The 72,089-nt window shown below is 37.0% G+C and overlaps 1 protein-coding gene across 1 annotated transcript; it reads left to right on the top strand.

Moving 5' to 3' along the window:
- The first annotated feature begins 12,242 nt into the window (after window positions 1-12,242).
- On the top strand, window positions 12,243-50,043 carry WDR36 (WD repeat domain 36). The gene is made up of 23 exons (XM_024743325.1): window positions 12,243-12,486; window positions 13,741-13,768; window positions 15,425-15,525; window positions 16,958-17,075; window positions 18,883-19,015; window positions 20,495-20,549; window positions 21,756-21,888; window positions 22,458-22,633; window positions 22,952-23,072; window positions 23,578-23,643; window positions 24,613-24,699; window positions 25,901-26,046; window positions 30,815-30,929; window positions 31,429-31,594; window positions 32,386-32,494; window positions 34,492-34,571; window positions 40,551-40,658; window positions 43,358-43,455; window positions 43,885-44,030; window positions 46,272-46,391; window positions 46,578-46,659; window positions 48,147-48,334; window positions 49,700-50,043. Exons 1-23 carry the CDS (start codon window positions 12,325-12,327, stop codon window positions 49,847-49,849), a joined length of 2,688 nt encoding a protein of 895 aa, XP_024599093.1. The 5' UTR covers window positions 12,243-12,324; the 3' UTR covers window positions 49,850-50,043.
- The last annotated feature ends 22,046 nt before the right edge of the window (window positions 50,044-72,089 follow it).

The raw sequence follows: 72,089 nt of genomic DNA, 5'->3' as shown, positions 1-72,089 counted from the left end.
CTTGATTGTTATGTAGTGTCCTTCTTTGTCTCTTGTAATAGTCTTTATTTTAAAGTCTATTTTGTCTGATATGATAATTGCTACTCCAGCTTTCTTTTGATTTCCATTTGCATGGAATACCTTTTTCTACCCCCTCACTTTCAATCTGTATGTGTCCTAGGTCTGAAGTGGGTCTCTTGTAGATCGCATATATATTAGTCTTGTTTTTGTATCCATTCAGCCAGTCTATGTCTTTTGGTTGGAGCACTTAATCTCTTTACATTTAAGGTAACTATATGTATGTTTCTGTTCTCATTTTCTTAACTGTTTTGGGTTTGTTATTGTAGGTCTTTTCCTTCTCTTGTGTTTCCTGCCTAGAGAAGTTCCTTTAGCATTTGTTGTAAAGCTGGTTTGGTGGTGCTGATTTCTTTTTTTGATTTTGCTTGTCTGTAAACGTTTTAATTTCTCTGTCCAATCTGAATGAGATCCTTGCTGGGTAATCTTTGTTGTAGGTTTTTGCCTTTCATCATTTTAAATATGTCCTGCCACTCCCTTCTGGCTTGCAGAGTTTCTGCTGAAAGATCAGCTGTTAACCTTATGGGGATTCCCTTCTATGTTTTTTGTTGCTTTTCCTTTGTTGCTTTTAATATTTTCTTTGTATTTAATTTTGATAGTTTGATTATTATGTGTCTTGGCCTGTTTTCTCCTTGGATTTATCCTGTATGGGACTCTCTGTGCTTCCTGGACTTGATTAACTATTTCCTTTCCCGTATTAGGAAAGTTTTCAACTATAATCTCTTCAAATATTTTCTCAGTTCCTTTCTTTTTCTCTTCTTCTTCTGGGACCCCTATAATTCGAATGTTGGTGTGTTTAATGTTGTCCCAGAGGTCTCTGAGACTGTCCTCAATTCCTTTCATTCTTTTTTCTTTATTCTGCTCTGCAGTAGTTATTTCCGCTATTTTATCTTCCAGGTCACTTATCTGTTCTTATGCCTCAGTTATTCTGCTATTGATTCCTTCTAGAGAATTTTTAATTTCATTTATTGTGTCATTCATCATTGTTTGTTTGCTCTTTAGTTCTTCTAGGTCCTTGTTAAACATTTCTTGTATTTTCTCCATTCTATTTCCAAGATGTTGGGTCATCTTTCCTATCATTACTCTGAATTCTTTTTCAGTTAGACTGCCTATTTCCTCTTCATTTGTTTGGTCTGGTGGGTTTTTACCTTTCTCCTTCATCTGCTGTGTATTTCTCTGTCTTCTCATTTTGCTTAACTTACTGTGTTTGGGGTCTCCTTTTCGCAGGCTGCAGGTTCGTAGTTCCCGTTATTTTTGGTGTCTGCCCACAATGGGTAAGGTTGGTTAAGTGGGTTGTGTAGGCTTCCTGGTGGGGGGGACTGGTGCCTGTGTTATGGTGCCTGTGTTATGGTGGATGAGGCTGGATGTTGTCTTTCTGGTCGGTAGGACTGTGTCTGGTGGTGTGTTTTGGGGAGTCTGTGCACTTTTTATGATTTTAGGCAGCCTCTCTGCTAATGGGTTGGGTTGTATTCCTGTCTTGCTAGTTGTTTGGCATGCGGTGTCAAGCACTGGAGCTTGTTGGTCTTTGAGTGGAGCTGGATCTCAGCGCTGAAATGGAGATCTCTGGGAGAGCTCTTGCTGATTGATATTATGTGGGGCCAGGAGGTCTCTGGTGGTCCAATGTCCTAAACTCAGCTCTTCCACCTCAGAGGCTCAGGACTGACACTCAGCCAGAGCACCAAGATCCTGTCAGCCACACCTCAGAAGAGAAGGGAGAAAAAAAAAAGCTAGAAAGAAAAAAATAAAATAAAATAAAACGAAGTTATTTTAAAATAAAAAAAATTATTAAAATTAAAAAGTAATAAAGAAATAAAAATGTAATTAAAAAAAGAAAGAGGGCAACCAAACCATTAAACAAATCCACCAATGATAACAAGTGCTAAAAACTATACTAAAAAAAAGAGAAAAAAATGGACAGAGAGAATCCTAGGACAAATGGTAAAAGCAAACCTATATAGACAAAATCACACAAAGAATCATACACATACACACTCACAAAAAGAGAAAAAGGAAGGAAAAAAGATATATATTTTAAAAAAAGGAAGAGAGCAACCAAATCAATAAACAAATCTACCAATTATAATAAGCTCTAAATACTAAGATGAACATAAAACCAGAAACAAATCAGGTGCAGAAAGCAAACCCCAAGTCTACAGTTGCTCCCAAAGTCCACCTCCTCAATTTGGAATGACTCATTGTCTATTCAGGTATTCCACAGATGCAGGGTATACATCAAGTTGATTGTGAAGATTTAATTCACTGCTCCTGAGGCTGTACGGAGAGATTTCCTGTTTTCTTTGTTCGCAGAGCTCCTGGGGTTCAGCTTTGGATTTGGCCCCGCTTCTGTGTGTAGGTCGCCCTCTGGCGTCTGTTCTTTGCCCAGACAGGACAGGGTTAAAGGAGCGGCTGATTCCGGGGCTCTGGCTCTCTCAGGCCTGGGGGGAGCGAGGGTACGGAGCTCGCAGAGGCCAGTGTGACGTTGCACCAGCCTGAGGCGCACCGTGCGTTCTCCCAGGGAAGTTGTCCCTGGATCACGGGACTCTGGCAGTGGTGGGCTGCACAGGCTCCCTGGAGGGGAGGTGTGGATAGTGACCTGTGCTTGCACACAGGCTTCTTGATGGCTGCAGCAGCAGCCTTAGCGTTTCATGCCTGTCTCTAGTGTCCATGCTGATAGCCGTGGCTCACACCCATCTCTAGAGCTCATTTAGGCAATGCTCTGAAACTCCTTTCCTCGCACACCCCAAAACAATTGTTTCTTGCCTCTTAGGCCGCTCCAGACTTTTCCCGGATTCCCTCCCGGCTAGCTGTGGCACACTAGCCCCCTTCAGGCTGTGTTCACGCAGCCAACCCCAGTCCTCTCCCTGGGATCTGACCTCTGAAGCCCGTGCCTCAGCTCCCAGCCCCGCCCACCCCGGAGGGTGAGCAGACAAACCTCTCGGGCTGGTGAGTGCCGGTCGGCACCGATCCTCTCTGCAGGAAGCTCTCCACTTTGCCCTCCACACCCCTGTTGCTGCGCTCGCCTCCGTGGCTCCGAAGCTTCCTCCCCCACTCCCACCCCCGTCTCCGCCAGTGAAGGGGCTTCCTAGTGTGTGGAAACTTTTCCTCCTCCATAGCTCCCTCCAGAAGTGGAGGTCCCATCCCTATTCTTTTGTCTGTGTTTTTTGTTTTTCCTTTTGCCCTACCGAGGTACGTGGGGAGTTTCTTGTCTTTTGGGAAGTCTGAGGTCTTCTGCCAGCGTTCAGTAGGCGTTCTGTAGGAGTTGTTCCACATGTAGATGTATTTTTGATGTATTTGTGGGGAGGAAGGTGATCTCCGCGTCTTACTCTTCTGCCATCTTGAAGGTCTCTGCCTTATTCTTCTTAACTGGATATTTTGTTTCTGCATATTGTGCTTACAATGACTACATCCACCTTGTGACCATGAAGTGAAGATTATCACTGACCTACTGACAATGGCAAAGTATAAAGTTGGAAAGTATCTTGGTCTGTGACGATATTGTTGAGTTAGTGAACCAACTCTGGGTCCATACTACCTCTAAATTCCTTGAAACTTGCGATAATAAATAGCTTTATTGTTTAAGCCACATTTAATTGAGTACTCTAGAACTTTCAGCAGAAAACAGAATCCATCTCTGTGTGTAATAGTGGACCTCCATTCAGCTGGCTTAAATAATGAGAAAAATGTACTATGTCATATAATAATATGAGAGAAAAGATGGTTTCAGGGTTTGGTAACTTAGTAGTTCAAATATATCATCAAAGACTCAGATTCTTTTTGTCTTTCTGCTCTGTTTTCTCATCATGTTGCCTTGTCCTCAGGATTTTCTCCCCATGGTTTTAAGGTGATTGCAGAATTTTTAGTTTTTATATGCAGATGCAATAACTTTAAGCAGAAGAAAGCCATTTTCAATTATGTCCCCCCCACCTTTTTGTTTAAACAGACAGACCTTTTCCCAAAACCTCCCAAAAGACTTCCCTTAAAATCTAATTGGCCAGAATTAGGTCTCAAGCCTTTGCTTAAACTAATCTCTGGTGAGAAAAATATTAATTACCATAATTATATTAGACTAATTAATATTCACCTACTCAGGGGAGGGGATTAACCCTTTGTGAACCATGAGGCCCTCTGCTATGTGAACATAGTGGGGATTCTGTTAATTAAGAATGAAAAGAAGTATGTGTCTGCCACAGAAAACAAGCACTAAGTGAAGTGATACTTAGGAATTCAGAGAAAAGAGAGCTCCTTATGGACTGAAAAAGTCAGAGAAGGGTTTGCAGAGAAGGCAGAACTTGAACTGGGCCGGTAATATAAGGGAGAATGTTTGCTATCCAGAGGGGAGCTTTGAGGACACTATGCAGAGAAAAGAGCTTAAGTAATCGCATAACTATTATAACAAGGTATTTAATGTGTTCAAGTTACTATTGCTGTAAAATAAGCCACTCAAAACGTAGTGACCTAAAATAAACATTGTATTGTGCTATGGATTCTCTGGGTCTAGAATTCAGAAAGGGCACAGCTGGGATGGAATGTCAGTTGAGAGAATTGAAATCTGGGAGTGACTCGACAGCTATGAGCTGAAACATTCTAGCCCATACTCTCATGCCTGATGGTTCATGCTGGCTGTCAGCTGAGACCACAGCTGGGTGACAGGCTGAAATACTGCACATGGCCTCTCCATGTGGTTTCTCCGCATGAACTATTTTGGGCTTTTTCTCTGAATGGAGGCTGACTCCAAGAGTGAGCATTCCCAGAGAGCAAGGTGGCAATGCCAGGGATTTTTATGATCTAGTCTTTTTTTGTTTGTCTTGTAATATTTATTTATTTATTTTGATTTGAATTTTAATTTTTTATACAGCATGTTCTTCTTAGTTGTCTATTTTATACATATTAGTGTATATATGTCAATCCCATATGATCTAGTCTTGAGAGTCACATAGTAGCATGCTTACCATACTTTATTGTTTGAAGCAGTCAAAGATCCACCCAGGTTCAAGAGGAGAAGACAGAGATCTCAAGACTCTATGGTAGTAATGTCAAGATCACACTGTGTTACAGGCATGTGGGATGGGCAATAATGTCATGATCATTTTTGGAAACGATCTACTACAGGGTGAAACTTTTTCTAAAGTCTCAAAGCTGAGAACAATAAATGATAAATAACTCTCCTCTGCCCATGAACCTTCTGAAGAAAACTTGCAAGACATTCAGTTAGGACTTGCTTAAGATATTGCCAGCCTGATCTAGTGACTATAACTGGATCACAGCCAAAGTAAGAGAAAGCTAGATAGTAATTAGAGGGTTCTTTGGAGAGAATCTGTAGATGTAGAGAGAGCTATGGTTTTCTCACCAATCTCACCAAGGAGGGAAGTGCGTTTCCCAACACTTCCAATTCTCAATCTAAGTATGTGGCTCCAAAAACAAAACAAAACAATTATAGAGACTAGGGTTATGTACAAGCATGTGAAATTGACGACTTACTCCAAGTTTGCTGAATTGCATAATCTTGTAGGCTCAAATCCATGCCCACCTAAATGAAATATAAGACAGTTCTTGGAAGATCCTCTTATGTATCTTTCCAGGTAGAGCACAGTGCATAGAAAATAATGCCTACCTCTCATTAGGAGAAATCTGAGGGAGGGAGATTAGTCAGAATAGCCTGTAATTACTGGGCTCTTGAAAGGGATCAAGAGTTGGGCAAGCTGCATGAGACAGAGGACATTTCACAGTCAAGAATGTACTACCAAGAGTACCATCTAAACGGGATATTTTCTTCACATCCTCTTCCTTCCCTGATCCCAAAGGAGTAGACTCAAGATGGCAGGGGCAAGGATAGCAAAAAGAAAGAAAGAAAGAAAGAAAGAAAAATTTAAAAATAAAAAGTAGGAACTGGGCTGGCTGCTGTCCTTTTTGAAGCACCATTCTCTAACTTTTCCTTTAGTTCTATATGTAATCCCATATTGCTCCCATTCTTTTTTCCCCCCATAGACTAGGCAGATCATTTTGTTTTCCAGTTTGCTTGCTTTGTTGTGTGTCCAACCTGAACATTTCCAACCAATACAGAAATAAAGGGTATGAGGGGAATGAAGGAGGATGGGTAGGGACAAAACAAGAGTTTTCTTAGGAAAGTCAATTTCTTATTTTTGAAATATTTTGATAAAAGCTTTATGTTAAAAGATAACCTCTCCTATAGCGTTCTGATTTTTTACCTTAGCCTCTCCATCCAAGATTTTTGGAATAGAGCTGTCTTCTCTTGTTTTGCTTTGTTTCTTAAGGACTAGACATCGTGTGACATATTTGAGAATATAACCTGTTTTACTCAGTTATTTACTCATTCACACACTCATACATTTGTTCATTTACTGCTTTTTTGCTAATTTCTTGATGTGTGGCAGGCAAGCATCTGATTCACAGGAAAATTGGAAAGTAATAGTTACCCAGAGAAACAGTAGCTTAACCAGAATTACAATCCAGGGATCCAATTTGTAATAGTAAAAAATTATAAATAGCTAAATGTTGTACAATAAGACCTGATTAAATAAATTATGGTATATGAATAAATTAAAAAGCAAAAGAATGATTATCACAGAATTAGTAACAATTATTTATGATTAGGGAGAATTGGGTATGTAATGTTGAAAAGTTACTTGGGAAACTTCTAAGTTACTATCAATGTTTAATTACTTTATGTGAATGGTGATTACATGGACATTTGTTTTATTAACATTATTTGAAAATACATATGCTATGTAGGTATTAAATAATATTGTCAATATTTAGTTATATGAGTTTAATATATTTTTTGTATCCTACATACTCATAATGTATATAGGATACAAAAAATATATTTTATCCAATATATTGTTCAAACATTACCTTTTCTATGAGAATTTACCTGGCAAAGTCTTTAAAATTGTAACTCAGACACTATCTATCCGTCTCCATGCTGTTTTTCCCCCAGAACACTTATCAACATCCTTCAAAGTTATTATTTACTTCTTCTTTATTGTCTACCTCTCTTTCATAGAAGACAAACTTCATGAGGACAAGTTTTTGTATGTTTTGATTATGTGTATGTCTGAAACAAGTCTTGTATATCTGATTTGATTATGGTGATATCAGAAGCATCTAGAAGTGCCTGGCATTCATTAGATGTTGTATAAATACTTCCTGAATAAAATGTAGGTTATTTAGGTGACAGGCATTTTCAGCATGAGATCACCAAACGGAAGCATCTGTAGGTCTTTTCTTTGGAACTGTTCAGTTTTCCTGAGTTTTCCTGCAATCTTCTAGGTGTATACAGGCCTGAAGGTTGGCTTTCTGGGAGCATGGTGTAGAAGAAACTGGGAGACCCACTGGTCAGTGTGTGATGTTCACTTCATCTGCCAGTCTCAGCTGCAACGTCTTTCTGTGCCTGCTGTCCAAATCTGGATTACTTAGGGTTCACTTCTCTAGAAAATAAACTTTAGTCTCTAGAAGAGTAGAATAATAGTCTCATTATTCTTAAAGGGCTGCAAATAATTCTTAATGAGATTCAGTTATTCCTCTCCCTGGAACTTCCTTGAAGAATTCAGGGTGAATGTAATGAGATTCAGGACCATATATGACTGAGGTTTTCCATCATGCAAGACCATGTAATTTCAGCAAAGCCCTTTCTCAACTGGTGCCAGAGAGTTTGAAGCCTTGATAACAAGTACTGGAAGCACACATTCTATGATCTCATGCATTGCCAGTATCCAACAGCATCACTGTTTTCTCACCAGCCATTTCCTCAACAGTCAGTAGGTTTCAAAGTGGCTTGTGGACTACTGGTATCAGAATCACTTGGGAAGCTTGTTAAATGCAGATACCTGTAGTCCACCCCTCTCCTTCTGAATCTGAATACTGGGTGGTAAGGCCTCAGTGATCCTTTCACATACTGACCACCACCAGCGACAATAATTTAGTCAGACATTCAGCCATGTATTCACTTATTTAGAATTCTAAACTGATCCATGAATATAGTTTTATATGGCCTTTTGAGATTTATAGCAGGATAAATTTAAAAAGGTGAGAAAGAGAACCGCAAGAATCCATTATTCCTTTCAAATTTCTAGTTTTGGAGAGGTCTTTGATTGGCAGGTTATTGCTTCTGGGGAGACCATTTTTGCACCGGTGGATGCTAATTCTGTACCAATAAGATAAGCATGGGGAATTATGCACTCACAATTCTTCTTACCAATTTTCCAGGTTGGTGGATACCTCTAATCATAATATCCTCATTTTGTGTTTATTATGTACCTAAAATCTGCTCAAATCATATTGACAACAAACCATGCTCACACTGCCCTCTAGATAATTATATCATGAAGATCCATTGCAAGTTAAGAACCTCTAACGGTAACTGCTGGTTAATTTCTTCCATTTGTTCTTTCCTTTTTTTTTTTTTTTCCAGTTCTCTTAGTCTCTTAGTGTCAGGAAGGTCTGATAATGAATGGAGAAGAAAAGTCTCTATTACTATCAATGTAGCATAGGATATTTTTTTAAATGAGGATAAAAGAAAGACAGTGACCTTACTGTCAGTGGGCCTACATGGGTCTGGTCTCATACCAGATATTCTATTCAGGGAAAAGACTTCATGGAATATTTAGGAAAAGCTGTTACATGAAAGGCAATGTCATTTGGGAAGGTGACATTTTACAAATCATTGTGGGGCCAGGATTTCTGGCACTTGGGTCAGAAAAGTCCTCAAGAGAACAGCAGAACATTGAAGGTTATTTCTACAATATTGTCATCTGATGCTGATAGCCCATGTGTCCTCTAATCCTAGCTCATGGCTATAGAGAACTTCAGCTTTGAGTTTCCACTATGACTGAAAAAAGAAGTAAAAGGATATTTAAAATAAAGAGAACTGCTCCAGCCTGACTATGGAAGAGGATAATGTTATGTGGATGCTTATACTGATGGCAAATCCTAAGCATACTCTTTCCAGAGAATTGACTCTTCTTTCAGGCTAAGTGTTACCATAGGCACTATCAAAGAACTGATTCAGGGCTTCCCTGGTGGCGCAGTGGTTGAGAGTCCGCCTGCCGATGCAGGGGACATGGGTTCTTCCCGGTCCGGGAAGATCCCACATGCCACGGAGTGGCTGGGCCTGTGAGCCATGGCTGCTGAGCCTGCGCGTCGGAGCCTGTGCTCCGCAGCGGGAGAGGCCACAACAGTGAGAGGCCCGCGTACCGCAAAAAAAAAAAAAAAAAAAAAAAAAAAAAAAGGATTTACACGTTGAAAAGAAACGGTTTGTTGCTAAAGAGGTTTCTCTATGCTGCCACATGTAAGTGACATTTCTCAAGGAAGCTGACTAAAACAAACATTTCCTATAGTCTCCAAACTCTAGATCAGAATTGCCATTACAAGATTTTAGTGAATTGTACATGCTTACCTGTAGAACAAATAGATCTGACATATTCAGCAAATCTCTTATTTCTACCCTGGTTAGCAATATCTCAGAGCAACGTGTATTTTAGTCGTTCTGCTCAACCAGCAACAGACATGTTTGTGTACATTTTCCACCAGCAGAGGAAAAATTGGGGCAGCCAGAATGAACAACTCCCCAAGGTAGAAAGTCTTAGATTGAGAATAAGGAGTACTGATATATGGTGCCTGCTCTTTTATCACCTAACTTCACAGTTGTAGTCCTTAGTAGTTCACTCATCTGTGAAATAAGGGGGTGGACAAGCAATATCTTGAAACCTCCTTGGGTTTCTGACATGATTCTGCCAATACGATGAAATGAACTATATGCATTTCTAAATTTGATTAGCAAGGTAAGTATAAATATACTGGTTATATATTAATGTGTAACAAATTACCCCCAAATTTAGTGGCCTAAAACAGCAATTAACATTTATTATGTTAAACAGTTGAGACTCAGGAATTCAGGAGTGGCTTAAGAGAGTGATTCTGGCTTAGAGTCTTTCATCAAGTTGTAGTCAAGATGTCTGCATGGCTGCAGTCATCTGAAGGCTTTCCTGGGGCTGGAGAAGATGCTTTACTCACATGTCTAGCAAGGTAGTGCTGGTGGCTGGCAGGAGGCCCTCAGTTCCTTGTCATGTGAAACACTCCATAGGGACTGCTTGAGTATCTTCCCAATATGGCTGTTGAGTTTCTGCAGAGCAAATGACCCAAGAAGGAGCAAGTCAAAAGCTTCAATGTTTTTTATGACCTAGCCCTGTTACAGGTCAACCCTATTCAGTGTGAGAGGGGACTACACAAGGGCGTGAATACCAGGAGGTAAGAGTCATTGAGGGCATCTTGGAGGCTGGTAATCACAATACCAGTAAGAAAAAAGAAATGGTCTTTATTATATAAACTAATCAGAAAAGTCATATTTAACCCTTTTTTAAAAGTTAGATATGACAACACAACATAGCTATACTTTTAATTTACCTGAATATTCTGAAGTCCCAATGCATTGAATCAAATTGAAAATGATCATTTGTCAATGATCGACTACATCCACCACGTGGCTTGCAGGATCTTAGTTCCCCTACCAGGTATCAAACTCGGGCCCCCTGCAGTGGAAGCCTGGAGTCCTAACCACTGGACTGCCAGGGAATTCCCTACCTTTTCTTTTATTCTAACTTGGGACTACCATCCTTAGGGGCATCTCTAAGTAAAAAGAGCAGTAGCTAGGTCCTTCTCTCCCACTACACATTCAAACACTTTGCTGGCAGCTAAATAGCAAGAAACTCAGGGAGGCAACTGATGGGGAGAAATGTACTCTGACCAACTGCTAAAACTGGAAAACTCACAATCAGCCCGTAACATGGTCCCTTTAAAAGATCACAGCAAAATAGCTAACATGCACGTCTACTGCTACCATATGACTAGATTTTCCATGACAGTTCTAATTTTTAAACTTTTGTCTTATTGTCCAGATGTAGGTCAAAGAACATAAATCTAATTGTCAGATTGGCCTACATTCAAATTGCTACACTACCATTAAGTGACCCTGGACAAGTCAGGTAATCTCTGGGAACCTCAGGTTTCTTATCTAATGCGAACACACACCCATCATGTGGCCCATGATGTGATCTTGAAAATCAGATTGCTGAATGATTTCTCCCACCCTCCAGCTGCCCCTCAGTGATCTCTACTTATCCTTTTCTAAACCGTGTGCTACTCTGGATTTTGGCACTAAATAATCTTAGAACTGAACAAATCATTTAATCCCAATGAATCAATTTCCTCATTTGTAAAACAACAATATAATTTTTGCCCTAAACACCTCACAGTCTTAATTTGAGGATTATATTAAGATAATGGGTGTCATCAAAGGCTTTGTGAACTGTAAAGTCCTGAACAGCAAACATTTTCAATTTTCTCCCCAAACTGTCAATATAGACAGAAGTCTTTGTGATTATAAAAATAATATGTGCATTATACAAAATTTAGAGAACTCTTAATGTTTATCTAGTAATTAAAAACATTTGTACATATTTCCATGACTCACAGGTAAAAATTAATAATCCATTAATATTCCAATTTATATTTTACTTTAAACAAACTCAGTAAAAAGCAAACAAAAACATTTTTATTATGGGAAATTTTGATTTTAAAAGGAAGCAGAAGGACAGTATTATGAACTCTCACATACTCATTCCCAAGATTAAATAATTACCAATCTTATGTCATCTAAACCATACACCTCATTCCCAATTATTTTGAAAACAAATCTCCAGATACATAATTTCATCCATAAATACATATCTCCAAAAGATAAGGACCTTTAAAAACATAATTATAATACTACTATCACATATTTAAACAATAATGTCTTAATATCATCAAATATCCACTCAGTGTTCAAATTTTCTTGGCAGTCTCATCGTTTCACACGTTTTCAAAATCACACGTTTAACCTGACTCCCTCTGAGTTAAGACTTCGGTTTCCCATTCACCCTCCTGGCCCTTGTGCTTGCTTCCCCAGTCTTTCCCCTCCCCTAAGGTCCCGCTGAAAAGTGACTCGAGTGTCTTCCGGGTCCGGGAGAGCTGGGAGCACCGTTAAACTGCTGAAGACTGTGGACGGCGGAACTGAAGTCGCGCCTCCCCTTCGAGCTCCGCAGGGAGCTCTTTTTCAAATGCACTGAGGACAGTCTCCGCTCACGCGATTGGCAGCGGGGACCGGAAGCGCTTGGGAACCCGGCAAAGGATTGTGCCACGAGACGTGCAGAGAACCTGGGTGCGCGGTTTCCACCGGGACTGGAGCCCAGAGGGAACCCCACCGCGGCAGCAATGGAGCGAAGCGCAGGAGACCGCACTGCCAGCGCCCTTTTCGCGGGGTTCCGGGCTTTGGGGCTTTTCAGCAACGACATTCCACACGTGGTGCGGTTCAGTGCGCTGAAGCGCCGATTCTATGTGACGACGTGCGTGGGCAAAAGCTTCCACACCTATGACGTGAGTGACTTCTTTCGCCCGCTTCCCGGGAATCACCCTCCCCGGCCCCCAACTCTGTGGCAATCCCGCTCTCCTCCGTCACCTACCAAGGGCTTTCGCCACCGCATTACATCCACGTGTTGATTTAGCGTTTGAAGTCTGCTTGGGAAGAGTTTCGGAGGCAGTCTGTCTAGGGGGTGGTACTAGAGAACATTTCAGTTCAATAGCAATGTATTTGCTCTGTAAATATTTGTTGTTCTCTTGAAGATGTAAATGTGATTTTAAAAACTCTCTGGCGCCACCACCTTCTTCATTAGAAAGACTTGCAAGCAATTTTGTGCAATTCGCGACAAGAGCTGGGTTAGAAATACAGGCTAAAAAACATTGGGATAACTGGAGGGGGTGCGATTAATTATGTTGTAGGGGACAGTCCACATTTGATAGAAAGCTAATTTCCCTAAACTTCCCCTGAGTAACTTTCTCAAAGTCACATAGCTGGATCAGTAACCATAAATTGGGGTTCACAAACTGCAGCCTGCAAGCCAGTTCTGCCAACAGTTTTTGTATGACCCATGACGTTTTTATTTATTTATTTATCTGTGTATGTTTGTGTTTATTCTAATATAGCATAATCTCCAAGTAAAATTTGCATAGTAGTAGGATGCAGTATAATCAAATTTTGACGTGGGATGGAGACATCCATCTACTCTTGATTAAGAAACAGATTATTTAATTCATCTTCAAGGGCTCTTTCAGTCTTACACATCTCTAGGGTATGAATTTCTCCTTATACCCCTCTGAGCTCTGTGCTGCTGAGATGAATGGTTTTGACGTTTTTAAATGATTGGGAAATAATCCAAAGAAGAATGATATTTCATGGCATATGAAAATTTTGAAAATTACAGTCTATATCCATAAGTCAAATGTATTGGAATACAGCCATGCACGTTTGTTTTTGTGTCATATATGGCTGCTTTCGTGGTACATTATCAGTTGAGTAATTGCAACAAAAACCACACAGCATGCAAAGCATTAAAATATTTACTACATGACCCATATAGAAAACTATGTGTGACACCTACCCTTCCATCTGATGAAATAGTAGAAAATATAAGCTTTCCTAATAATGAAAATTAGGGTCAGTTAAGTGTCTCTTTAAGGAAGGACAGAATAGCAAATTTATGTATGAAGTTAGATCTTAATCTTCAAATGTTAGATTATTATAGTTGTTTTTGTTAGTAAAAATTTAATCATTTCTTTTTTTTTTTAAGACAGGTTCAGAAACTTAGTCTGGTTGCAGTAAGTAAGTATAGACTTTATCCTGAATTTGTGCATGTTTAGTATCTTAAAATTTTTTATAATTTTGACATAATTTAAGACTTGCAGAACAAGGACTCCAGCGTGTATTTATAGTAAACTTACATAGCAACAACAACAAAAAGTCCAAGACAGGATCGTGTGTTGCCTTCAGTTGTCATGTCTCTTTGGTCTTCTTTAATCTAGACTAATTCATCAGACTTTCTTTGTGTTTTACAACATTTATTTTTTGAAGAGTATAGGCTAGTTCTTTTTTGTTTTTTTCTTTTTTAGGCTAGTTCTTTTTTAGAATATTCTTCAATTTGACTTTTTCTAATGCTTCCTGATGATTAGATTCAGGTTATGCAGTATGGCAATAATAACAGAAATGATGCTGAATTCTCAATGAACCATATCAGGAGGCACATGCTATTGGTTAGTCTTATTCCTGGCAGTGAAAACTTTGATCATTTGGTTAAGGTGACATTTATCAGGCGGCTCCATTTTAAAGTTTTACCCTTTGTTAACTAATAAATGTAATAAGTGGTAAGATACATTGAGACCATGTAAGTGTCCTCTTACTCTACAAAGTTTCAACTACTGCTAGGTTTATCATTTAGTGATGATTCTTGCCTGAATCAGTTATTAGTAGGATGATTATCAGTGATTTTCTGATTCTATCATTCTATTGTAAGAAAGAGTTTTTCCGCATTTTGATTTTTTTTTTTCCAATGGAAGGAATTTTTTTTTTTTTGAAAACTCTTTAATAGAATAAAGAGCTTGCCAGGGCTGAGAGATTCTAGTTTCACCATCAAATATGATCTTTGTAAGAGAAACAGAGCTATAAAGAATCCAGTGTACATGTCTGATAAACTTACATTTTTAAAATTATAGAAGGCAGTAGAAGGGCACTAAAACCTAAGTCAAATACTAAAGTGAATGGTAAACCAATAAAAATAGTATTTTGGAAATGAAATCCCAAAGCAGAATACCAGCATGAAAGATACTTAAAGCGATTCTCTATATTTTAAGCCTCCCGCCCCCAAAATAGGAAATAAAAAGAAAAAGCCAGTGTGACCATGGTAGTGAGAGAGGAATCAAGAAATCCTATCATAAGAAATGGCTAGAGGTGATAGGCATATTTATCTTGGAGAAGACTGAGTGGAAACCGTATTATTCACTTGAAAGGTCAGCATGTAGAATATCATATGGAGGTTTTTTTAGGTTACTCTAAAGGGTAGAGTTAGAGTTCTAGGTTTTGATTTACTTTTAAAATTTTCCTGCAGTTATTAGGAACTTGATGTTCCTGAAGGCATTCACATGAAGGCTAGGTGACCATCTGCCAGAGTTTTGTGTATTTAGTGAGGATTTTTTTTTTTCCAAATAACCTCAAAAGCTTCTTCTCATTTCTTTAGGATTACATTTTTATGTCTGCAAATACCAGACATTAATTCTCTAGGGAAGGTCAAGGTGATGTCATATTTTTAGTGTGATAGTTACTATTAGATGTTTAAAATAACATTGAAGTCTAAATTTTATACTCTGATTCTCATACATACATATTTTAAAATTATAGTCAGGAAAAATGTTATACATATACTTGAGGTTTCTATTTGTTCCAAGATCTTAAAAATCCTTACTTCTTATATTTCCTTTTTCCTAGGTAACTCCCTTCCACAGGATATCTGTTGTATGGCAGCTGATGGGAGGCTAGTCTTTGCTGCTTATGGGAATGTTTTCTCTGCCTTTGCCCGTAATAAAGAGGTTTGTATCACTGAACTATTTTAATTTGTTTGTCTTTTGCAGTCAGTAGTTGATTGTCATGGTAGTTGAGGGAACTTTAATGTTGTTATTCTTCATCTGGGACACTCTGGACATTTTTTTTTTTTAATGTATATTCACTTTTCTGGAGGAAGAGAAAGTTGATTTCATCAAATTCTCAAAATTAGTTAAAACTGGTGCTTTAGTTCAGTTTTCTTTGCCAAGGATCAATGTTAGAATTATTTGCATAGCTCGTAAAACATTTTTGTGACCAGCCACATCCTGTCTCTGGAGTTTTCTACTTTGTTTATTTGGTTGGGGTAGGATTTAGTTAAGAGTAGTTTGAAAATGTTTTCCTAAGAGATTCCTATTTGCACTACTGCTTTATGTGGATTGACTTTTTCATTATGAACAACACAGCCCATGACTGATTTTCTAAGAACCAAGTGCTTGTTTCCTATATAGAGAAAGCTAGATTCTCTGTTTTCTCTACTAAGGAAGGATCTTTTCTTGTTAATTTACTCATTCATTTCTAAGTTTGTCCTGGAACAACTGACTTGAGAGGCAACCTGGCTCTAGTGGTCCAGAATGAAAAGGGAAAGTGGCCATGGGGATGCCTAGATAGCCAAGTGATAGAATCACTATGCTTTTCAAAGTTTAACTTGGACTGATGATGTTTGTTCCCAACATTTTCCATCATCACGGCAGAGGAAGGCAACTTACCTGTACAGTTCTTTAATGGGAGTTGTTTTGACTTTTAGAGAGTCAGGAAAAGTGTCTTTTTTTTTGCAAAATATTGCAATTTGTAGTTTTCCCTGGGAGATAAACATAGAAAGTAGGGGTAGAAAGGTATCAGAGACTATCAACTGTAGGAAGCGGTTACCATCCCTAGGGCCAAAGGGACAAGGAGAAGAAATAGTGTTTCTGGAGCCTGGTGGGAACTGAAACCATGGGGGAGGGGACTGTAGTTATTGAGGATGCAGCTGCTGCTGTAAGGGTAAGGGTGTCTGTGTCAAGACAGAAAGCTATATGGAAGGAGTATCCTATATCTCTCTCCCTTGTCTCATGTGGAAGCCAGCTGGTGATGGCTGTAGAGGTCAGCCTTCTAGAACATACCATCAACATGGAATTGCGCTGATTGGATGGGGTGAGGGACCCAGCTGTGTGCATGCTTCCTAAGCTCGGTTGAGAAGCTGAGCCTCAGAGATCTCATTTCTGTGTTCCTAGTTCATGTTTCCTTATTGGACTGGCTGGGGGAGCAGGTAAAAATGCCTGATTCCTTGCTATTTGTTAATCTAACCTTGGGTAATCAAAAGTTGGACCACATTTCTTAACATGAGCATCTTCAGGATTAGCCTGTTTTTTGGATAATATGAATAATAATACATGATGAATGAATAATAATATGAAATTCCTTTGAACTTTGACATTGTAGGTAGTACATACCTTTAAGGGTCATAAGGCAGAAATCCATCTTTTGCAACCCTTTGGGGATCACGTTATTTCTGTTGATACTGATGGTATTCTTATTATTTGGCACATATATTCAGAAGGTAAGAACCAATTTATTGCTTTATCTTGGGGTAGTATGTGTGTAGCTAAAATTAAGTATCTAGGCAAGCATAACTTCTATATCAGAGGAGTAAAGCAGTAAAAAAAAAATTAAGAATCTTTAACACGTGTAAGGAAAAAGGTTCTAAGTAAAAAATGGGAAAGTATCAATAATTTTAGTCAGCTAGTTGAGCTAACTGTTTATAACCTGCTTAATGTGTTTTTCTGAACTAAGACTAGTTCAGTATTAGTATAGCAGTTCTCCAAGTTTAATGACATGTTATATTATTTTCTCTGTGGGGTGAATTTTGGTGTATGTTCACATCTGAGTAATACTTGGTTTGTATTTTCAACTTGCAGTAAGTGAAATTATAATAGTAAACTTGAAGATCCAGTAATCTGAAGGAAAATATACATCCTTTTTCTAAGAATATGAGTCAGTGTCCTTTAACTGTGATATTCTTAAATAGTGTCACTGAGCTCTGTTTATAGGACCATGTTATCTTCAAAGGTTAGGAACTTATCACCAGAATATCCCCAGCTTTCTTCATGTAAAAGACTGTGGGGTCTCTCATGAATTAAAGCTTTTAAGTTTTTTAATCTGTTACATTTTTAGCTTTTGTTATCTCTTGATTAACTCATTTTTTGATGTAATGTGTTTATTTTTAGTAGAAATCCTAGAAAGATTGCCCTCCTGGGAGTCATTCCATGTTCTTGTTCAGATTAGTCACTGTTTGTTTTGTCTTTGCTCAGATGGAGGGAACAGAATTCCAAAAGGAGTACCTGTGCAGATGGATGTTAAAAGGCCTTTTATAAAATTAGAGAACCTGATTCATAGAGTTCAGTAGGCTTTCTGTTGATCCTTATGTCCAGCTTTTTGTTGCTGTTGCTGCAGCACAGTGTCTTCAGGGAGCTGTTTGTAGTGATCTTAAGTAAAACTGTTAGTTAGGAACAGAGGCAAGAATCTTTTAAAATAGTAGTTAAGTAAAATTTGTGTAATTCTCACCTGTTAATCTATTCTCCTTCAACTGAGGTACACATACCCCTGGGAGTGTGTAGCAACCAGATAGTATGTGAAACTAAAGATTAAAAGAAATGTACCTTCTCTGATATTCAAATTTATTAGGAAATTCAGTGAAAAATTGTTTTCATTGTGGATGAACTGTGAAGTAGAAAAGAAAATTCACACATAGGAATTTTAAACATACGTGGCATTTCAAAAAATGTTTTGATCTTGCAGCGAGAGACAGCTGGCTATGCCATTTTCTACTCCACGGGGCTATAAGGTCTTCTCCTCTGATAGAGGTTCTCCTGTGAAAATGTGAGAAGCACTGCTCCTTTCACTGAAGTTTACCTCTGACTTTTACATGTTTGAGGAGCCAGTCAAGCTCTAGATATTTGGTCCTTCACTCCCTAGAATAGCTCAGCTCAGTGCATGCGCTTCACTTGGAACATCTGCTGCCTCTTGATCAAATTATAAAAATACTAAGTCTGATCCCTAGCATCATTTTTTTTTTGAACCCTTGTTTTCATTCCTGTAAACCAATTTGTCAGTGAAATTTTAAACAGTATTGATATTAGAACTTTTAGAAAATTCTTGACAAGTCAAAGTTAAATTTGCAAGTTGACCCTCATCACATTTGTTTAATTTCTCAGGGAATGTTTATGTTAGCATATGTCTTTGATTTATATTAGTACATAAATCTTTGATATGGTAGATTTTAAGTGCTAAATATATGGGTATATGAAAAATATTTTAAACTATTTTATTAAAAAGTTACATATTGTTTATAACTTTTACTTTCATAGAAGAATACCTGCAGTTGTCTTTTGATAAATCAGTATTTAAAATTTCTGCAATTTTGCATCCGAGTACCTACTTGAATAAAATACTTCTTGGCAGTGAACAAGGAAGCCTCCAGTTGTGGAATGTAAAATCCAAGTAAGCACAATATTTAGAACATAAGTGATTCTTACCTAATCCTCATCACTACTCCCTGATGCGTACTTAAGTCTCTCAATTCTCCTTGCCTTTATATGTTTATTTGGAGAGCTTTCAGTAAATATACCTGTTTTGGGGGTTATACTCACGGCATCACATATGTGAAAGCTCGGATATGGTCTTGGAACATGGTAGGCAGCTTCATAAATCCTCGTTGAAAAGTATATACTCATGGCCTTAGTCACTGTAAAGAATTCATAAAGCTGTAAAGAAGGCTCTAGTACACAGGATCAGAAGATAATTATGAGATTGTCACTGGGAAGCTTTTAGTTCTCAGTAAACTAAGAAAGGTAAGATGGCAAAGCAAATCAGTGTTAATTTAGTGCTAGCATTTAGGAATGGTTTTCAGGGTAAAAGTATATTGATCATCAAGCACAGACCTGATGGATATCTACTTAATATTATTGGTATAGCTTGGGGTCTAGATAAATGATTTTAGATACCTCTGCCTGTTATTTGAACGTTTATCCAGAGAAAAAAGTGTCAGCTCACTTTTCTTTGTATAGCATTAAAAGGGCAAACAAAAATATTTGACCATCCAAATTGTTCTTTCCAAAGCCCTTATAAATTCGAAAAGGGAAATAAGATTTTCAGAGGTTTAATGTTTATCCTAGTTCTAATTCAGTGTTTCTGTTCAATTTAATAAATATCATCGACTACCTACTCTGCACTAGGCTGAGGGATAATGACTGAAATATTCTGTGCCCTAAGGTTATCTCTATAGGTTGTTTATGTGATGTTTACACTCTTTATTGTACATTAAGTATCCCTTGGATAATCATTGAGTGATCTAATCTGTGCCCCTTAAAAAAGTTAACATATGCTTAAGTACTTTGTCATTATAACAATTTCGTATATCTCTGCTCTATGGATTCTTTATCATTTATGGCTTGATTCTGAAATTTAGAGCAGCGTCAGTATTGTCGTATAACAGTCATGTAACATACAAGGAGTATTGTAATTATAATATATTCCCTTTTGTGATATGTTTCTAGGAACACGTTGCAGTGAAAAACGAGATCTGCCAATATTCTAAGATTTTATTTTAAATTGTATCTGTCATATAACATGGTTACTCGTATTTTTTTTCTTTCTATTTAATTTCTTAAAGATGTTGCATAGTAGAGTAGTTCTTAGCAGCTTAGGATCTGGAGTTGGTCCTCTGGGCTCTGTCAATTTTAGCCATGTGATCTTAGCTTGATTTTTTTCACATAATTAAGTTTCTTAGTTTCTTTATCTGGAAAATGGTGGTATCCACCTCATGGAATTGTTTTAATATATATACTTAGAATAGTGTGGGGCAGAGTAAGAACTTAATAAATATCACCTGTTATTATTTCATTTTTTAATATGTAGTTGATTTTGTTTTTCTCCCCCCCCCCCCAAAAAAATAGCTTTCAACTATTTTTCTTGTTGTAGTAAACTTCTGTATACATTTGCGGGATGGAAAGTTGGAGTGACAGCGCTTCAGCAGGTTAGTATTTTTCTGTTACGTCAAAGAAGAAATAAAGCTCATAGTAGTAGCATCTTTCATTTTCAGGGGCAACCATATTTTTGGACCTAAAGACAAAATAATATATAGACTAGTGTATCTTTACAAATATTACCATAAAAAATAGTGTTTTGGAAATGTAATTGAAAACAGCGCCTTTGTCTATAAACGTTGGTGGAAACCTTTTTGCCTGGAATTAGGCTCTAAATCTGTGGTTGCTATGGAACCATGTTTACCAATCATTTTGTAAGCATGTAGTCCAGTGCCTTGTAAAGAGCGGAGATGAGTTTTTTAGTGAAGCAAGGGAGATTTTAGGTCATTTGGAGAAATTTGTCAGGATGTTGAGATTTGTAGCTTGAGATAATTGGGGCCCAAATCTTAATAATTCATTAAATGCTTGACTTTTCCAGAAATAACTGCTTTTTGTTTTTATGAGTCTATAGGACATGTATGAATGAATGACTGCAGAGAATCTTATATCTATTTTGGACACATATACAGCCATGTACCCTTGTCTTTCTAAATACCAGTTGCTTATACCTGCCCAGTTTATATACATTCCTTTATTCTCTCACACTACCGTCAGCCTTACTCTGCTTTTACCTACCTAGAAGACCCCAAAGGTATCAGATGATTAGGTCCTTTGAGGGCAAGACATCATACTTGTTTTAGTATACCCAGCTTCTACACAGGGTCTCATGCGTAGTAGTTACTTGATGGCAAATTAATAACATGTTTAGCCTGATTCCATTTTGTAATGGTATTAGACGTTGATCTTGTGTGCTAAAATAAAGAAATTTATGGAGTCTGTATGTAAGGCCATTTACTAAATGAAGATTATAGGGCTTCCCTGGTGGCGCAGTGGTTGAAAGTCCACCTGTTGATGCAGGGGACACGGGTTCGTGCCCCGGTCCGGGAAGATCCCACATGCCGCTGAGCGGCAAGGCCCGTGAGCCATGGCTGAAAAAAAAAAAAAAAAAAAAAAAAATGAAGATTATAATCATAGACTATTAGATTAGATATTCCATTATTTCTTTTGATAACACATAAGTAATGATGTACTCATCAGTATTATTAAATCTATTAATAATTTGATAACACATAAGTAATGATGTAATCATCAGTATTATTAAAGCTATTAATTTAATTTGATTAAGAAAATAAAAAGTTGAGTAATTTAATTTTCAGGCGCCAGCTGTGGACGTTGTTGCTGTTGGTCTTATGTCGGGTCAGATTATCATTCACAACATTAAGTTTGATGAAACATTAATGAAGTTCCGTCAAGACTGGGGACCTATTACTTCGATTTCATTTCGCACAGGTAACTTAACTTTTTTTTTTTTTTTTTAATTTATTTTTGGCTGCGGTGGGTCTTCGTTGCTGTGCAGGGGCTTTCTCTGGTTGCGGCGAATGGGGGCTACTCTTCGCGGAGGTGCGAGGGCTTCTCATTGCGGTGGCTTCTCTTATTGCAGAGCACAGGCTCTAGGCTCATGGGCTGAGTAGTTGTGGCGCATGAGCTTAGTTGCTCTGCGGCATGTGGGATCTTCCCGGACCAGGGCTTAAACCCGTGTCCCCTGCGTTGGCAGGTGGATTCTTAACCACTGTGCCACCAGGGAAGTCCTTAATTTATTTATTGATGAAAATTAAGAACACTTGAAATGCATTAGTTTGAAGCTCATAGAGATTTTCTTAATATTTTCTTATAATTTAATCTAATAGAAATGAATGAAATACTGGAATATAAAGAGCCAAAGGAATATTGATAGATAATTGGTGTATAGTCTTTTTTTAAACTTTATATTTATGGATTAAAAGGATGGAGAGAGAAATTCTTAAGTTTAATTGTTTTATGTTGCATATTTTTCTTTATGTATTCTATTTTAACAACAGATGGTCATCCAGTAATGGCAGCTGGAAGCCCATGTGGCCATATTGGACTCTGGGATCTAGAAGACAAAAAGTTAATCAATCAAATGAGAAATGCACATTCTACAGCAATTGCCGGACTGACATTTCTCCATAGAGAACCACTTCTTGTCACAAATGGTGCTGACAATGCTCTCAGGGTACTATGATTCTTATCTTTCTTGGCTCATGTGTCCTACCCTTTGGTTATTATAAGCCTGCTGTACTGTATCAGCCTGGAACCTAGCAGATGAAGGGAATATGGGTTAAGATATTGATACAGATGAAATAGAACGCATAGCAGGTTACATGATTTTAGTAAAGTGAGAGAGTTACAGCTTAGCTTTTCCCCAGCCCCCACTCCAGGGTCAGTGGTCTGCACGTAATACCCAGTGCCACATTTGTATAGGAGATGATTTGACTGCTTGCAGATCACTTAAAACATTGTGGAAGAACCTTACTTTTTTATTTCTTGGCAGATATGGATATTTGATGGTCCCACAGGTGAAGGCCGGCTTTTGAGATTCAGAATGGGACATAGTGCTCCTCTTACCAAAATAAGATATTATGGACAAAACGGACAACAAATTCTTAGCGCAAGTGAGTTTCTGCTTTGTGCATTAATTTATTTCAGCAAGTAATGAGAGCAGAGTGTTTAATATTTATTAGGTATTTAATATTTATTTGGTATTTACACAGTTTTAGATTCAAATGCCCCTTTGAGTGACTTGGAAATCTGGGTAAAATGAGGTGATTGTTTTTGAATACTTCAGGGAACACTGTAGCTGCTATTACTTTTATTTGGAGTGTCATTCTATTTACTAATCCTCAGAGACAGAAAGGGCAAATTCCAGAAATGTGGCCCTTGCCTATACAGATAATCTACTGGCAGTTATTAGCACCTCACTTTATCCTTTGTTCTTACTAAATGGCATTCTGTGTGCAGTTGAATATGAGAAATTAGGTAGTTGCAATCAGCTCGCCTTTTAAAATGCTGCAAACTAACTTCAAGCTTTTTGTAGAATCTAATATTATAAGAGCTGTGATTTAAATGGTCCATTGTTTCGATGAAGCTTGATTAGGCATTTTCTCTGTATATCAACAGGTCAGGATGGAACTCTTCAGTCGTTTTCCACAATACATGAAAAATTTAACAAGAGCTTGGGACATGGTACGTCATTTGCAAGATGGAAAAAAAACTGGTGGTCACACACAAAAAATCATTTCAAGATTCTGTAAGATAATCAGAGGAGGTTTCATTGATAATTTCCTCTTTCTTCAGATGAAATAAAAATCCTTTGTATGAAAGAGTAGTAGTAAGATACTTAAGATTGATGTTGCTGTAGAAGTGATTGAGGTGCTACTGTAAGGTTATTGGAGAGTTAGATATCTTAGGTGGTAAAAAACATCTTAAGTGGTAAAAACATACTGCTGCCACCGAAAAGACATTAATGATCTAACTTGAGCCATCTGCAGACTATAACATTTTAAAGATGGAAGGAAGCTTAGAGAAAGCATCAAAGCAAGAAGCATCCCATCTTTTTGCAAAAAGGGCTCTTTTATTCTGTATCCCTTCCCATGGTTTCTGTTATTTGAAAGAGTTTGTTTATTAAACAAAAATGTTCAGTTTTATTTATAATTACTCTTCTTTGCTAGCTAATATTCCTGGCTATTCATGCATGTATATACTTCCAGATGAATTTCAGGATCATTTTAAAATCAATATCCAAAATAATTCTTCTTAGAATCAAATTGGAGAGATTTGATATTTTTAAGAATCGTCACATCTAGGAATATGATATATCCTCATTCAAGTTGTCTTTAATGTTCCTCAGTGAAGTTTTTTTAGTTTTCCTCCTATTGGTCCTACATATTTAAGATTATTCAGTGGTATTTTATATATTTTAATATAATTTGCTAATATTTATTTTTGCTAATATTGTGACTGCAGTCTGTTCATTTATATTTCTGTCATTGTTAATACTACTGATAATAGTGGTAATATCATCTTTATTTTGCACCTGACTTAAATGGGAATGTCTTGAAGTTTATAGTTATATGACAATGAATAGCTTTTTTTATATATACATTTTTCATTAAGAAGGATTCATAGCTCTATTCCCTTCTCCCCTAACCACAGGATTAATAAATAAAAAGAGAGTCAAACGTAAAGGACTTCAGAATACCATGTCAGTGAGACTTCCACCCATCACAAAGTTTGCAGCTGGTAAGAAACTTCATACTGTGTTTCAAGTTCTGCTCTGTCATTTATTTCCTCCTATGTATTTCTTTATTTCCTCCATTTTAATAAATGTTTTTACAAATATTAATAAGCATCCGGAGGGTAACTCAAAATATATTTCTTTATTTCTCCCATTTTAATAAATGTTTCAGCAAATATTAATAGGAATCCAGGATGCATCCCAAGTGCATGCTAGTCTTGTGTGAAGACTGAAAATGAGTTATCTATAATTTGAACTTGTTATCTAATAATTTAGGCTTTGTTCTCTGTAAGCTATTAATAAACAATATTTGCTATTTCATTTTGTAGCTCTTCTATTTATTCTATTATATGCCTGGTATAAGAAAGTCACTAATGTAAAAAGGTGAGAACTGAGAACATAGAGCTCTGGCTAATTTAATAAACATCTGAACATACTGAGGTCTTAGTATACTGTGTCATTTGAGCAGTGCATCATTCGAAGAAGTGATTTTAAGAAAAATGTAAATAGGTGATAAGATTGTTGAGCGAAAACTATCATAGAAATAATTGTATAGGCACCATTTCCATTTCAAGGTTATTTATAACAACCTGATGACTGGTAATTTTTTTTTTTAACTTTAACCCCCCCTCCTGTTTATTTTCTATCTTAGAACCTGAGTGGTCTTTCTAAAAGATCTGAATCATGTCATTTATATGCTTAAAAATCTTTCATGGCTCCTTATCACCTTTTGGGTGCAACCTCCTCTCCTTCACATGGCTTTCAAGACCCTTGGTAATGTGACCTAGTGGCCTTGTCCTCCTCCCACCCCTCTCAAGACACTTACTTGCTGTGCTTAATTTTGTACAAGTTACTCTTGGGCCTGTGTGTGTGTCTCAACCTCTCTCTGATCTAGCAACCCCCGCCCCCCGATTAATTTCTACTTGTTTTACTTCTTTCAAGGACCATTTATTACTCTCCCCAGTTCTCTTAGTAAACTCTTCCTGAGTGCTCTTACAAGACACCATCTTACTTTATTGTAATTTCTTCTAATCAGAATTTCTTGTTAGATTGGAAGCTCATTGCTCTCAGAAATTACCTGTTTACCATCCTGTCCCTAGTACCTAATTACAACATAGAATATTAAATGCTTAATAAATAAAATATGTGAATGAATGAGTGAGAGAATGAAAAGCAATTTGATTTATGCTTTTAATTATGTTTTAGAGGAAGCTCGTGAAAGTGACTGGGATGGTATCATTGCTTGCCATCAAGGTAAGCTATCTTGCTCAACCTGGAACTATCAAAGATCTACAATAGGTGCTTACTTTCTCAAGCCAAAAGAGCTGAAGAAAGATGACATAACTGCAACAGTAAGTGAATTTGTTTTTAAGGGCGTTTTCTCCTGTAAAACTGTCTTGTGGTTATCTTATTATACTCAAGTTTATTAATGATAATATTCATTGAAAGAACAAAGAACATAGTTTATTAACATTTTGAAATTTTTCCCTAATAGTGTTAAGTTTTCCAGCTTGGAGAGAATTATTTTAAGTTTAAGTTAAGTTTTGCTTAATTAGATGTTGTATATTGGTTATTTTAATTTTCTGATTAATATAGGGTTACTCAGGATACACTTTGAGGGGGATTTCAGCATTTATCAATATACTTTCGTACCTGAATTATGTTGAGTATATAGTACTATATTCAGTGAAAGTGAATCTTAAGGTTTCTTCCTTCCTTTTCTTTCTTTCAATGTAGGAGTAAGATTCAGCTAAATCTTTAATGAGTTAAAGATGTAGAAGTTATTTAAATCCTTCATTTCTTACATTTGTCTGATTGAGTACTGTCTAAGCCTTTTTTAAATATGCTTTTTAAATGCCACTGTTAACTTATAACTTCTTACTCCTCTATTAAAATTTTATTTTGTTTTCTTTTGATAATAATGTAAGTCATCTATTGGGTTCAGGTTTTAAGGTATAAAGAAATGATGTCAAATTTGGTTTGCAGAATCGTTGCCTCTGCTTTTTCAAAATAAGTTTTACTGATATATAATTCACATACCGTAAAATTCACTCATTTAAAGTGTACAATTTAATGGGTTTTAGTGTATTCATAGAGTTGTGCAGTTATCACCAAAATCTAATCAGTCTAATTTTAGAGCATTCTCATCACCTCAGAAAGAAACCCTGTACCCACTAGCAATAAGCCCCATCCTCTCACTTTTCCCCTTTGCCATCTCCCCAACCTAGGCAACCACAACCTGCTTTCTATCTATAGATTTGCCTATTCTGGGCATTTCACACAGATAGAATCATACAATATATGGTCTCTGTGACTGGCTTCTTTCAGTTAGCATTTTTAAGGTTAATGTTTTTAAGGTTCATCCATGTTGTAGCATGTATCAATACTTTATTCCTTTTATTGCTGAATAATATTTCATTTTCAACTTTTGAAATTTTGTTTAGCCATTGATAGTTGATGGACATTTGTATTGTTTCTAGTTTTTGACTATTATAAGTAATGCTTCTGTGGACATCAGTGCACAAGTTTTTGTGTGGACATATGTTTTTGTTTCTCTATATTTACATCTGGGAGTGGAATTGTTAGGTCATAATGTAACTAACGTTTTTGAGGAACTGCCAACCTGTTTTCCAAAGTGGCTGCACAAGTTTACATTCCCACCAGCAATGTATAAGGGTTCCAATTTCTGTATGTCCTAGCCAACACTTGTGCTTATCCGTTCTTTTGATTATTGCTGTCCCAGTGTGTATGAAGTAGTATATCACTGTGGTTTCTGATTTGCATTTCCCCAGTGACTTAACAATGTTGAGCATCTTTTCATGTACTTATTGGCCATTTCTACATCTTTGGAGAAATGTCTATTCAAATTCTCTGCCATTGTTTAATGGGGTTATTTATCTTTTTCCTCTTCAGTTGAAATAGCTCTTTATATATTCTGGATACAGGTCCCTTATCACATATGTCATTTGCAAATATTTTCTCCCATTCTGTGGGATGTCATTTCCTTTTCATGTTGGTGTCATTTCAGCATAAGGGGTTTTAATTTTGAAGTCCAACCTTTTTTTTTTTTTCTTGTGGTTTTTTGAAAAATATTGCCTAACTCAAGGCCATGAAAAATTTACTCCTGTGATTTCATCTGAGAGTTTCATAATGTTAGCTCTTAAATTTAGATCTGTAATCCTTTTCGAGTTAATTTTTGTGTATGATGTCATGTAGGCATCCAAGTTCATTCTTTACATTTGGATATCTAATTATGTCAGCATCATTTGCCCAAAACACTGTTCTTTCCCCATTGAATGGCCTGGGTACCCTTGCCAAAAATTGTTTGACATGAATGTGAGGGTTTTTTTCTGGATTCTCAGTTTTCTTTAATTGTTCTATATGTCTATTTTTATGCCAGTACCACACTGTCTTGATTATGGTACCTTTCTAGTAAGTTTTTTGAAATCAGGATGATTGAATCTTCCAAGTTCTTCTTTTTTCAAGATTGTTTTGGCTATTCTGGTCTATTGCATTTCCATATGAATTTTAGCATCAGCTTGTCAATTTTTGCAAAGAAGGCAGTTAGGATTTTGATAGGGATCTTGTTGATTCCACACCTCAGTTTGAGGAGTTGTTAACCATCGTGATATTACTCCTGATCCATAAACATGGGATGTCTTTCCACTTAATTAGATTTTTAATTTCTGTTAGCAGTGTTTTGTAGTTGTCAGTATACAAGCCTCATACTTCTTTGGGTAATTTTTCCTAGAATTGTATTCTTTTCAATACTGTTATAAATAGAATTCTTTCCTTAATTTCATTTCGGATTGTTCATTGCTAATGTATGGAAATATAATTGATTTTTGCACATTGATCTTGTATCTTAACAACCTTGCTGAACTTATCTATTAGCTCTATTAGTTTGTTAGATGCCTCTGCTTTTGAAAATGCATATTTAAAGTATAACCACATTTGATCCTATTTTGTACAAATTTTTTTTGTCAGTATGTATGCTCTGTTCTCCATAGTACAAACATCTACTCTTAAGCTTTTATCTGTAAGCCATAGAGAGTCTATCTTAAACTTCTTAAGTTTACCTGCAAAGTTTTGAGTAGCTATTGTAATAGTGGTAATAATAATTACAGCTAACATTTTTTGTGTGCTTACTTTGTTCTAGGCTCTCTGCCTAGCACATATCAGTATTATATTATTTTCACAATAGTCCTATGATAATGGAGTATTGTTAGCCTCTTTTTATAGGCAGTAAAACTGAGGCTGAGGCTTACTGTAACGAGTAATATGCCTGAGATCAGTAAAACTAGTAAATGGAAGAGCTGGGATTTGAACCTAGGACCACTCCTTCTAGAACCTATGTTCTTAACTCATAGCCTATAATGATCACTCATAGAACATTGTGTGTGTGTGTGTGTGTGTGTGTGTGTGTGTGTGTGTGTGTACACACACACACACACAGTGATACTTAACTGGTGCTGGGTTGGAGTCAGCTATCTGGATCAAAGCCAGGAGCCCATAAGTAGTAAACCAGTAAGTGCTTATCAGAGAACCCATGTGCTAGAGTACAATCTGTCAATCAGAGGTAACCTTCTTAGCTTATTCATTTTTGCTTTGCTTGTGCTGTCTTCAACAATAGGTTAGAATGAATAAATAAGTAAAAGGAGACTTCCAGAAGCAGTCCCATTAACAACAATAAATCCTATTAAAATAAATGCAAGTTCCAGAAAGTACAGCAGTCCCCTCTTATCCATGGTTTCATTTTCCATGGTTTCAGTTATCTGTAGTCAACTTTGATCTGAAAATATTAAATAGAAAATTCCAGAAGTACACAATTTATAAGTTTTAAATTGCATGCCATCTGAGTAGCACTGTCCCTCTCTGTCGTGAATCATCTTTTTATCTAACGTGTCCATGCTCTATATACTACCTGCCCATTAGTACAGGAAGAAACATAGTATATATAGGGTTTGGTGCTGCCTACTGTTTCAGGCATCCACTGGGGGTCTTGGAACATATTCCCTGCAGATAAGGGGGACTACTGTATAGCAGGGCCGTCAGGGGCCATTACTTGTAGGTTATAGTCTAGTATCTTTATTAGTTCCTGAGAGTATAAATATATAACATAGCATAAACATTTATGAGTTGTTCAGAATAGGTAAAATTATGTTAGTGTTCTATTTGAGAAGATAGAATGCTTTATAAGGTTAGTCCATAATTTCCTATCTAAAACTTTTTTTAAGTTATAAGCTATAATTGTCTAGAAAAAATATAGATGTAAGTGGAGCATACTTCTGTGGATGCTGTGTAAAGATATCTTGACTCAGTGGTGTATCAGTCTTATGCTGCTTTGCACAGTTAAATATCCTCTGTTGAATATTTTCTTTTAGGTCTTAGAAGTCATCTGTTTCTTTAGGCATACATTCAACAGTGTTTTGAATTAACTCTTGGGTGGGTGACATCTGACTGATGCAGTGGCAATGAAGGATTTCTCTGAGCATGACCCACCACACAGCCAGTCTCATGTTTTTAACAGAAAAAAAGACATCTTTTTAATATAATATTGCTACTTTAAGTATTAAAATATGAGTTTATTTTACAGAAACTGCTTATAAGCAATGTTTTCCATGCAGTATCTCATGTATTTCCTTCCTAATACGTTGTAATTAAAATATTTTGGGCTTTTTCATTGGACATCCCAACTGATATGGTTCCAGTTTTATATCTGCTATAAAAGCAATTACAAAAGTAAGGTAATGAGAAATTAGGCAGTGGAATGCTTTGACTTTAGTACCGTTGTGAATAAATTAAAAATTGAAGACCAGTTGATATACCATTCTCCTGAGTGAATTTCAGTTGAGTTAACTTTGGTTATGTTTTGCTGTCTTGGAAGTATGGATTTGTCCATACTTCTTAGAGAATGGAGATAGAATCAAACAGATATTTCTAATACACCCAAATATAATTACATTATGTTTAAGAAAATTAACGAAGCAATTCATTTATCATTCTTTTTTTAAAAATGAGATAATTAGTAGATTTAAAAAAATACTTTGGAAACCATAAAGTACAATAAAAATGTTAGCTATTTTCTGTGTCATTTGTGTTAATTTTTTTTCCCTTAAGGCAGTGGATATAACTTCTTGTGGAAACTTTGCTGTGATTGGTCTCTCATCAGGAACTGTAGATGTATATAACATGCAGTCGGGTATACACCGAGGAAGTTTTGGCAAGGATCAAGGTACTGAATTTATTTTTCTTTTTCTTATTTTTTAAAAAAGTAATATAGATAGATACAAGGCTAATAACTGTCGCTGGCATTTATTAAATTCTTGAGTGCCAGTCATTTTGCTAAAGTTGTATATGGGTTATCATCAGCCGTATGTGGCAGTTCCTGCCATTATATCTATTTGAAACACCATGTTGAAATAAAGAGAATGAAGTCATAGTTGTATTAGGGGAAAGTGGATATTATAGAAATTAAAGGTTCTTTTTTTCTTCTTGCATTAAGCAGAAAATCTTAGCTATTTTTTGAAATCTTCATGGCATCAACCTGATGGATTTTGTTATTACTCAAGTGGTATAATAATCTTCTCTCTGCTCCCTAAAATCCATATTAATTTAAAGAGTGTTAAATAGTGGGAACTTAGATATTTAAATAAAGGAATCACTGTTTGTGTAGTGTTCAGAGAGTCAGTTGCAATTCTTATTTCTTTTTTCTTTTAACATATGCTTTAAAGCCCATAAAGGATCTGTTAGAGGTGTTGCAGTGGATGGATTAAACCAGTTGACAATTACAACTGGTAGTGAAGGAGTACTCAAGTTCTGGAACTTTAAAAACAAAGTTTTAATTCATTCTCTGAGCCTTGATTCATCTCCAAATATGATGCTGCTACATAGAGACAGGTAAAGTTTTTCTTTTAATGATAATGGACTTTCTTCTTGATGTTTTTAGTTCTTAATTTAAGTACAGTAGACCTTTGAACAACACAGGTTTGAACTGTGCAGGTGCACTTATACACAACTTTCACTAAATACTCACTGTAGCACTACATGATCCACTGTTGGTTGAGTCCACAGATGCAGAACCATGGACATGGAGGGCCAACTGTAAAGTTAATATCATCTTTTTAAAAAAATTTTATTTTTGGCTGCATTGGGTCTTTGTTGCTGCACACAGGCTTTTTCTAGTTGCAGCAAGCTAGGGCTACTCTTCATTTCAGCGCGTGGGCTTCTCATTGCAGTGGCTTCTTTTGTTGCGGAGCATGGGCTCTAGACGCGTGGGCATCAGTAGTTGTGGCTCACGGGCTCTAGAGTGCAGGCTCAGTAGTTGTGGCGCACGGGCTTATTTGCTCCGTGGCATGTGGGATATTCCCAGACCAGGGATCGAACCCGTGTCCCCTGCATTGGCAGGCGGATTCTTAACTACTGTGCCACCAGGGAAGTCCCCCAGCTGTAAAGTTATATGCAGATTTTTGTCTGCAGAGGGGTGGCACCCTAACCCTCATGTAAAGTGGTCAACTATAGGTAATTTACCAAGTGGGAAAAATCAGACTTTTCATATAAAAGAACAGCATTTTGCTTAATTTCCCCCAGAGGTATACTTGATTAACAAAATTTAAATGACTGTGAGATTTTAGTTCAAGGGTTTTTGTTTGTTTGTTTGTTCATTAAAACTGTTGCATTTATCTTGCTAGTGGCATTCTGGGACTCGCCTTGGACGACTTCTCCATTACTGTTTTGGACATAGAAACTAGGAAGATTGTCAGAGAGTTTTCTGGACACCAAGGCCAAATAAATGACATGGTAAAACAAACTTTAGATGTTTAAATAAAACTTGATTCATTTCTATTTCTGTTTAGGTTTAAAAAGTTCAAATAATTGAAACTTATCTTTTAATAGCATTAAACTCATCATAGGAGATGTTCAAAATGAATAATTAGGAGACTAATTTTCAAAAAAGAGATTTTTAAGGAAAATTTAGAATTAAAAGAAGTTTAAAATTTCTCAGGAAGTTAATGCCATTAAAGTATAAATCCCAGAGTTCATTTTTTTCTCTTTAAACAAGGCCAAAATATACTTTGGAGAGTGAATCATTGAAACATAAGTGTATCATTTTTGACTTAATATTAAACTAAGCTGAGAGAACTCATTTCTGTTTTTCTACATTCATAATGAATTAATAGGAGACCTGGAATATCTGATTCTTGGTTCAGTCTAGTTTAGTGTTATTTCTACAGTTTATATATCTTAACTTCAAAAGAGTTTAATTAATAAAAATGTGTTTTAGCTTACTATTATGTTGTTATAGTGAGAAATATGGTAATAAGTACTCTAGTTTAAAAAGTGTAAGTTGAAGACTTTGCATCAATTGCAGATACCTTTATTTACTTGAAACAGAAAAAATAAAAGAAAATCCTACATAGTGACACTCCCAACAGCTACTTTTACTTATCAGTTCTCACACCAAAAATCTGAATTTGCAATGTTTACCCCCATTTCCTTAAAAATCAGAGGTGGGGGGTTAATGGTCGGGAAATTGTGTTATTCTGCAGATAAGAGATTAGCAGAACTACCCATCAACAGAATTTGTTGTGACAGCATCTATAGAAATGGGGGTGGGAGTGGAGTAATTTTGATGAAATTGCATTTTTGAAAACATCTGTCAATGCCATCTTGCTCTTCCTATTTCTTTCCTTTTCAAACTTTACTTTCGAGTTATACATCTGGAGTTTCCCCTAGTCAATAACAAATTACTCCTGTTCCATTAAACCTATGAGCATTTATAACATGACTTCACCTATCAAAGTCATTTTCCCATACTTTATTATCTGCACTATCCTTCTGTAAATTGAGTTCTCTGCACCTTAATGTTTGAGTTTCCACAGTATCATCGCAGCCCCATGACCAAGTTGGAGTTCGCTTATCCCACTATTATTTGCTAATCTGGATGGTCATAATCCCTATGGTGTGTTTACACTCCTGGATAAACAACCTACTACAATTATAAACCTTAAAGTTTTTCCTTTTGGGTCTTCTTTTACATTTGACTTGGTTTAAAGCTCATGTGCTGCAGGAAGAGAGCTATTATTTTTCCATTTTTATCTACAGAGAAGATATAACTTCTTCATGGTGGCATAAGTAGTTTATTATTTAAATTTATTTTGAAAATCTGATTATTGTGGTTTTAATTTATACTTTGGAAATAAAAGGTCATTAAGGGAGAAAAGACTTTTAACTGAATCTATAAGTACAAGCTGAAGGACTTCTTCAGTAACTTCACTATATTAAGAGAATTTGCATTCTTCAAAATCATTCTTAGAAAGCCATTCTAATATATAGATGCTTTTCAAGGAAATGGAGCTTTTGTTGCTTTCACAGATACTTTATTATTGAAATTAGGCTCACAAAATATTTCTAATAGAATGTTCTCAAAACAGCAGTTTTATGTTAAAAACAATTAGTAGTCAGTTTGTTAACTGTCTATAAATATAGGAGATTATGGGGTAGAAATTGAAAATTGGGTGAAACTGTTCATTTTTAAAACTTTTTATAATTCATGTAAAAGCTTAGTCCTTAGCTGTATCCAAATCAGTGGTATATAAGATGGCATTTTATGTAATAAGATGTAAATTTTATACTTCAAACATTTTTTAATGAAGCATGCGTTATCTTTTCATTTCTTTTATTCTTTAAGCTGTTAAATATACAGATACAAACATACATACAGAAATACATACATATACACACACACATATATTTATATATGCATTCTTTTTTTTTTTTTTATTTTTTATTTAAAGGCTTTCAGTCCTGATGGTCGTTGGTTAATAAGTGCTTCAATGGATTGCTCTATTAGAACTTGGGACCTTCCATCTGGATGGTGAGTTTTTAAATCTCTAACCTTATCTGAGGTTTTCTCAGTCATTGTCATTACATGTGACTTTTACCTGTTGTTAATGCATTATGTACTTTTAGAATTTGAATATATTTGGGGAGTTTTTCTAACCTGACTCTATTTTATCCTTGTAATGTTTTTGATCTCAAACAGCAGAGATTAGTGCCATAAAAGATAATAGGAAAATCCAACCTCTTAGGTTCTCTATTCCTACAAAATTGAGATATAGAAGTGAGTTGCATAAACCTTAAGAAAGCACATTTGGCCTTTTTGATACTCCAAAGTAGAGATCATACTTTAGGACTACAAATTTTTATTTTGAGTATTTTTTTGTTTTTGTTGTTGTTGTTGATACTGAATTTAGTTAAGAGATCAGAACACTTTGCTTTGTGTGTATTATATATTTTCTGTCTCTAACTAATTCTTGAAAAAAGACATTTAGATACCTTAAAGTAATGAAAATGTGTGTCTTAAGATTTGGGTAAAACCCAACAGGGTTCAGAAATCTGGCATAGATTGAAACTTGCTACTAAAACAGCACTTGAAGAAAAAACATTAATTCTGTTCAGTAATTTGAGAGAGAGAGTACTTTGTTAAAAATTATGTAGGAATAGATACAATTTGAAATCATATCACTTAACATAGAATTGCTTAGATTGAGTTTGAAAGGAGTGATGGGGAAAGGAACATACCATAAGAAGAGAGATACGTGAGAAAGATGAGAAGGAAGCTAGTACTTTTCAATCTTTTGAAATGTTCCTAAACTAAGTTTAGTCCAATTCTATTACTCTTCTTTCTCAGGAATTAGATAAGCTCATACCTGAAAGCAATTTGACCTTTAGAAAGGAAAAACCCTGATGTACTTATTTCCCTTTAAGTTTGATAAAGGAATGAGGCAAAGCTGTCTATACAGCATACATACTGGGTTTGGAAATATGCACAGCAAGAGTGTCACTAATGGGTCCAACTCTAATAAATAGGGAATTTGGTCCACAGGTGGGTCTCTTTTGTACTTAAAGCAAAATATAATTAGTTGCCTGTGTCCTTCAGCTTCAAAACATTCACCTCAAGTTGGTACTTTCTTAATTAAAAAAAAAAGAAACACAACTTTTTTCTAAAGGTACCATTAGAAATATTGATTAGTCTTTTGCTTCTTGGACTTTTGCTTCTATCTAAAAGTGAACATTATAATTTGAATTACTTTACAGTAGGAAAGTTGTACAGAAAATAGAATTGACACAATGCCCTTTTCATTTTCCTTTTTAGTATTTTAAGTTCACGTTAGATGGGAGAGACAGGTTAATGTTCAGTAGTACTACATTGGCAAAATATTTTTTTTTAAGTGGTAAGGTTTTTTTGGAATGGAAGAATTAGGATCTGAAAGTAGCATTCAAAGCCACCAGTCTTTGACTCAGCATTAGCCTTTTTTGCTGAATTTCTTATTTTAGTAAAAAGATGAACAGATTCAAATATGATACATTTTCAACTCTGGTATCTTATTTTTCGGTGAACACAGGCAATTTTAAGTGAATACAGAAGCATTAAGCTGGGAGAAACACCAGAGCAAGAAGTGAGTCACATAGGGATTGTTAAAAGAAAATATAATGATTGGACCAAAGTATATTTTTAATAAAGGAAAAACTACTTTTTTGGTTAAGATTTGAAGTGGAGCAAATGAGAAAGGCTGAAAAGCAGTATCATACAACTGCTGCTGCCTAACTGCAGCCAAGCTAACATTTACCATGAGCTGCTATGCACTTGATACGCTTTTATTTTTCATCTTTTCTCATATCCTATTAGGTATAGGTACTGTTTTTTAGTCCTCTTTTACAAATGAGGAAACGGAGGCTCAGAGAGAAGTTAAGTGATTTGCCCAAGGCGACATAGTTTGTTAATGAGATTTTGCTGTAATAAGCATAGGGGAAAGACATTTCCCAATAGTTGTGATATCAGCCTTGCTTGGGTTGTGTCATATGTTCTAAGGATGATTTGGTTTTCTTGATGTAGAAGATAGTAAGGAAGTAAGGATCAGTATTTCACCATACAACCATAGGTAACTGTTGGGTTTTTTTGGTTTTGTTTTAGTATTTATTTTTTTATCTTGGCTGTGCTGGGTCATAGTTGCGGCACACGGGATCTTCACTGAGGCATGTGGATTTCTTAGTTGCGGCATGTGGGCTCTTAGTTGCAGCATGCATGCAGGATCTAGTTCCCTGACCAGGGATCGAACCCAGGCCCCCTGCATTGGGAGTGCAGTGTCTTACCCACTCGACCACCAGGGAAATCCTCTGTTGGGTTTTTTGATTTCCCCTATTTTTTTTAAACATAATTAGTATGGCAACCTTTGGAGAGTCCTAGTTTTTTCTTCAGTAAGCAGTTTTATCATTTACATAACATGTTAAATATGCAAAGAATGAATATACACATTACGAAGGCTAAAAAGTGATACGTATGAGTAAACCTTTGGTGTGTGTGGTAACATACAGATGTATCCATCTGGAATCGTGCCTATCTAAAACAAATTGCAGGGACTACTTGGTGGTGCAGTGATTAAGAGTCCACCTGCCAATGCAGGGGACACAGGTTCGAGCCCTGGTCCAGGAAGGTCCCACATGCCGCGGAGCAGCTAAGCCTATGCACCACAACTGCTGAGCCTGTGTTGTGGAGCCCGTGAGCCACAACTACTGGCTCACGCCCCACAGCTACTGAAGCCCGTGTGCCTAGAGCCCATGCTCCACAACAAGAGAAGCCACAGCAATGAGAAGCCCGCACACCGCAACCAAGAGTAGCCCCCGCTTGCCGCAACTAGAGAAAGCCTGCATGCAGCAACGAAGACCCAATGCATCCAAAAAAATAATTAAAACAAATTGCATAGGTACTGAACTGTTTACTGTAAAGGTTTTTTTGTTTAAGTGCTGAAAATTTTCTTGTGTTTGTAGGATTCTCAGAGAAGCAGAGTTGAAATTTTTTTTAACTTCTTTTTTTTAAATTTTATTTCTTTTTTTATTATTTTGATAAAATACTGCTTTAGCACAGGCTCAGCGGTTGTGGTGCATGGGCTTAGTTGCTCTGTGGCATGTGGGATCTTCCTGGACCAGGGATTGAAACCCATGTCCCCTGCATTGGCAGGCAGATTCTTAACCACTGCACTACCAGGGAAGTCCCCAGAGTTGAAATTTTTTATCCCTGAAATTATCTGTCATCCCCTACCACTACCACCTGTAATTTCTGGTTGCTTTTAATCTCCTAGAAGTTTAGGTTGAACTCTTTTGGGGGTGAGAAAAATATAAAATTAAATAGTTTTAATAGAATTTTGCATTTTTTTTCTGTCTCATTCACCTGACCTTGCTTTCTGAGGAGGATTACATGAGAATAATTGCAGTAGAACATTGTTTTGCATTTCTCACTGAGGCAAAACTATCCCTTTATTCTATTCATTAAAGTTTCCTTTGTAAGGTGATTCCGTCACTCTGGAGATTGAACATCTAGACATTCTCTGCATTTGTTTAGAATATAATCAGAAGTGGGTTCATGTTACTTCTGTTTATGAGGAGTTTTGTACTTGAAAATCTGATCCCTTAAAATGGGAATTTTTTTTCAGTTTTTCTCTCAAAAAACATAATTTACCTGAGACTTCATTTTGTAGGATTAGCAGGAGACTATATGGTAGTTAGGTCTGGGATTAAGCCTGTAGACCTAAGCTTTATGAACTAATTTGGCCATGTAAAATATGCTGTGAATGTGGAAACCACCTTCCTCAGTTTGATGCTTTTACATAATGGAAGGCCAGCCTACCCACACACAACAGCTGTGGAAGTCACACTGCACAATGAATTTGCCAAAGCAATTATAGTATCAAGTAAAATAAATTTGCTCAAGCAGTAGATCTCTCTTTTTAACAGATAGATTCTGAACATGTTAGGGAGTTTCACCCCTCACACACTTACACTTGTAGTGAACAAATATTAAGACAAAGAAGAAATGGTAAGATCTGAAATTGCTGAGTTTAGGTTTAATCATCAGTGTACATGGAGATAAAGTTTCTGCTCTGGGTTGTTTGCATTAAATGAATTAACAAATAATTTTACAGTCTCTGGTTATAGTAAGTGTTTAGCAATCGTCCTTCTTCCCAATTCCTTTGATCCCCAAGAGCAGCTGTTCTTGTGAGTTTCCAAAGAAGGGCTGAGCAGAAATCAGACAGATTATTACTCTTTTTTCCCCATAAGTGAAAATTAAACATCAGTCATTGTCCTGAGCACACTCTGGTTTGTTTGCAGTGCTCCTAAATTTAGTCTTGTCCTACTACCTAGTTAAGGTTCACATTGTTAATCACTCTCTGAACACACTGAGAGAGATTTTATCATGGATAAGTCATTTAATGCTTCCATTGGAAAGTCTTCATTTTGTGCTGCTCAGAGTGTGCTTCATGAATCACCAGTGTAGGCATCTTTTGGGTGTGTGTGCTATCAAACTGTTGTACCTTTAATTTCCATAATGGTTTTACTGAGCTTATAGTGATTAAGTGTGCAGACTGCTTGGTGACAGATATGGCTCAGTTACTTTCTACCTTGAGCAAGTTTTTAAATCTTACTGGGCCTCATTTTTCTAATGTGTATAGTTAGGACAGATCTGCCTCATAGGGTTGTGAGGATTAAATTAGTAGGCACAAGTCCTCAGGATACTTCCTAGCATGGAGCACTAAAAAAGGTGTTAACTCCTGTCATTTGCTTTCTTGAAATAATTTGGTTTATTTAATGTAGATTCTGAGCTTCAGTCATCTTGCCATGCCTTCTCATGGATAATGTATTGGCTTCAGTGAGTAAAGTAGTTTTTAAAACAGCCCTGATTAAAACCAGTATACTCCTCTTAAAGTATACAAGGTATTCACACTCTTAGCCAGCCTAAGAAGCCTCTTCTGCAAGATGCCAATGTATTAGGCCTTCCTTTTGCTCCTTAAATTCACCTCGTTAAATTTCCTGCTTCCACCGTCCTAGTTCAAATCTTCACTGCTTGTTAGATGACTACTACCATAATCTCACTGTTCTTTCTGTTCAGATATATTCTACATTCTGCTAGCAGATTTTCTTATGAAAGTGAAGATTACAGCACTATCTGCTCAAAAGCCTGTAGTGACTTTCCATTTATTAAAAGACAAAAACAAACTCAGATGTTTGGTATTCAAGACCAAACTGCACTCCTCGCTAGACACTGTTTTCCCTCACCTTGCCCTCCACATTTCCCTCATCCAGAAGATGCTTTACCATCAACATCCATTGAATTCCTGTCCATTTGTAAGGCTCACCTCACACACTGTTTTCTGAGAAGCCTATTCTGAGTCGTCTTCTTGAGTGTGATTGCTCCCTTTTCCTCCCCAATTTCAACCCCTGCTCATAGCTTTTTGAAGCTGTGAGACTAGTTTCTATAAGCTGCTTTATGGTTATGCTCTATAGACTGAATTTTCATGTTTCATATATAGCATGGTTACCTATTTGAAAAACAGAATTGCTGAAATTTTTTCTACTACCATTCCCTTATTATTTATAATGATTTTATTACTTTCTTCTATTGCCTACACCTTTTATTATTTTCACTGAAATAACAAATACAGGAGAGTACTGATAATCTATTTTAAATGTGTGACATCTTTAGAATTGTTTCCAAGTCTGCCAAAATGGCATTCCAGAAAAACAGCATTTCCTCCTGTATTCTCCCTGTTGTTGAAGCTCTCTCCAGTTAATTGGTCTATTTAGTGCTCTGCTCTGGGGCTTTCTCATTAAGGAGATTATTTTCACATAGTAACTTAGTTAACAAAGCTCTTTGTTAGTGATGACTTTCTGGTGTTGGTGATTTTAAAAAAAAATTTCTGCATTTCTTACCCTTTGATTTTTTAGCAAAAATGTATTTTGTGAATTATATCCTTTTTGGTAGAGTTCAAATATTTTAACATCTTGATTCTTTCTATAGCCTTATAGACAGCTTTTTGTTGGACTCAGCTCCTCTTAATGTTACTATGTCCCCTACCGGAGACTTTCTGGCCACTTCCCATGTAGACCACCTTGGAATTTATCTATGGTAAGTTCTTGTATACAGTTCTCTTTGGGGTAAGAAGGAAAAGGAAGATGATATTGTCAGACAATCATAGTTGCTAACATTGCCCTTTAGGTTTTTTTTTTAACTTATAAAATGGAAATGTCACATAGTTCACCATAAGTCTATGACTAAGTCAACATCTGCTTGATAATTTAGATAGCTTTGCTCAAGTGTGTATTCTAAACCACATGATTGATTTTTATCTGTTATACTGTTTGGCTTTTATTTGCGGAAAGGATAAGTGAGTTTAAAAATCTTAAAAAAGGGATATCCCCAGCCAGGCTGGTCTTCCTGCCACTGCCTCAATACCCCTTTATGACCTTGGCTAGTCACTTCTCAACTTCAGACCCCTTTATCTATAAAGTAATGCATAAGTGTGGGCAGAATGCTTTCTAAGATTCATTTTAGTTGCATAACTTTTCATAGCCATGTACAGATCTTAATGGTGGTCTTCTAATGGTGATGAACATAGAAGAGTTCAAAATAAATGATCCATTATCTGGGTCTAGAAAATTTTTTGTTTGTTTTCTGAGTTTAGATGCCTAATTCTTTTAACTCTTATTATTGAGGAAGAGGAAAAAATGAATTCCTTTTGTAATTACAAGATTTTCTAATTGGCTTTTTGGGATATGAAAGTAAATTCACTATATAATAAAAATAGATTCTGGCCATCTTAATAAGTAAAATGGGGTATCTCCTGGAATCTTTGAGGCTTAAACAATCAAGACAAGAGAAGAATGGTAGCTGTGGTACCTCAGCAACAAGAGCATATAGTCCAGCTATTAACTTAGAATCTGATATTTCCAATTTTTATTTTCCATTCCAGATTCATTATGTTTGGGAGACAGAATGTGATTAGCCCACTTTGGGACAGGTATCCACATCTTGATTAGTCATCCAAGGCCATGGTGCAGGGTCAGGTAGCGCTTAGAGGACCTTCTAGAAAGGAGAAATCCGTGATTATTCAGCAACCCCCCAAGAATCTGATCAGCATATTCTCTCTCTGACTTAATTCTCTCAGTCCATCTTTACTTCATTTATAATTTCCTTACATGAAGGTTGCCATTTGTCAAAGGAACATAAATATATGGATGTTATGTTACCTTATAAAAGTATTAGCCATTACTGATCTCTCAAATAAATATTGGGTTGGCCAAAAAGTGCCTTCAGTTTTTAAGTAAAAATAAAAGACACATTTTTCATTTTTTACCGAGAACTTTATTGAACAATGTATTCACCCTTTTGTTCCACTACCTTCTGCCATTTTTCAGGCAACTTCCTAATTCCACCTTCCCAAAGCTTTTTGTCTTTTTGAGCAAAGAATTGTTCCAGGTGCCTTTTCAGTCTTTCAAGGAATTGAAATTTTTTCCATTAAGAGAATTTTGTAAAGACCGAAATAAATGGAAATCCGAAGGTGCATTGTCTGTTGAATACGGCAGATGAATCAGAACTTCTCAGGCAAGCTGTAACAGTTTTTGCTGGTTACCAAAGAAACAAATGCAGTCTTGCGTTATCCTGATGGAAGATTATGTGTTTTCTGTTGACTAATTCTGGATGCTTTTCGTCGAGTGCTGCTTTCAGTTGGTCTAACTGGGAGCAGTACTTGTTGGAATTAATTGTTTGGTTTCCTGGAATGAGCTCATAATAGAGGACTCCCTTCCATTCCCACCATATATACAACGTGAATCACCTTTGGATGAAGACCGGCCTTTGGTGTGGTTGGTGGTGGTTCATTTCGCTTGCCCCACGATCTCTTCCATTCCACATTATTGTACAGTTCCACTTTTCATCGCCCGTCACAATTTGTTTTAAAAACGGAATGTTTTTAAAACGTTTTACGTTTAAGTAGAAAATCACATGCGGAAATACGATCAAGGTTTTTTTCGCTTAACTTACATGGAACAGAAACATCAAAGCGATTAACATAACCAAGCTGGTGCAAATGATTTTCAATGCTTGATTTGGACATTTTGAGTATGTTGGCTATCTCCTGCCTAGTATAACGTTGACTGTCCTCAATTAATGTCTCTATTTGATTGCTATCAACTTCAACTGGTCCACCTGACAGTGAGGCATCGTCCAGCAAGAAATCTCCAGCACAGAACTTTGCAAACCACTTTTGACACGTTCTATCAGTCAAGGCACCTTCTCCATACACTGTGCAAATCTTTTTTTGCATTTTGGTTGCATTTTTACCTTTCTTGAAATAATAAAGTATAATATGCCAAAAATGTTGCTTTTTTTCTTCCATTTTCAGTATTAAAATGGCTACACAAAAATTCACCAATTTGCTAAGTCTTTTTCTAAATGTACGCTGATACGACAGCTGTCACATACAACCTAACAAAATTGTTTCGAATGAAGTTGAAGACAACTAAGTGCTACTAGAGCCATATTAGGGGAGAAAACGAACGAACCTTTTGGCCAACCCAATAGTTTTTTGTGCTACATTAGAAATAAAGACTCCATTAATAATGTGTATGCACACCTTTCTTGTGATGACATCTATGATATGAATCAGCATTTTCAAATTAATACTATTTTTGAGATCTTTTTTTAACTTACAAGTGATCAGAATTTATAGCCAAGTTCAAGATTGTGGAGATTATTACCAATAATTGAAGTTTCCCTGAACATATTTTTGTAAGTTTTACAATATTGCTTATGTTTTTGTTTCTCAGGTCCAATATTTCCCTGTATTCAGTTGTTTCATTACGGCCACTTCCCACAGATTATGTTCCTTCAGTAGTGATGCTTCCTGGTACTTGTCAAACCCAAGGTAATCACAAAATAGTAGTTTTTGAAGTGTAATATAATAAACCTAACGTGCAGGATATTGCTACTGAAGGCAAAATTTAATGCATTCAATCAAAGTATTTTTTAGCTTATATGAAATATTTTGAATGACTTCATGAATTTATGCAAAGATATAATTGATGTGGTATTGATATCGAATAGTATACCAGTGGAGAAATGTTTTGAGTCTGGTGATGGGAACTGTAGTTAATATGAGAAAATAAGAAGATGAACTAAATAAATAGAAAGATTTTACAAGGCTATATTGAGTGAACATGTTATGAAATACTAATGGAACTAATTAGTTCTAAATGAACTAATTAGTTCATTTAGAATGAACTAATTTGCTTTTATATGGTAAAAAATCTCATTCAGCATTAATTTGTTTTACCTGAAAATTTTTTGTTTTAAGATGTAGAATTATTAGAAGAAACCACAGAACCAAGTGATGAAATGATAGAGTATGACTCCCCAGAACAGTTGAATGAGCAGCTGGTGACTCTGTCACTCCTTCCTGAATCCCGGTGGAAAAATCTTCTAAATCTTGATATTATTAAGGTAATACTATAGTACACTTAATATTGGCCCCTAAAGACACATTCCAAAAGTATTTTCTTTAGTAGAGATAGCTTCCCTTACTTTGAGGGCTTTAGGAGGAGCAGGTGATGCCTAAGGTAGTAAAGAGAATACCATTTGGTTAAATGCTGTTTAATCTAGTATGATTATCGCAAGATTTTCTCTCTATATATGTATCAACTTTGAGGGCAATCAAGGACCTCTGGATATAGCAAAAGTATAGCCTGCACCTACAGAGCTATTAGAAATTGGATGTTTTAAGCCCAGCCTAATAAATTACTTTTTTAACTTCTGAAATAAGAAAAAAAAATATTGCCATAATGTGTGATGTTTCTATTCCTAGACATTTTGGGGATTAGAATACTTTCACTGGTCTTTTTAAAAGTAAGCTTCAGTCACCCTTTATCATACCACACCCTGCTCTGTCAGCTATAAGAAGATTTGCTGTTGGGTTCAGGCACATAATTTAATATGAACTAGGTATGGGGTAGTGTCCTGAGACAGCAGTGGAAAAAAACTTAGGCCCTTTGTCCTTGAGTTTACAATTTTACATTAAAAATGGACAATTATGGCATAAATTAATTTTTAAAAAGCATGTTTCATGACCCCTATTTGTGAGTAGCAAAAGCAATTAATTGAAAGGTATAGACTAGAGTAGAAAATTTCAGAGACTATCCTTTGATAATTAGGGTAAGTATTGTTTTATGAAATGCATACAGTCACCAGAGGTTATGTGTGTACTAAGTCACATTAAGGGCTGGCATTAAAAAAAGTGTAAGGAACACTGACATAACTATGACAAGGTGCAGCAAGTATTTTTGTAACTAATAACTTAGCATAAGAAAAGTTGTGTGTGTCTTGGGTAAGAAAAGAGAGGTTTTCACATGTTAATTTGACGCACAGAATTTAAAAGTGCTTCTTTCGCTCACTTTTTGAAAGATTGGGCATCAGCATAAAGGTGTGCTGTCCAGGCACATAGTTAATGAAATCTCTCCATTATGTTGTCTAGTTTGTCAGCCGTAAAGGGACAAAATATCTGCTGCTCAGATATAGTTCGTTCTGCATAAAAACATCCAGAAACCTGAGTGAATGCTCTTTATGAGAGAAATATGCTAACACCTCCAATATTTTTATTTCCTTCTGAATGAAAGAGGTTACAATTTTTATTTTTGTCCTTTGGGTAACTTTTCTACTTTAGGTTTTCTTTATGAAATTAGGTGATTTCCAGAGCCCTGTGGAACTTCTCCAAAGCCCTTTGTTTTTATTTACAACTCAGTGACCGTCTGCGTTCTAACTCAAGAACCATGAGTTAGAAGAGTAACTGTGACTTTTACTATACTTTCTACCATCACAAAGAAGGGCTGTGCTTTCATTGCTAGTGGCAGTGCTTTGTCTGGCTTTCATGTAACAACTTTCTTTTATGCTGTGCCTCCAGGAGGCCACAAGTATCCCTGGCTTTCTTTCAAAAAGCAACTCCCCAGGGTTCCTAAAGAATGGAAGAGGAATAGTGTAAGGTAAAATTGTGCGACTCCTTTATTAGGCAGTTTACCATATGCTCCTGAGATAGTGATCTGTAACAATGTAGTCACCAAAACTGAATTCTGTCAGTGGGAATTCCAAGGGAGGTTTTCATGATAGAATTTTGCTAACACTTGAAATATTTTATAAATGAGCAACAGTATTCTCTTTTTAAAAGCACAAAGTACGAAGGAAAAACAAAAATTCCAACAAAATAGAAGAATGAGGGCCATGCTTCACAGAAAAATTTCACCAAATTACTTCTAATGGTGGAGTCTAACTCTGGATCCAAATTTCTTTTGGAAAAAACATACTTGAAAAACTGTTGAGCATTTATGTAAATTTTGCTTTCTAGCCCATTTTGCAGAAAAGGTTGTATTTCAGTAAAAAGGAAGTTCAAAATTACTTGTTACTTCTTCACGTAAATATTCATGTTTCAGGAAAATGGGCTGTTTTTGCCTTAGAGCTTCTCCTGAACTCTGTCATTTTCCTTCTGCCTTATCAGCAAGAATACTGGAGGGTTGCACTGGGAATCCCAGTTTAAGGATATCTGTGGGTTTGGTTGGTTGGGATTTTATTTTAGCAAACTAGTCTGAAAAAGTTTCATCCCTTTCTTTACTTTTTGGACTTTTTAAAAATTAAGTGGGAATTAAATACTTAATTACTTACTAGTCTTTTTTCCTTTTCTCATTTTCTCTTAATTAGAAAAAGAATAAACCAAAGGAACCACCGAAAGTACCCAAATCAGCACCATTTTTTATTCCAACAGTTCCTGGCCTTGTACCCAGATATGCTGCACCTGAACAAAATAGTGATCCTCAACAGGTAAGAAGCAAATTGGAGGGAACATTCTAAGTATATGGGGTGCGTATTTTGTGTTTTACATTTGTAGTTTTAACCAAGACCCAGTTTTACAGATATAGAGTAAATTACTGATAGCTTTTAATTATAAACTATAAATTTTTTTTACATTTATGGTTTTTGAATAATGTGTATTTGTTTCTGTTTAAGTCTAAAGTGGTAAATCTTGGAATTTTGGCTCAAAAATCAGATTTCTGCTTGAAACTTGAGGAAGGACTGGTAAATAATAAATGTAAGTTAAATTATAAAATATTTTACCAAGTATTTCAGTTTATTTTACTTTATATGAAGAGAATTGAGTGAAATATTAGATTTCTCAATAGCTGAAAGTAAAGACCAGAAGGACTGAAATTTTGGTTTTAATCTTAAGTAGTTTTAGCTTTGTGTTATATTAAATGAGTGACACTAAACTCAGATGATATTGAGATTATAATAATCTTTTGAGAACCTTTCATTCTTTATGGAAAATTGGATTTTTTTTTTGCTTTTGTTTTTACTTACAAATACAGTTTGCAATATAGTTTGCAATACAGCAGAGACTTTTGTCTTAGATAATTTCAGATATTACCAAATTATCACATAAAAAGGTAATTTTAAAGTTTATTGAGTGTTTTAATAGATTTAAACTTTGAAAGCTACAGACTGTAGCTAATAATGATAGTACGAGCTGTAAGCAATTAACAAAAATCACATTCTCCTGTTTGACTTATACTCTTGTTTTCTGATCCAAATGCTTTGTTTTCATACCACTGTCACTCGAGTGCACATTGGCAAAAGTCAAAGAATGGTACTGATGGCTAAAGAATAGCAGGATTAAACAGGGAGTAACTTGTTATATTTATGGGGGAACAAAGAAAAAAAGCACTACTATTTAATATATACTGAAGAACAGAAAATAAAACGTATTAGACTTTTGTCATTGGTGTTCTTCCTTTTCAGAAAGCTAAAAGCATAGTCATTGCCATTGTAATATCAAATACCTCGTATAAAATTTGTAAGTGTATAGAATATGTTTTCGTAGGATGCATATGAAACAAGAGTGCTTACTTCTAGGGAAAAGAAGCAGATTTGGGGTGGGTAAGATTAGGGTGGAGTCTTTCCCCACATATATTTCTGTAGTGTTAATGTTTCTTAATAATCACGTGGTATTTTTATAATTTTTATAACGACAGAAAGAAAGAAAAATAAATTCCGTCACCTCATCTTGTTCCCAGTGGCAAATACTATTAATAACTTGGCGTGTACCTCTGTAGCCTTCTTACATTTGGATTTGTTTGACTGATTTATGAGCATATTAAAATGTCTGTTGCTAGGTATTAATTAGATTTTAACAGCCTTAATAGGAAAAAAGCTTACTGAAAATGCAAAACAAAAATTAAGCCATAGGGCTTCCCTGGTGGCGCAGTGGTTGAGAGTCCACCTGCCGATGCAGGGCACGCGGGTTTGTGCCCCGGTCCGGGAGGATCCCACATGCCTCAGAGCGGCTGGGCCCGTGAGCCATGGCCGCTGAGCCTGCGCATCCGGAGCCTGTGCTCCGCAACGGGAGAGGCCACAACAGTGAGAGGCCCGCGTACCGCAAAAAAAAAAAAAAAAAAAAAAAAAAGCCATAGAAGTAATTTCTTGTGCAATTTAAGTATATGTTGGGTTTGAAATGTAAACTAGTTTCCTAAAAGAAATGACTGTAGATAATAACTGGATTCTTATTAAAACTTAATGTAGATGAAGCTGCTCTTAACCTTCTGAAAGAATTAGGCCCGTCAGGAATTGAAACAGAGCTGCGAAGTTTGTCTCCTGATTGTGGTGGTTCTGTAGAAGTTATGAAGAGCTTCTTGAAAATGATCAGGATGATGTTGGACAAAAAGCGTGACTTTGAGTTAGCCCAGGCATACCTTGCGTTGTTTTTAAAGGTAAGTCTAATATATAAAAAAGTACTTCGCAGCTTGCCCTCCTCTAGAGTAGTGCTGTCTGATAGAACTTGCTGCAAAGATGGAAATGTTCCATATCCACACTTACCGTGTGTGGCTACTGAGCACTTGAATTGTGGCTAATGTGACTGAGAAACTGAATTTTTCACTTTATAGAAATTTAGTTAATTTAAATAGCTTCCTGTGCCTAGTGACTACCATACTGGATGGCTGGATAGTGCACCAGCTTGTACTTGTTTTTTGTTGGCTTTTGTTTTCTAACACAATTTTGACTCAACCTCCTGACTTTTATGTGTCATCCATTTGATCAGTATACTAAACTTAACTTTTTAATGTAGTTACATTTTGGCAGACTTTTTTAATGATCATGAAGAGAGTCAGGTTTTATGTTTATTTTTTGTTTTGTTTTTTCTACTGTTGAAATCAAAATATTTACTTCTATCCTGGTTGAAGGAGTTTCAAATGATTTGACAATGACAGTTGCTTTTATGACTAATATAATAGAGAACTTATGTTTATCTCAGTAGTATAATGTATTGAAGGAGGTAGATGATGCTGATTTTCAGTAATAGCAGATATGATTCTTCATTTATCCCATAAATATCTAAAACAACTTTTCAATTGATCCAATTATTTTAAATTATTTGAAAAGTAGTATGTAGAATTAAAAATAGAAATGCCGGGCTTCCCTGGTGGCACAGTGGTTGAGAGTCCGCCTGCCGATGCAGGGGACACAGGTTCGTGTCCCGGTCCCGGAAGATCCCACATGCCGCGGAGCAGCTGGGCCCGTGGGCCCTTGGGCCGTGGCCGCTGAGCCTGCGCGTCTGGAACCTGTGTTCCACAACGGGAGAGGCCACAGCAGTGAGAGGCCCGCGTACTGCAAAAAAAAAAAAAAAAAAAAAAAAAAAAAATAGAAATGCCATAAATTGTTTCTATATTCTTTCCCAAATTTACCTTCCTGAATATGTTTACTTAAATCTTTAGAAGATAAAGCAAAGGGCCCATAGGTCATTCATTAACAATGGGTTACTATGAAAGGAGAAACTTAAAAGAAGCACAGAAATACAGATTTAGTGTTAGAACTGGGACCTTGTTTCTGGATCTGTATCAGGACTGTCCTTATGTGGAGGAGAGTGATGACCACTTGAATTCTATTAAAAGAGTGACAGTACCATAAAGGAACTCATAATAGAGGAGAGGGAGATGGGAGACGGTAATAAACCAGCATTTAAGAAAAAAAATTAAGAATAGTACCTTCTGAGCTTCCTTGGTAAAACAGTTAAATCCAGAATAAACAAAATTTTAATTTTCTTAAATTAAATGTTCAACTATCGTTTTTCTTTTCAGTTACACCTTAAAATGCTTCCTTCAGAGCCAGTACTTCTAGAGGAAATGACTAAGTTGTCATCACAGTTGGAAGAAAACTGGATCCATTTACAATCACTCTTCAATCAAAGCATGTGTGTTTTAAATTACATTAAAAGTGCTTTGTTGTAAAAATAAACTTAGGTGACTAAATAAAGACTTTTATATTAAAGAGATTGAGTTTAACTTACAACCTTGTTTTCCAAGTGTCAATGTGAAAAGAAAATAAATGCCAGCACTACCAACTAGTCCGTCATTCTCCACTTTAAATGCTGAATACTTTCTTGAAATAAAAGTATACCTATTTTTTGTTTTAAAGACATAAAGAGTATTCTCAAATGATTTATTTTCTGAGTCTCTTCACATCAGTTACTTGGATATGACTTCTTTTGAATTGTCATCACCAAGCTCGTGTTTTTTGAATATTTGTAACATATGAGGTACGCTGGGTGTTTAATGTAGAATATTGCTGAACTAAACTGAAGATAAAACCAATACATAAAACAGTTATGAAAATGCCTTCATGTTATAAGGTAAAAAGGCATGTTTCCTTCCTTGGTGGCCTTTGATGAAAACATAGTTAGAGCCGGAAGGTGTGTCAGACAGTGCAGCCCTCTTGCATTGCAGAAGAGGAAACTGCTGAGGTCTGCTCAGGATCTCAGAAACAGATCCAGATTTTCTAACACTGGCCTAGTTAGTCTTCTCTACATTGTAGCCTTTCTAAAGGAACTTATTCTTTTATTCTTTTATATGAGAGGCACTTTCACAAGGCAACTTGCTATAGGAGGCAGTTGAACACATACCTAGGATAGGTGAGGGAAATTCCGAATTCCATTGAAGATATCCTTCAAAGGTTTTTCTTCCCCACTGATGACCTTTTTATTTGGGAAGAAACTGCTGACTGTACTTTTCTGTCATAACCATTGTGAAACCAGATAGTTCTGGTACTTTTTTTTCTCATCGTCATTGTTTTTGAGGTTCAAGATTTCAATATGTGAATTAAAAGTAAGCAATTCTCAAAAGCACACTGTTCTAAAAACTTGTTAGTTTTTACACTCAAAAGTAGTGTCATTCGTAAAATTCAGCTGGTTGTATTTGAACACCAATACTATTCTATTCTGATTAGGATGTAGCTTTACAGAATAATCTCCAGAAGGAATAGTCCTCACAAGGAGATGATCAACGATAACTTTAACTATCAAAGTGGTTTTGTTTAATGGTGAAAGGTAGAATTAGTAAATGGCTGAGGAAGTAAGCCAATCTGGTTTGGTACTTTGTTCTTTTAGAAATGTGTATAAACTTAAGCCATCGACTTAAATTAATAATGATTTAAGTTGTAACTTAAAAAACTGTATTTCCCCTTGCCCCAAATACTATATTCTAAAGATATGGCAAAATTTCAGTATACAATTATGTACTATGTGAAGACTGTAAATATCTAAAACAAGAGTTCTAAACTGAATTTGTATTGCTGTGACAAATCTTGAACTGAGCTTTTTCAGGTGAGAATAGAGGAGTTGAGTGTATTGTTTTTATTGGTGATAGCTTTAGATAGTATTAAAGCATCATTTTGGCAGGTAATCTTCTAAAACCTTTCCTGTATATTTGCCATCGAGGAAGGGAGGGAGAAAGAAATACAATGGATAATTTATTGTGTATATTTTTTCTTAAAATGTATCATTCTGTGCATATTGCTTTTTCTTTACATTTTAAATTACAAGTGTAGTATATGACTACATTTTACTTGTAAAACCATCAAAGACAAGTCCTTTTTTTTCTTTTTTTTTTGTGGAGCACAGGCTCCGGACGCACAGGCTCAGTGGCCATGGCTCACAGGCCCAGCCACTCCGCGGCATGTGGTATCCTCCCGGACCGGGGCACGAACCCGTGTCCCCTGCATCAGCAGGCAGACTCTCAACCACTGCGCCACCAGGGAAGCCCGACAAGTCTATTTTTTATAGTCACCTTCAATCCCAATACCTTCCCTAGAAGTAACAGTTGTTAACCTTCCATCTAGACCTTTTTCTGTAAATATATATACGTGTTATGTATAGCTACAGGAAATAAAATGTATAGCTTCAGGTTTTACATAAATATATGTATATCATTCAACTTTTCTATGTGATTTCTTTACTTGAGTATAATCTCACCTGTTTACATTTATATAGTGTGCCACAAGCTATTTATAATGGACACTATGGTAGTTTCCCTTTCGTTTTCTGTTTACAAACAATGCTGAAAGAATGTCATCCTGTATGACTATGTGCATATAGGGATTTCTCTAGTGTATGCCTAAGCTTTGAATTGCTGGGCCAGAGTTAGGCAGTTTTAAAGAGATACTTCATTTGGCTTCCAAAATGACTGGTAGCAATTTACAGCTTCTCAGCAAGAAATGAGTACCTGCTCCCCATATCCCTAATCAAATCCCATTTGATTTAGATTTTTAAATTTTTTTTATTAATCTAATAGGTAAAAATTACCATTTTTATTGTTTATATTTTAAAAAACTGACTAGTGAAGATGGGCATCTTTTCATATGTTTATTTTAGACGTGAATTGCCTTCTGCCAACACTGCTCATTTTTCTGTTGAATGATTTGTCTTTTTATCTCATGGATTTGTTAGGAGTTTTTCATATAGTTTGGATAGACATTAGTCTTTTATGACTGCTGCAATGTTTTCTCCCAGTTGGTCACTTAAGTCTAGCTTTACTTTTGGTGTCTCTTTTAAAGAGATGTTTTATATATAGTAAAATTGGTAAGTATTTTTATGACTTTTATTTCAAAATATAGAGCATATTCTGTATTTTCTTTTAAGATAATTATGTATGCATCCAGATCTCCATCTGGAATTGATTTCTGTGAAGAGTGCAAGGAACAGAGCTACACTTATTCAAAAGTCCAAAAACCATTTGAAGTTCATTTTTACTGATTTGGGATGCTGTTTTATTATGTGTTAAATTCTCTAATTAAGGTATTTGATATTCCTAATAAATAATGCATTGCTTATAGTTTCTGGTATGTTTTCAGAGATGGGGGTAAAGCATTCCTAATGTTTTTCAAAAATTTTTGGCTATTGGTGAGCATATCTTTTTGAAGTTTTGATTTTAGTTGCAGTAAATTTATAGTATTGATTTGAAAAGAATTACAGTTGACCCTTAAACAGGCAGGGGTTAGGGGTGCCAACCTTTCATGCAGTCAAAATCTGAGCATAATTTATAGTTGGCTCTCCATACCTGTGGTTTCTCCATATCTGTGGTTCTGCATTGTGGATTCAACTAACTGCAGATTTTGTAGTACTGTAGTATATACTACTGAAAAAAAAACATGTATAAGTGAACCCACACAGTTCAAACCCATGTTGTTCAAGGGTCAACCATACAATAGTATTTCTTTTTGAGAAAACTCTATATCTTCATTAAACCAGGAGTGGGCTTCTCTTGATTTCATAAGATTTCTTTATATAATCATACATTTTTTTGACAGTCTCTTTTCTGGGGATTTTATTTTTGTTGTTACAGTGAAATATACTTTTCCTAATATATTTTATAGTTGGTTATTGCTGTCATGGTAAAAGCAATTTGCTTTTTATGTGTTGATCTTTTATGACACTGCAGAACTCTTAAAAGTTTGTCAGTATAGGGCTTCCCTGGTGGCACAGTGGTTGAGAGTCCGCCTGCCAATGCAGGGGACACGCGTTTGTGCCCCAGTCCGGGAAGATCCCACATGCCTTAGAGTGGCTAGGCCCGTGAGCCATGGCCGCTGAGCCTGCACGTCCAGAGCCTGTGCTCCACAACGGGAGAAGACACAACAGTGAGAGGCCTGCGTACCACAAAAAAAAAAAAAAAAGTTTGTCAGTATAGTCTTAGAAAATCCAAGAGAATCCCATCTTCTTCAATTCATTGGCCTTTATTTTCTATCCAGTATTCATATTTCACTTGTTTTTAGTTAGGATTGCTTTAGCAATCTGGCATAGAATGTTGGATACTAGCGGTGCTTAGCAGAGATTTTTGTGTTGTTACTGACTTGAGTGGAAATGCTTTTAGTGTTCCATCATTAAGGATAATGTATGCTCTGAATTTCTGGTAGATATCCTTGGTTAAATTCTACTTTATTATTAATTTGCTACTTTAAAAAATTTAAACTAGAGGTATAGAATTTTATCAAGTGATTTTTTTCAGCATATATTGGAAAATCAGTATCTTTAATTGTTGTAATTGGTGAATTTTATTCAAAGATTTCTAACACTGAGTCATTTTTATTTCTGGAATAGAACTTTTTATAAGTGAGATGAAACTGGTGCATTTGTTTGCTTCATGGAATTCAGCTATCCTTGATATATTTTTTTAAACTTGTCTAGTCAAAAGGGAAAAAAAACCTTGCATAAAGTCTTTATTATATGGTGATTTTTACCTACTTAATTTTTTCTGTGGTTACTGAACTAATTGGACTTCCTGTCTCTTCTCAAGCCAATGTTGGTAAACTATATTTTCCTTACAAATCATGACTTTAATCTAGATTTTCAAATTTATTAGTGTAAATTATATTAGGATTATGCCTTTTTATTAATTACTAGGTTGCAAGTGACCAAAACCTAACTCAAATACATGAGTATCTGCAAAGTCCAGGGATAAAAACTGGTTTTGCCTATTGATGGATCCATGGGTTCCATAGGAATTAGTCCCTTTCTCCATCTCTCCTTTTTATTCTCATTATGGTTAACTGTTAAGTCAAGATCTCTCTTCATTCCCTGATTCATCAGATATTTATTGAGAAGTTAGTATGTGTCAGCATCTTATTTGTGCTGGGAATATAAGCGATCAAAACTTGAAAAAATACAGCTGCCAGCAGCTCTGAATTTACATATTTTCCACTTAAACTAATTAGAAAGTGATTATCTTTAAACAAATCCTGAAACAGAATTTCAATGAGCCTACTTAAACTTTGAACCATAGTTAAGGGTGACTGTATGGTGATATATTTAGGCAGAGGGAGAGAGGCCTGTAACAGATCACAGTTTTCCATGACTGTGGGTGACATCTGGAGAGCTCTGAACTTTCCACCTGTTCACGAGAGGAACGAGGGAGAGCTGAAAGTATAGTGTCCACAGGCTGGCTGCAGAGCCACTATGACACAGTGAGCCATGACCCCATAGCAGAGTGTAACTGCACCATCCTAGCCCAGGGTGCAGCTGGAAGGCTAGCTGAGACTTAAGGCACAGGCTAAATGGGATGACAGTGGTGGGTGGAGGGAGGAGGAAAGGATCTGGCAACACAGAAGGTTTTTATCCACATGCCATCTTGGTAAGGAGCAGGGAGTGGATTGAACCACTGAGAAGAAAGCAAGCCTTAGTGGATAATTTGAAAATAAAATTTCACAAAATGTGTATTCAAAAGAGCCTAAACTAATGTGAAAGACACTGAGATACTTTTTATTTGGTAAATTTGTTTCCCCCAACTCCTGAATCCAGTGGCATGACGGTTTAGGATGAAATTCAGAATTCTGTGGGATTTTTTCAGTGTCTGTACTGTAGGCTGAATTTCCAATTCCAATTATGCTAATTTCCAATTACAGCTGAATTCTACTAAATATCTCTAAAGGAGTACATAAAGTATTCATTAGTTTTCATCTTTTAAAGTGATTTATCTACACAGACATGCAGATAACAATGATTTAATGTTCATGGGAAAAAATAAGAATGGCACAAATCCCAGACAATTTTTAGCAATATCATTTATTTTCTATTACAGCCAAGAATGTATATTTCAAATCAAAAAGTTTTGTTACCATTTTAATTTTTTCCACTGTCTCTGACTAACCAGTTACAACTTATTTTGGCTCTTTTTCCCTACCTGAACTTTCCAAGTCTGGCCTCTATCCCATAACTCTGGCTTTGTTTCCTCACTCCTAGCCACACCCTGCTGTCTAGAGTAAATATTATGCAAGCACAGTGGCCGAATTAGTGGCAGGTGCGAGGATTTTCTGGCCTGGATTCACCTTGCCCTGTTGATTGGGTCTCTTAAGCAGTATAACATACGAAAAGGTGACAGCCTCCCCACCCAGCACAGTGTTTCGCTCCTTCCTTCAGTCACTGACTTACTCATTCTGCCTCATCAAATGCTACTCACTTAGCACCTACTCTGTCTCAGGTGCTGTTTTATGCTCTTGAACTACTTCAGAAAAACAAAACATACAAGGACTCTGGTCCTTGTGGGGCTGAGTTTTAACTCACCATTCTTTCAAAATCTCTTGGTTGGCCATTTTCCTTTGCTCTCTTTTAGTGCAAAGACAAAAGAGACCGTTTCTAAGCCTCCACACTTCGCAAAACCAGCGACTGCCCGGAGTTTGTTACAAAGCGCAGACCCCGTGTGCGTGCGTGCGTGCCTGACAGAAGGTCTCAAGCAGCTTCTAAGCGTGCAAGATACCTATGTGAGAGAGAGTACGACGTGAGGAAACGCCTGCTTGCTCTTTCGCTGCGGTTCTTTTTTAACAAAGGATTTGGTTACAACTTAGAAAAGCAATGCATATAATGAGATTAAATAATTAAGGGGGGAAAAAAACCTACGTTTTTTCTCAGAAGACGCTACCTCTTCGTTCTCTGGAGACAACGGGTTGGTACCAGTCGGCCAGATTTGAGGAAGCGGAAGCGGAAGCGGAAACGGAAGCGAGGCATCGGCCCGGCCCCACTTGTTAGACTGGGCTCAAGGATCTGAGGGCCACACCCCAGGCGGCTGGGTGCCAATGTTCGCTCTTGGCACACTGGACACAGTATGACCTGAAGGGAAGGTGGAGACAGGATGCCTGTTGCTGCGGTGACAAGGTGAGGTGAAGGGCGGGGACTGTAACGGGTGAGGAAATAATAGGTACACGTGGGGACCGTGTGCTTCCCTCAATCCATCCCATTACCTTTCCTCAGTGGTTCATTCACAATCCTATGTGCTATTGGACAAGGTGTTGGAGATACCGATGCAAATAAGGCCACTTGACCCCAAACTCCAAGACATGAGCCACACAGGAGGAGAACATCTGCCTCTGTGAGCCCGGGCAGGCTGCGTGGAGAAGAGGACAACTGTCAGGAGAGCTCAAAGAGAGGTGGGTGGGGCTTCCCTGGTGGCGCAGTGGTTGAGAGCCCGCCTGCCGATGCAGGGGACACGGGATCTTCTCGGTCCGGGGAGATCCCACATGCCGCGGAGAGGCTGGGCCCGTGAGCCATGGCCGCTAAGCCTGCGCGTCCGGAGCCTGTGCTCCGCGGCGGGAGAGGCCACGGCAGTGAGAGACCCGCGTACCGGGGGGAGGGGAAAAAAAAACACTTAAAAAAAAAGAGAGGTGGGTGGCCAGGGGAGTGGTGGAGTAGAGAGAGACAAGAATTCAGAGACCAAGGGGAGATGAAAAAGGCAGTGGAAAGTCAGGGGTGGCCACATGCTCTTTGTTACCTCTGGGGGAGTGTGGAGACCAATGGTCCTTGAACTAAGTACAAAGGAAACGAACTTTTCTGCAATATTTTATGTATTCTTACTTAAAATTAGACAAAATCGGATAAAATGTTGATTCTGGGTGTTGTATGCTTACATTTCAGTACTCTTTATATTTAGGTGTTTGTTTGGTTTCTTTTACTCTATTTTACTTTATTTTTTACTCTTCATTTAGTTTTTCAAATAAAATTTGTTTATGTATATAGCTTAACATCCATCCACCCAAATGTACATACATCCTGTTATGCACAGATATGCTATGTGGCTGGCCAGAATTGCATTTCCTCCCGGAAAGCACCACTGGAGCTACAACTGTGCTTGCTGCCCTAATTACTGGACCTTCACCCAGACCTTCAAACTTAAGCTGATGACACTCGCTTGGGGTTGCAAGTCCCTAGCATTGGCTCTTGGAGAGGAGGTGATACTCTCCAGTTCCCGTCTTCTCTCGGCACTTGGTTGACATGAGCTGGGATGTAGGAGACCCATGGAAGTGTCCATGACTCACCTGGCGCTGGGCTGAGCCTGGAGTTCTTCCAGGAAGTGGTGGGAAGGACAACTGGCAAAAGAGATCCACACCTAAATAAATGGTGTGGTGCGTGCCTGAAGTTTCCCAGAAAGCTTGAGGAATATTGGGGCTGAGAGTTTCACTGTTCTTCAGCGGTAAGCAGAAAGAAATAACCCACTTGGTTCCTCATGAACTAAATGTCTAATAGAGACACAGTATCACATTAGCTTATCTCTTTACCCTTTACTAGAGCCCACAGAAGGAAATTACCATTCTCCTTCCTGCTGGGAAGTAACAGTCTCACAACAAATATACCACACCTTGTATCGCTTGAAACCAAGCTTATCTTTAAAAAATACTAAGCCTTAAAAAAATTATTCTTTGTTTAAAACAAAAGGCCTTTTTCTTATAGTTCTTATGTAGCAAAACCCCTGAACAAAGAGCATTGCGCAGAGACACTTAGGGTAAATTTAGATCATATGGGAAAGTGTCTCTCATTGTTTTCTGTTATCTTCAAATTGCTCTGCCTGGTTGGTTTCCTCCTCCTCTGTTAACATGGCAGTCGTGTTCTCATAGGTCTGCCTCTGTTTGTGCTGTCTGAACTTCCAGATTTGGTATAAAGTCCATTTCAGTGTTGTGCACACAACAGGTGTACAATAAATACCTAGTTCCATGGTTTTCATAGCGTGATACAGTTGCCCGGGGGTTCCTGAAATGCTTTCAGGGGGTCAGCAAAATATTACAAAAAAACATTTTAGTAATAAGACTCAGAAGTTAGTTGCCTCTTTCGGATCTCGGTATTTCAAATACAGGAATATTAATAGGTATAATCTATATAACTAAAGCTTGGTGGCGCCCTTAATAAGTTTTAAGAGTACAGAAGTCCTGAGACCAAAAATGCTGAGAATTACTGCCCTTATTAATTGGCTAAAGAAATACATAACCTCACCAAGAGGTGCTAGCATAAACTATGCAATACCTTATGCTCATATCTGAAAATGCCTTAAAACCTGATGTTCCAAGATATGGAATATGAATCAGTACTGCTCTTAGATTCTCTGAGAGGGCCAGTGGGACCAGGGCAGCTGTCAGGTTTTGAGATCCCATTCAACGTCATATTTAGTTGGAATCAGTGGTCTGTTGAGTTCAGTGAGGACTAGATGGCAAACTTTAGGCTAAGACAATGAAGTGACAAATCAAGAGTGCTAAAATTGTTAAGATAATGAAATGAATCAATCCAGGTGTTTAGAATCAATTTTAGCTATTTTCAGCAGAAAAAAATGTTAAAGAACATTAGGGTAAAGTAACTACAATAAAAATTAATTTTAAAAAAAAGAACATTAGGAATCTTTCCAAATCTTTTGTGGCCTTCGTAGTTAAGAACGATGTCCAGATCACCCCAAGTCACTTGCATGGCCAACCCTGGGTGATGGGTGTCTCTGGTACCTCTGAAGGCTGGGGATCTTGGCAAACACTCTCAGTGGAACAGATTCTGTACAGTACCTCCTCCATGGCAATGACTTACAATTCATATTATGTGGACACATCCAATTGGAACAGTCTAAGGCTCATGCCTATATCCAAGCCACAAGGGAGGCCAAGAGAGTGAGGTTCTGGATTCTGTGTTGGGGATCCAGGGACTTTAAGTGAGAAGAATGTTCAGGAGGTGTTTGGAGTGAAGAAGTAGGATAGATATCCCTATAGTTCTTACCTTGGCTGTCCAACACACACCCTTCTTCCCAGCAACAATAACAGCAGCAACAATAATAAAATACTATCTTTCATACAAATAAAAACACACTCACCCTTTCTCTTAAATGGAGAAACAATTCTCTATCAGTTATAAATGATTTGAGGATTAAGTAACAGAAAATCCCAACTAACCATGATTAGAACAAATGGGGAATTATTTTTCTCATACATCAAGAAGTCTAGAGGTAGGTAGTTTTTCACATTGGTCCAATTATTCAGTGATGCTGTAAAGGGCATAGGGTTTTGTTTGTTTTGGGGGTTTTTTGTGTTGCTTTGCTTTGTTTTCCTGCTTTCCCTGCTTCATTTTTATGACAGGAACATAGTTCCTCATATCTGTCATTTGTGGTCTTAGGATGGCTGCCAACAACTGTAGACATCAGACCTATCAAACCTTCCCAAGCATGAAAGAAGGGAGATTGGCAAAATTATTTATTCTTCTGAGGCTTTGTTCTTTTAATAGGAAAGACCCCTAATCACCACCCAAACAGATTCTCCCTAAGTATCACTGGACAGAACTGGCTCACATGACTACCACTTGGCCAATCACTGATAAAGAGAAATGATTAACTTAGACCAAACATGATTTATCCCCAAGGGCTGGGAAAGAGAGCAATGGGCACTATCTAAACATGAAATTGGGGTGCTATTAGAAGGGAAGAAATGGCAGACATTGCTGTTACATTGGCAATAGACACTGTCTTTGGTTCATAATAACCAAAAACATAAAAACTACATTCATTGTCTACTGGAGATTGTTCTTATTGAGTTATGAGTTAAATATGATTTAAATGAAATTTGGTGTATAATTTAATAGTGGTCAAATATTTTAGTATGAAATGAAAGGGAATGGATATTAAGGGATGAAAATGGTCCAAATAGTCCCGCTTATTCTGCCTTGTGAGCCTGGCTCACCATTTCTGAGTAGCTATGAGTGATGAACACAACACTTCCAGAATTGGCAGCAATGTGGCTCTTAGAAAACAATCTAGAAGGGAAGATTTAAAGCCAAAGGTGACATTTGTGACAAGGTCTGACAGTATTCTCCTGTATAAATTTGCTTTTTAATAGCAGCCTAAATTCCAGACTTCCTTTCAACTCAAGGGGTGGTGCCGGGTGGTCTCGTTGCTCTCAGCTGCCCCACCCGCCTCAGGTCCTCACTCTGCTAAGTCATTATGAGCATTGTAGCTGCTCACATAGTTGTGTTTTTTTTTTTTTTGAAGTATAATTGATATAAAAAATTGCATGGACTGTATATGTTTTGATGAGTTTGGGGCATATGCATAGACCCATGATAGCATCGCCCCACCTTGGCTGAATCAGAGTGCCCTCTGCTGATTCCCAGAGTCCCATGTTCATTCAGCACTAACTAAAGCAGTCTTACTCAGGTCTAGTCCAGGATGTGTGGTCAAAGTGCTGATGAGTCAGTCTTCTCAGCATCTCATCTGTAAGCAGCAACACCTTGTGAAAATTAAGGATCGAAAGGACTTTTCAATCAAGGGATGGCAAACAGCTGATTTTATCTCTTTCTCGCATCTAAAAATGTTAAGTAACTTAATATCGGACAGAAGATGCTAGGGAAGATTTTAGAACATTTTCCAGGGGTTTATATTGAACTGAAAGCCATCTCAGTATCATCTGCATGAAAATATGTTACATTCAGAAAAAAGAATGTTTACTTTTAAAAATAAAGACATAGCTATAAATTTTACTTTCCATTAAGAAGAAGTGACAAAAAGAGAAATGACATGTTTTAAGGAGAGAAAACATGTCACGCCACTTTCCAGGGACAGTTAACTAATGCTACGTTTTTAAATGAAATGCTACGTTTTTAAAGAAAACAAATGTAAATAACATAGAATATAGAGTAATCCATGTTTTTCTCATTAAGCCTAATTATAGCAACTTAAAAATATATCTCTTCCTCTCCTTCCTTCAAAAACAGCAGCCACAAAAGTGCCTGCTTAAAAACCGCATATCATTTGGCACTTTTTCAGTGACCAGAAAGTTGTTGGCTGTGGAAAACTGAATTGCCAGTTGTAGTTAGTACTCCACTCTTAGGGTTTCTGGCTGGGCCTGAAAACTAAATTGACACAAACCAATTAACAGGAGAAAAGCACACAGGTTTATTCCATATAAGATTCATGTGCCGTGGGAATCCTTATAAGGAAATGAAGACCCAAAGAAGTGACAAAACCTAAATGCTTTTATACTAGGTTGAACGAAGAGAGGCAATTGTGGGAAAGTAACTAAATATATGGGGAGGCTAAAGGAAGATGAGAAGTATTTTAATAAGGCGTGCTTATACAGAATTCTCTCAGCCTTGACTTCCAGTCTCTGGTGATAATGTTTCTTTCCCCCAGTACAGGGAGGACATCTTTCACATGGGAGTTTTCTGTTTTCAAGAATAAAAGCTGAGGTCAAAGCACCTTTCTTACACCTACTGCTTTTCGAGTCTTTAGCAAAAAATAATCCTTATGCCCAAATAGCATATTTGGGCCATTCTGCAGTCACTAAACTGTCTCCACTTCGAACTTACAGTTGGGCACAAAGTATGATATTAGAAGACTTTGGAGTCAGAAGCACCTGGCTTCTAAGCAGAGCTCTGCCACTTGCCAGCCAGATCTTAGCTTCTTTGACTCTCAATTTCCTCATCTGTAAAGAGAGGATAAAAAGAATTCTACCTCATAAGGTTATTTTGAGAGTTGATTCCCTATTCTATTCTGGCTTCTGAGAGGCCTAACCCTCCTAGTTTGGGGAGCAGTCTGAGAAATAGGTTAATACCTATTCCCTGTCTGAGTCACAATGGCATCACTGAGTGAGCCTCCACCTTTTTCCAGAGAGAGAAACAGCAGGTCTGCAATGCCCCAAAAGTTCTCAAACATACAGGACTAGATTTACAAATTTTCTCACAATTGTAAACCCCTCTTCCTTTGTTCCTTCTGATTTCACCCAGATGCCTACCTAATGCTTCCCTTGAGGTGGTCTTTGCACCCGAGGTCCCAGTTAGCTGTGTACATCTGCCTCTTTGTACACCATGTCTTTATAATGTATTGGATGGTCTGGTATCTTAGTCTTTGTTGACATCTGCACTGTCTTTCCTTGGAGTTATCCTTACTTATTCTTGATATTCTATTCATTGTAGGCCAACGACATTACGCTTTTGTCACATGCAAAGAACCAGAGATTTTCCTTCCATTATGCCTTGTAGACATCATTTGTCAACACTAGTTTATCTGTCTGTATTTTATCAGTCCTTGACTTTTTTACCCTTGTTTATTTATTTTGTGCAGGACTTTATCCTCAGATTGTCTACTTATTTCTAAAAATACTGTTTAATTTAAACACATGAACACATATTTTTAACTAACTTAGTTCATTTTTTCCCAGCAATGAAAATTATATATGAAAAGTATGAAAAAGCATACAACATGGGGATCTGATGCAAATGTTGACACTTAATATCTGAAAGGTTTTGATGAAAACAGACTTTAGAAAATACTGTTCATTATTAGATGCTTCCTTAGGTCTGTTTATACTAAAGGAGCAGCTACTGACAAGCAGTTCAGTCAGAGTCTATTCAGAAACTATCCATTTGTAGGATCAGAGAAACAAGGAGAAAAGGTTGGAATTGTTAAAATGTAGAAGCTTGGAGGAGGGGCCTCTGAGTAGCAGGGATTAGTAGGATCTCTGAGGCACGCACCCTGTCCAAATACTACTGGTGCTCTGGACCTGGAACTCAGAATGCTGAGGACAGTGGTGCAGCCTGGCTGGTTACTTTTGCCTCAGGAACTTGGAGGAGGTGCCAAAAGGAGATAGAACAGATCTCTAAGGAGGCTGCTTTGGCCAACTGGCGCTGTTGCCTCTGAGTGAATACTGTGAGGCCCTAGTAGTCTGGAAAAACTGCAACCTGGAATCAGCCATTGCTTCTGGAATAAACTGCTGCTTCTGGATCAAAGAGTGTTGCTAGAGGTCTGCTGAATAGAGCAGAAAGCAAACAAGAAAGAGAATGTCTCTTCTTCCAACTCCAGCTTCTCGTCTTGTAGTCTTCCTTCAGCAGCCTCTTATTGGTGGAGCCTGACAGGACTCTGGAGAGAATCCCAGTCTTCCCTACCCCCAGGGAAATAGTAGCAATGTAATTTCCCTGTGGTTATCAGGAAAAATCACCCAGACAGTAGACCCTCTCTCCTTTGTCTCCTTTTGCCTGTTTGTTCAGTGGCACAAGGAGCCTAGTAGGTAAGTAGAGTCTCAACTTCCAATTCAGTTTGATTTGTTCTCTGGTGGAAGCATTCTTCCCTTAGGAACCAAGACTTCCAAACCAGAAATGCTGAAACTTGAGGGGAAGGGAACCAAGCACTCTGAGAGAGGGTTATTCATTGTAATAGGTTAGTCACTCCCACTTTTTCACAACTACTTAATTCTCAGATTCAGATATTTTGATTATGGGAGAATCAGCACCATATATTGGTTGTAGAATCAAAACATACACTGCCTTCTGCAAGATAATATCTGTTCTATTTTAGGGCATTTTCTCTAAACTAGCATCATAACTGAGTCTTCACTAAACTATTCCAATAGTCTATCAGGTCACGTTCTTCTGAAGTTTCAGGGTCATAGTAAGATCAGTGAATGTCATAAGCATGAGCCCTTTGGTGTACTTCTTTTGCTATGGCATGAGTTTCTTAACCTGAAAAAATATTGTGGGAATGCCATGGCGGTGACAAAGGCACTCTGTAAGTTCATACATGGTGGTGCTGGCAGAAGTATTAAAAGCAAGGAACACAAATGCGTATCTGGAATATGAGTCTATTGTAGTGAGGACGAATTGTTGTCCCCTCTGTGATGGAAGAAATCCAATATAATTAACCTGCCACTGTATGGCTGGCTGGTTCTCTCAGGAAGTACAAGCATATTAAGGGCTCAGCGTTAGTCTCTGCTGTGCAAAAGCAAAGCACACAACAATAGCGGTAGTCATATCAGCCTATGCATGTTTTAAAGCCTATGCATTGCTTTCATCCCTGCCTCCATGGCCATTTTGTAACATGGGCACTTTAAACAAGCACTAGGGTGGCTGGGGAAAGAGGCCAGCTGACATCCACAGTATGTGTCTTGTCCACTGGATTACTGAAAGCTCCCTCTGTAGTGAATGCCCTTTGGTGTTATTCACATGGGACACAAATACTTTCACTTTTACCCACTCAGAGTCATTGCTCTCAAGTTGTACAGCTGACCAAAATTTACATATGTTGTCTGGATAGAAGAGCCCAGCATACTAATTAGCCAAATGGATTAAGCCCAGGGCAGTTCTTGTCTAGGTGTAGATGCAGTAGCCCTTGAACATTATTTTAGCTATTTTATTCATCCAGAGTGATGCATCATAATGCTTTTTATGCGTTTTATCGATTGATATCAGTGTGGAGAACGCTAGAATCATCATATTCTGTCAGAGACCTCAGGTCTCACGTGTATAAAATCCTTGACAGAAGCTAATAGATAATGCAGTCTCGGAATCTGTCAATCTATCATTTTAAAGGTATCTTGAATCTGCTAACATGTCCCACTTTCTCCTCTGACAGTCACCTAATGTGATGATGATATATTTCTCTGCCCTTGCAGCACCAAGGATCTATTAGGTAAGCAACCCCTCCCCACCCTTTCTCCCTCCCAATACTTCAAAAGGACTGTATCTCAATACTGCCATGCAGTCAAGAGTCATAAACTTCTAAAGTTAAAAGGGCATGGGGAACCTAAGTAGTAATTAAGAATCATCCAAGTGATTGGCTCTCTTATTCTTCCCTAGTGCTTACAAATATTTTGATATTTTCTGTAGTAACTGTGATACTCCAGAAGCAAGTAGCCTGATAAAATGGTGGAATAGCTTACTAAAGACTCAATTATGTTTCTGAGGAAGTGTTTTTCTCAAAAGGAAATCAGAGTCATCATTTTACGTATGTGTCATGCAGATTTCTGAGGAGGTTTAGAAAGACTCTAACTTCAGAGTTTATAATTATTTACTTCACTTGGTTACTCCAAATAAATCATCTTGTTTTGGGCTTCCCTGGTAGCACAGTGGTTGAGGTCTGCCTGCCGATGCAGGGGACACGGGTTCGTGCCCTGATCCGGGAAGATCCCACATGCCGCTCCGCGGCAAGGCCCGTGAGCCATGGCCCCTGAGCCTGCGTGTCCAGAGCCTGTGCTCCGCAACGGGAGAGGCCACAACAGTGAGAGGCCCACGTACCGCAAAAAAAAAAAAAAAAAGGATTCAGATTAACTGGAGTAGATTTCATGCAAAACTGTGAAAGGAGGGCATATATTTTGCAAAGGGGAGGTTTCTCTAACAAAAGTTCATTCCTTTTCTGAAGAAAAAATAGGATTGAGTTTGTTTTAGAGCAGAGAGGATTTCAAATGGACTTCTAAATATTCTTAGCTGTAAGATTTAAGGGACATGGAATTCTCTTCCATGGGAATATGTGGTATCTCCTTTATTGAAGGACCTTAATGATGCTGATTCTGATTGATTTGGGATAATTTGGATGCAATTCAGAGGCACAAGGAAGGACCAAATCAGTATACTTCAGATGTTATTTTTACCCCCAAGATGATTTAGCCACCATTCTTTCAGGGAACTACTTCATTAGCTGCATGGTACAGACATGTGCTTTGCTGTTTCAATAGACTCAGTTTTGCTTTTAGGCAAAATTTCAACTTCCCCTGATCTGCTGAAATCGAACTCTATGCCTCATTTGTTCAGTCGTTTGTTCATTTAACACATGCTTGCATACCAGCTCTGAGCTTTGCGAGAAGTTAAAGTTGAATAAAACTTACTTATTTTGACATTATTTGAACTGATTGATATCTCTTATAAGGGCCCAATATAAAAGCATTCTGTGTTATTGCTTGGTATATAGTTAAGATGCTAAACACGTACGTTGCAAACACTAGATTTATTATGGCAAAGACCTGGCTTGTGCTTTTCTCCAGTCTGGGGGGTAGGATAATCAGACGTGCTGAATTGTGGCAGCAGGGATCTAACATTTAATCTTCATTCTGGCCTCTTCCCTCCTACTCATTAACTCCTCCCCAAGGAAGGATGAGTGACTTATCTGGTTGATGGATATGGGAGGAGAATTTGTGCACTTTCAGCTCAGCTCTTCTTTCCATTCCTCTTCCTTTAGAGAATGTTATTGTCTACAGTCTACCGCAGGGTAAAAGTGGCCTGCCATTGGAGAGTGGAGACAGTGAGAGGGCTGAAGCTGTCCAGTTCTGCCAGGAAATGCATGAACAAGTGAGTTAAATTATAGTGAAATATGACAGAACTATTTGGCTCCAGCTCTAAAGCCATGTTCTACAGTCAAATTTTCTAGTAAAGAAAGTACATATTTTGAGTATGTTATCTTTAAGTATATCAGCTTTGCTAAACTTTTATCTGTTTCCTAATTTGCAGTAGGGTGGGGAAGAGGAGTGTGATAAAATTTTAAAACATGTAACTCATACAGATATATGATGAGCATATGTGAAAGATATATTTCACTCATTAATGATGGAAATATCAGGAAAGTAAAGCTGGTTCAAAGAGGATATAAAAGACTGAAAGAAAGTAAAAGACAGCTAAGATCAATTCCTCAGATACAAAACTAGTTACTGTTCTGTAGAGCAGTACATTTCAAACTTTGGGATATCTTTTCTTCTGAAAAGAAATTACTTGCATCTCTACTGGACAAAAAACAATGTGCTTATGTTCTCCAAGTAAATAAATAGCTTTACAGAATCAGGGCCTTAATCAAAAGTAAATAATATGTCCAAGTCATCTTCCCTTATATCATCAGATGATCCTTGTTAGACAACATGGCTTCTTAGACAGTGCTCTAGTATGGCTTTCAAAAGGCATGAAGTAATCTTTTTGCCTTATGTGCACGTGTGGATACTTTTTTCTTAAGAGTTGTTCTTTATCAGGACACCAAAAATCCTAAAAAGACAAGCACTCATTCAATAAAGAAGAGAAGAAAACACTCTGGCCTGGAACATGGCCAGCTGAAGGCAGTTGTCACTAACTGGGCACCTTCACCACCACAAACAACATTCCTAAAACTAATCCATGCCCCACAGCATGTGTTATGGACTGAATATTTGTGTATTCCCCAATTCATGTGTTGAAATCCTAACGCCACCCCCAACCCCACCTCCAATGTGATGGTATTAGGAGATGGAGCCTTTAGGAAATAATTAGGGCATAGCAGTAGAACCCTCATAATGGGATTAGTGCCCTTATAAGAAGAGACATGAGAGAGCTAGTTTCCTCTCGCCTCTCTGCTATGGAGGATACAGGGAGAAGGCAGACAGCTATCTGTAAAACAGGAAGAGGGCCTTCACTAGATATCAGATCTACTGGCTCTACCTTGGACTTCCCAGCCTCTAGAATTATGGGGAATAAATGTCTGTTGTTTAAGCCACCCTGTCTATGATACTCTATTAATAGCAACCCAGATTGACTATGACAGCATATATATAGTGATTGACTTCGGACAGAAATCTTTACCTTTAGATGAGTGAATTGCAAAATGTGCCTTCAGATTGCTAAATTAATTGACCTGTTTTAACAGAGCTCTTTACTGCCTGGACCATAGCATGTAGTTTACCTGGGTGTTAGCCTCTACTTTTATTGCCCATATGAATACTAAGGAGTATCTGATATAAATCATGGTTTTATTGTGAATCATTAACATTTAGCTCTTACAACAAAAATTGACCAGAAATTTTCTGTTTATTCTTGAAACCACACCTGCTTTCTATGACATAAACATAGAACAGAGCATTTGTATACCTCTTAGCCATGGCTGGAAGCTATGGAGCTGGTTCATCCAAAAGTGTATCTGATAATTTTCACTAAATATAAATGGAACTAGGACATAAAACTGTCCTATGCCATTTTGTAGTGAAATGTGTTCTGTCAACTGCCTAGTCCTAGTAACTCTGAGAGTTACAATTATTTGTAGGAAGAAAAAATTCTGAGGGAGCAGTAATAACCTGGTATCTATGTAAAGATGAAATAGCTGGGCTATTCTGTTGTTTCTTTTTATGGGATCAGGAAATGATAGCAGGGATACAATCAGAAATTGTATTATGATTCAAAACAGTGAAGAAGGTCTTAGATAACTCTTAACAATTTACTAAATTGTAAAAGTTCAGTTATAGTTCATCCAAGACTTTCCTGTACCTTTCATAGAATACAGTTGAGAAAGTTGGGCTACAGCCAATTGTGTATAAAATTGGTACAGATTTACAAGGAAATACATAGAGAAATTCAATGTTGCCTGTTTGAAAATAAGAGAATTATTGCATAATGAATATGTCTGAGAAGGCAAATAAAGGTATAGATATGTTAATATATGTTCTATGTGCTAGGCTTCTGTTAAAATTGTTTTATATACTTATTTCAGTGAGCTGCATTAAGCTAAATTCAAAGCTAGACATTTCCCCCTTTTCATACCACAATGTAGAAAGGAGAATTGTAAAGATAATGCCAGATGTAATGTGAGTTTTCCCCTTTATTTGAGGATATTAAATTTTGTCATAGAGAATGAGATCAAAAAGAAATGGATGATGAAAAGAAATGAGAACAGTCTCAGAGACCTCTGGGACAACATTAAATACACCAGCATTCAAATTATAGGGATCCCAGAAGAAAAGGAGAAAGTGAAAGTGTCTGAGAATATATTTGAAGAGATTATAGTTGAAAACTTCCCTAAAATGGGAAAGGAAATAGCCACCCAAGTCCAGGAAGCACAGAGGGTCTGATAGAGGATAAACACAAGGAGAAACATGCCAAGACACATATTAATCAAACAAAAAAAAAATTAAATTCAAAGAAAAAATATTAAAAGCAGCAAGGGAAAAGTGAAAAATAACATACAAGGGAATTCCCATAAAGTTATCAGCTGATTTTTTAGCAGAAACTCCACAGGCCAGAAGGGAGTGGCAGGATATATTTAAAGTGATGAAAGGGAAAAACCTACAACCAAAATTGCTCTATCCAGCAAGGATAACATTCAGATTTGACACAGAAATCAAAAGCTTTACAGACAAGCAAAAGTTAAGAGAATTCACCACCAGCAAACCAGCTTTACAACAAATGCTAAAGGAACTTCTCTAGGCGGGAAACACAAGAGAAGAAAAAAACCCACAAAAACAAATGCAAAACAGTTAAGAAAATGGTAATAGACACATATATATCAATAATTACCTTAAATGTAAATGGTTTAAATGCTCCAACCAAAAGACACAGACTGTCTGAATGGATTAAAAAAACAAGACCTGTATGTATGCTGTCTACAAGAGACCCACTTCAGACCTAGGGCCGCATACAGACTGAAAGTGAGGGGACGGAAAAAGATATTCCATGCAAATGGAAATCAAAAGAAAGCTGGAGGGCTTCCCTGGTGGCGCAGTGGTTGAGGGTCCACCTGCCGATGCAGGGGACACGGGTTTGTGCCCCAGTCCAGGAGGATCCCACATGCTGCGGAGCGGCTGGGCCCGTGAGCCATGGCCGCTGGGCCTGCGCGTCCTGAGCCTATGCTCCACAATGGGAAAGGCCACAGCAGTGAGAGACCCACGTACTGAAAAAGAAAAAAAGAAAACTGAAGTAGCAATTCTCATATTAGGCAAAATAGACTTTAAAATAAAGACTATTACAAGAGACAAAGAAGGACACTACATAATGATCAAGGGATCAATCCAAGAAGAAGATGTAACAATTGTAAATATTTATGCACCAAACATAGGAACACCTCAATACATAAGGCAAATGCTAACAGCCATAAAAGGGGAAATTGACAGTAACACAATAATACTGGGGGACTTTAACAATCCACTTACACCAATGGACAGATCATCCAGACAGAAAATAAATAAGGAAACACAAGCTTTAAATGACACAATAGACCAGATAGACTTAATTGATATTTATAGGACATTCCATCCAAAAGCAGCAGAATACACTTCCTTCTCAAGTGCATGGAACATTCTCCAGGATAGCTCACATCTTGGGTCACAAATCAAGCCTCGGAAAATTTAAGAAAACTGAAATCCTATCAAGCATCTATTCTGACCACAACGCTATGAGATTAGAAATCAATTACGAAAAAAAAAAAAAAACCTGTAAAAAACACAAACACATGGAGGCTAAACAATACAATAATAAATAACCAAGAGATCACTGAAGAAATCAAAGCGGAAATCAAAAAATACATAGAAACAAATGACAATGAAAACACGGTGACCCAAAACCTATGGGGTGCAACAAAAGTAGTTCTAAAAGGGAAGTTTATAACAATTCAATCCTACCAATCAGGAAACAAGAAAAATCTCAAATAAACAACCTAAACTTACACCTAAAGCAGATAGCGAAAGAAGAACAAACAAAACCCAAAGTTAGTAGAAAGAAAGAAATCATAAAAGTCAAAGTAGAAATAAATGAAATAGAAACAAAGAAAACAATAGCAAAAATCAATGAAACTAAGAGCTGGTTCTTTGAGAAGATAAACAAAATTGATAAACCTTTAGCCAGACTCATAAGAAAAAAAGGGAGGAGATTCATATCAATAAAATTAGAAATGAAAAAGGAGAACTTACAACTGACACTGTGGAAATACAAAGGATCATAAGAGACTACGACAGGCAACTATATGCCAATAAAATGGACAACCTGGAAGAAATGGACAAATTTTTAGAAAGGTACAACCTTCCAAGACTGAATCAAGAGGAAATAGAAAATATAAACAGATCAGTCACAAGTAATGAAATTGAAACCATAATTAAAAATCTTCCAACAAACAAAAGTCCAGGACCAGATGGCTTCACAGGTGAATTATGTCAAACATTCAGAGAAGAGCTAACACCCATCCTTCTCAAACTATTCGAAAAAATTGCACAAGAAGGAACACTCCCAAGCTTATTCTCCGAGGCCACCATCACCCTGATACCAAAGCCAGACAAAGATATCACAAAAAAGAAAATTACAGACCAATATCTCTGATGAACACAGATGCAAAAATCCGCAACAAAATACTAGCAAACAGAATCCAACAGCACATTAAAATGATCATACACCATGATTAAGTGGTATTTATCCCAGGGATGCAAGGATTCTTCAGTATACCCAAATCAATCAACGTAATACACCATATTAACAAATTGAAGGATAAAAACCATATGATCATCTCAATAGATTCAGAAAAAGCTTTTGACAAAATTCAACACCCATTTATGATAAAAACTCTAGAAAGTGGGCATAGAGGGAACCTACCTCAACATAATAAAGGCCATATATGACAAAACCACAGCAAACATCATTCTCAATGGTGAAAAACTGAAAGCATTTTCTCTAAAATCAGGAACAAGAGAAGGTTGCCCACTCTCACCACTGTTATTCAACATAGTTTTGGAAGTCCTAGTCCAGTCATAAAAGAAAAAGAAGTAAAAGGAATCCAAATTGGAAAAGTAGTTAAATTGTCACTGTTTGCAGGTGACATGATACTCTACATAGAAAATCCTAAAGATGCCACCAGAAAACTACTAGAGCTAATCAACGAATTTGGTAAAGTTGTAGGATACAAAATGAATGCACAGAAATCTCTTACATTCCTATACACT

This window comes from Neophocaena asiaeorientalis, unplaced genomic scaffold (assembly GCF_003031525.2).
Source record: "Neophocaena asiaeorientalis asiaeorientalis breed wild unplaced genomic scaffold, Neophocaena_asiaeorientalis_V1.1 scaffold26, whole genome shotgun sequence".
NCBI classification, from domain to species: Eukaryota; Metazoa; Chordata; class Mammalia; order Artiodactyla; family Phocoenidae; genus Neophocaena; species Neophocaena asiaeorientalis.
This window is presented reverse-complemented; position numbering and strand designations above follow the sequence as displayed.

Coding starts and splice junctions, on each gene's coding strand:
- WDR36 (XM_024743325.1), top strand. CDS start 12,325: ATGGAGCGAAGCGCAGGAGACCGCACTGCCAGCGCCCTTTTCGCGGGG. Junction 19,016..20,494: donor TTGTGGAATGTAAAATCCAA/GTAAGCACAATA, acceptor TTCTTGTTGTAG/TAAACTTCTGTATACATTTG. Junction 46,392..46,577: donor AAAATAGTGATCCTCAACAG/GTAAGAAGCAAA, acceptor TTTCTGTTTAAG/TCTAAAGTGGTAAATCTTGG.